At 41.5% G+C, this 71813-nt stretch overlaps 4 protein-coding genes and 1 long non-coding RNA gene across 5 annotated transcripts; all 5 read right to left on the reverse strand.

Moving 5' to 3' along the window:
* Nucleotides 1-1533: 1533 nt before the first annotated feature.
* LOC111838314 (perforin-1-like) lies at nt 1534-4862 on the reverse strand. The gene is made up of 3 exons (XM_023801159.2): nt 4765-4862; nt 3745-4291; nt 1534-3439 (listed from the first exon to the last, which is right to left on the reverse strand). The coding sequence occupies exons 2-3, from the start codon at nt 4263-4265 to the stop codon at nt 2275-2277; spliced, it is 1686 nt and encodes a 561-aa protein (XP_023656927.2). The 5' UTR covers nt 4266-4291; nt 4765-4862; the 3' UTR covers nt 1534-2274.
* A 7305-nt stretch (nt 4863-12167) lies between these two features.
* LOC140581851 (uncharacterized) lies at nt 12168-13704 on the reverse strand. Its single transcript, XR_011984877.1, has 3 exons — nt 13615-13704; nt 13278-13310; nt 12168-12256 (listed from the first exon to the last, which is right to left on the reverse strand). It is a non-coding gene; the product is annotated as an uncharacterized lncRNA (long non-coding RNA).
* Nucleotides 13705-18621: 4917 nt separating this feature from the next.
* Nucleotides 18622-28371, reverse strand: LOC140581893 (perforin-1-like). Its single transcript, XM_072705692.1, has 3 exons — nt 28318-28371; nt 20337-20899; nt 18622-20111 (listed from the first exon to the last, which is right to left on the reverse strand). Exons 1-3 carry the CDS (start codon nt 28366-28368, stop codon nt 18917-18919), a joined length of 1809 nt encoding a protein of 602 aa, XP_072561793.1. The 5' UTR covers nt 28369-28371; the 3' UTR covers nt 18622-18916.
* An 11543-nt stretch (nt 28372-39914) lies between these two features.
* On the reverse strand, nt 39915-46174 carry LOC111838310 (perforin-1-like). The gene is made up of 3 exons (XM_072705928.1): nt 46147-46174; nt 41374-41936; nt 39915-41114 (listed from the first exon to the last, which is right to left on the reverse strand). The coding sequence occupies exons 2-3, from the start codon at nt 41910-41912 to the stop codon at nt 39920-39922; spliced, it is 1734 nt and encodes a 577-aa protein (XP_072562029.1). The 5' UTR covers nt 41913-41936; nt 46147-46174; the 3' UTR covers nt 39915-39919.
* A 13680-nt stretch (nt 46175-59854) lies between these two features.
* LOC140581992 (perforin-1-like) lies at nt 59855-66274 on the reverse strand. The gene is made up of 3 exons (XM_072706023.1): nt 66062-66274; nt 61309-61871; nt 59855-61049 (listed from the first exon to the last, which is right to left on the reverse strand). The coding sequence occupies exons 2-3, from the start codon at nt 61845-61847 to the stop codon at nt 59855-59857; spliced, it is 1734 nt and encodes a 577-aa protein (XP_072562124.1). The 5' UTR covers nt 61848-61871; nt 66062-66274.
* Nucleotides 66275-71813: the final 5539 nt, after the last annotated feature.

Below are 71813 nucleotides of genomic sequence, written 5' to 3' on the forward strand. Positions count from 1 at the left end.
TTTTAATCACTACTGTAAAAATCTCACGTCTTGGCCGTGCTATCTGCCACGCCCCTCCTATTTCCTGTTTGCCTGCCTGCCTTATCTCTTGTTTCTGTCATTTTGTTAATCGTCCCCAGCTCTCTCCTGTCTGCCTGGCCTATTGTGCTTCCCTAGTTTGTGTCCCCAGTTATCCTGCTTTTCTCTGTTTGACTCTCCTCAGTTTAATAAAACCCTTTTTGTTCACCCACCACCTCTGTTCCCGCTTCCTTCATCCTGCTGGTCGTGACAAAATGACTGGTCTCTCAAAGAAGCTTCTCGGCTGTTCTGTCAGCCCAAACTTCAAGTTTCCCAACATCCTGCTGACCGAATCCCCCTTGTTCCCCGAATCTGGAGACCCGAGAGGTCCCCCGAACTGCCAGATCCAGCCTCATCTGCAAGCAGATGTTTATATTGGCCCCTCAGAAGCCACCAGGTATGGAGGGTCCACCCTGCCATGTGGAGTAATCTGGAGATCGACTTGCTATTTATGCAAGCAGATAGGTTACCAGGGGAGCCAACCCCAGACCAGGATACCCAGCCGGCAGAGGAGGTTCGGTGGAGCTTGAGGGAGATGGAGCGGCTCGTCAAACCAGAAGCCACACAGACTGTTATTATCTTCGGCGGCACTCACCCTGTGGCCTTGTGCCTACGAGCAAATCACAGCCATGATATATTTATTGGTGTATGTAGCATCTTGTTAAATGGACCAGTGGGAAGGTCACACTCACAAAGACACTAGATTCTAGAGTTGTTATACAACCAAACCTGAGGCTTTGAATTTTTTTTTTAAATTTTGTAACTAACTTTATTTTGTTCTTTATTAGTTCTTTTCTGTGTGGAAATATGAGCTTATCTGCTGTCCACATGCGAGGGCTTGGTGGTTCAGGCCGATGCTGCAGGCACCATACAGCAGCTGGCCAGGCCACCGTAGGCTTGCTGTCCTGCATGCGGGGTCTCCTGGGACTGGCTCGCCATCCTGTCTAACTGGAAATCTTCTATCCCATACAAAAAAAAACAATCAAAGCCCTCCTTTCATTAAACAACAAAAAAAAAATTTAAATACCCGTCCTTTTGCGGTACATCAGTCAGAACAAGGTATCAAACTTCTCAATAAGGAGCACTCAAATTCATCCGCGAACTTGTCTGGGCAAGGTTTTTTTTCTTTTGGAGGCAAAATGCGCGTGTGCGGCTCAAGACAAACTGCACCTGCGTCACCCCCATTCTAGCTGGGCTACACGCACAACCTCATTCCTTCTCATATGTTATTGCTTAAATAGGCTTCATTGAAGCTCAAATGTATAATGCAATGTTTCAAGTGGCTATAAAGTGTTATGCCTTTTTGTAAATATTTATAGCCGTGTTTATAATGTTTTATGAATACATTACAATGCATTTTGAGTGTTTATAAATTACTAAAAACTTAAGTAAAGTGTTACCAAATTATCTATAATTTGTAATTATATAATAGCACTATTTAATTTTAAGTCAATCACCAGACTTTTCATGCTTGGTAAAACTTTATTCAGATAATAACCATGGTCATAACAAGCATCATTCAAAGTGCAAAGCAAATTACATATTGCATAAGCTTAAATGCTGTGGATTAAATTCAATATATGTTAAAGCATTTTTCTTTTAACTTATTTGGCATATAAGAAATTAGAATTAATCTATTTCAACAGATAATTAAAACTTCATCACATACTGATCTTTAGATGTGTGTTCAATGTTTACTGAAAAGATAACTTTTACGTGACGTCATCTAGCCCACTGGTTCACAAAATTCCACATTGTCCTGTTGGACTGGCATCGCAAATTTTTAAATAATTTCTGCTGAAGCTTTTCAGGTCTGCATTTAAAAACAAGGGCTGTGACATTACACTGTATTCCTCGTATGCCGTTCGGCTACATTATTTTTGGCTCAGGAAGTACAATGAATGAATACATTTTTAGATATCGGCAAAACTTAAATTAACAAATAGCTGTTCAACATGGAAAACATTATGCTAATTGTGGCTGTGAGTTGGTTACAGCTAGTGCCAGAGAGCTCAAAGACCCCCCCACAGCACGAAAATCAGTAGCTTTGGTTTTGTTATTCAGACCCACCACCTAGTGGGTGTCACACATCTCTGGCAGTGTTATTTTGGAGATTGGGCTGAAAAGTTTGGGAATCTGTCCTATAGCGATTTATATTGCAATGCAAATGGCAACACCAGCAAAGCAAATGACACCTTTAATTATTAAAGGAGCAGTTCATAAATTTGTACGCAGCCGTTTCTCCTTTCCTAACAGAATGCCATTTCGAGATTCGAAGATCTTTGCTTGGGTAGTGTTCATAGTTGATGGTACGTAATCTCTACAGGTTGGACCACCCAAGCTGGGTGCACACGTTACTGTGTAGGTGAAGAAGAAGGTACCATACTCAAACATGCAGGAATCTGAAACCGTTCCTCTTCTAATGTCAAAAGAGCACTTCCCAAGAAGATTACGGTTCCAAAATGAATCATCGTCATATACTTCAAATGTTAGCTTTGTGACCATATTAATATTGACAGCACCAAACTCAAACTTTTCTTGCCAGACAGGATTGTCATTATTTGAAATAATCTCTGTCTGCTTAATCTGCGTACCATATGACACCTGAACAGCGCCATCGGTTTTGGAAAATAAGTCACCATGCAACTTCTTTGCTTTCAAATTATACACTTCCAGTGTTGCCATTCCACTGGTAATAGGACAGCAGTTTGAAGCTATATTCTGATTGCTAATGCAGACACAGGCACAGTGATCCCTCACGGACGATCTTGTTCCTATCTGACAGTATTCAGAGCAGTTGTTCAGCAGTGCATTCTGTATGATGTACTCTTCTACTGCTTTCTTAACTCCCCCAATTGCTGCATGTCCACTAGGCAGTAAGAAATGTAGGGGTCTGAGGGAGTAAAATACTATATCTGGAATGTTTTTCAAGGAATCCAGCCAACTCTTGTATGCACTTGGATCTGAACCACCTGAGAAAAGCAAATCTGCTGTAGAAACATGCCCACCCACCACCTCAGAGTGGCGATCACTGAACAAGCTGCTAAAGGTCTGGTTGTGGCCTATTTTCTTCTTAAGTTCATTGCAGTGGTGGAAATTTATGATTAACGTTGAATCCTGCTGAAATACTGCTGAAGCCTCCACATCCAGGCAGTCTTTAACAGCTGTGTCTGTTAGTCCACTCAGTGTAGCCAGGCAGGTCCTAATTGCAGTGATGCTCTCTAATTTTCCACCAGTCTGCACTTCTGTAATAAAATGGGTTCCATATGTGTCAATCAGATATTGGTACTGAGCTTTAGTGTTAGAGTTGTACTCTTTAGGTAAGTTCTCGATGGACTCCAGAAACTCTTTGTGAAGAGGGGGTTTGGAAGCCACTCTGTACCTGGGAAAGGCAGGGGTGACATAAAACAGTTATTGGGGTAGAGATCAAAAATTGATTTCAATATCTTGGTCAATGTTTAATTTCATTGCTGCCTAGAATAACCATAAATATACTTTGAGTGCAATGAACTTAGATTATTTATTTCACTCTCCTTGCTAGAACCTATGCTACAAACTGATAAATGTAACATGACTTTTTGAGCCTATTTTTAAGTATTTTAGCTTTAACTCATTATTTATGTCTTGCTATTTTTCCTTGTTAGTATTTCTAAACATTTTGCAAGATCTTCCAAAAGCGAGTCTCACCTGTAAAAGTTGCAGTGAACCTGATGTTTGGTGAAGCTGTATTTGTCTTCCTTTGATTTCTTCATGGAATAAATCGCCGACCGTGATTGGGTACCACCAAGTATTATACCAGATACAAGCTTTAGGCCAATTTTCCACTTGTTTGTCACACTGGATGTGCTGTCATTGACAACAGCTTCACTGGATTTGTACACAGTGCTGGAGACCTTCATGTCACATTTGAAGAGGGCTCTCCAGTCCACCACAGCTAATGGAATCTTCTGTTGAATCCCACCCAAGTAAGGGTTTCGTGTAAGTTGACAGGTTCCATCTCCATTTCTCCACTGCTCAGCATCGATCACATATGCACCTTTGCGCTCCATCTTCACAATGTCAAAGCCTTCTCCTCCCAGGTTGTAGCCAGGGACAAAGGGAGCCTTTTCACACTCTTCTGGGTTTCCAATGACCACGGCTCCTAAGATGCCAGGAGACTGGAGATGACATAACCAGCCCAGGAAAAGGAGTCTCCACAGTCCCTCCATCAGTGGTGATTCAGATCTGATTCACTCTTAAATAAACAAAACACATACTTCAGACACATGACTTTGATGTAATATTTGATGCTGCATAACCATGAACAAGAGAAACCAGACATCCAGACCCATTCATATATGAAGTTTCCATGTTTAAAAGCACAGTCTGAGGTGGGTACCGAGGAGAAAACAGTATTGGATTTATCAGACTGCTCCTTTCCAGTTCAACAGAACAATTAGCTTTACAAAAAGCACACATTTCACACTCATTTTCCAAATGTTAAAATATAACTTTTTAAAATCAGTAAAAAAAAATTGAGAATTTCCTATCGGCTCATACGCTAACTAAAAGTTATAAAAGGTTATATCCTTCCTTTAGTTTTACATTGCATTTGCAAATTACACAACAAATATGTTAGTTGATCGAATTGCACATTTCTACACATATTTCTCTGTTGAAAATAACTTGATATATTGGATACACAAGTTACCATTCATAGGATCCTACCTTATTCAGTGAGCGGTCAAAGATAATGTTGAATATTGATTAGTGAACAGTGGGCAAATTAGGGGACTTGGTTAGACTGCTCATCTTTTATATGCAGCTTAACGGCACTCTGTGGTTTTGCAAACTTCCGTTTGCAAATGAATGATCACTCAAATGATAAGAGACTATTTGGTAATGCTTTTCATTAACTGCAATTTGCACCTTCATAATGCATTTAAAACACATTCATAAGCAGCATCTAACTGTACCTTAGCTTTCACGGTGTGTACCATCCGGCCTTGCCCATTGTGTCTCCTTCCCATTTGGCCAACAGGTGTTGCCAGTTCTTTGTCTCCTGATGGAGGAGACAGTGACACATAAGTCAAGCCAGCCACCCAGAACTAGGTCCCATATGGCCCTCTTGCCCTTGTGTTTGGTTCTGCTCCCGTCCAGCAGTCCCCGTATCGCCCCCTGTTCCCCTCGTCGCCTTGCAGCTTCTCATCACCTTCCTGTTCCCGTCCTGCAATCCCCTTATTACCCTCCTGTTCCCCTCATCACTTCACCTCCTGTTCCCCTCATCTCCAGCTTCTCATTGCCCTCCTGTTCCCATCCTGCAGTCCCCTAGTCAGCTTCCAAGTTCTATTCACCCTTCTGCTCCTGTCCTGCAGTTCCTTTGTCATATTCCAGCTCCCGTCCTGCAGTTCCTTTCTCGACCTCCAGCTCCCATTCTGCAGTTCCTTTGTGGTTCTCCAGCTCCTGTCCTGCAGTTCCATTATCGTCCTCCAGCTCTCGTCCTGCAGTTCCTTTATCGTCCTCCAGCTCTCGTCCTGCAGTTCCTTTCTTGTCCTCCTGCTCCCATCATGCAGAACATCATCTAAAGTAGCAGAGAAAGCTTTAAGATGGCTCTGGATCCGGAGAGAAGATCCATGGGGACTAGAGCATGGCACCTGAACACCCATGATCAACCGTATTGGGGTCACCTGAGAGAGGGTGTCTGATGTTGAAAGACCTGAAACACCCAATGACCCCAGGTTACATCACTGATGATGTGTTCAAGTGCATCGGAAGATGTATGTAACAACTATTAATGTATACTAAAACTGTAAAGGTATGTTACAATGTTAAGGTATACTTACAGTACATGCTGCTTATGAATGTTCTATGAATGCATTATAAATGCACTATATAGGTGTACTGCATGTTCTATGAATGCATTATGAAGGTACAGTTAATGTAAAGCATCACCGACTCTTTTCAACTAAGAAATAATTTGTCAAACACAAAGATAACAGAAGCAAACCTCCACACAGCTATGAAACTCTATGTATATCTATCATAATTGGGACTCTACACACTACAACAACACCATATTGCTCTTCAGAAATACAAATGTTGTGAGGATCTTATGCCTTAAAATTGCCTGAGCGGGATCTCATTGTGATTAGGTCACATCATTTTTACAACTACCTAGCTAGCAGCTACCATAAGCAAGCTTAACATTACTGGCTTTAAAATGTGCCCCAATAACTTCCTCTAAACAAGTAAATAACAATGTGTAGCTACCTAACATTTAATGTGTTTATTTTACAAGGTGTGACTGAGTAGGTTAATACTCTTGTGTCTAAAAAATGCTGTTTTGACTCTGCTCCCAGCAGAACAATCACAGCATGGCTAAGCTCTTGAGGAGGAGACTGGGGACAATGATTGGTTGTTCACTTTTAACACTCTTAAAAAAAAGTCAGATCAAAGACATGAATTTTGCACATAAGCGGTAATTCCCTGTCACATTTAAAGGCACTGTTTATTTGGCATTTAAGTGTATATCACTTAGACTTGGAAGTAATATGGTATAATGGGTATTTTGGGTATTATTTTGAGAATTTATCTGCAGAATATGTCATGGGAGACATCCTGAGTGGCAAATTTTATTGTCAAGGTTTCCAAATACATGAATAGCATTGTTTTGAAAAATTACAATATACTGCAAAATAATGTTAGGACAGTATAACATTATTAAAAATCAGGTACCACACAAGCCTAAATTGATCCCGTTCATCAATTATTCCCGGTCTCCAGTAAACCCTGTATAAGAACTGCAAATAAGTAGAGGCATTGTAAATAGAATTTTCAAGGGACAATATTAAAACAACTGTGGATTATTTTTTGCCATTTAGCCTGTCACGGTTAAGATCTCTTACATAAGAGTATTTCAATAGAATGTATGGGTTATCACATATACAGAAAAAAAGTATTATTTCAAAATCAAGAAGCAAAATTGGAATCAAATCCAGATGATTAGAGTTACTACTAAGGGACACAAGACTTAGTTAAGCTGCAGGAGCAAATCACAGAACATCCTAGTTTGCACTACTTTCTCCAAGCATCTACCATCCACTCCTAAGATGGTGGCCACTTGCCAACCCAGCAGGGTTGTGGTTCATACAGCAGGATCAGAAAAACATATGGTTTGCATAGATATGAATCAACAGGAAACTTGCATAAATAATTTTTGAATTTCATTCTGATTTGTGCTATTGTGGTTTAACGTCTCTTGTAATGCAGAGAACTGATGTCACATATCATGGCCAGCACTTCCCTTTTCTTGTATTGTTTACTTGCAATGTTAAATGGGAAGCAGAACCTTTTTGCTTCTGGCTTTTATGTCAATAGAGGCCCAGCTTGGGGGTTTGGATCCCACTCTCACTCTGTGTGAAGTTGAGGGCAAGGCCCTTAACCCCTATTGCTTCAATTGCGCCTGCCTTCTCAACTGTATGTCACTTTGGATAAAAGTGTTTAATAAAATTGGAAAATATTAAGTAAAGTCAAATAAAACTGGAAAAAAAAACAGTGAAGGGCGGGAGTTTATTAGCAGTTACACTTTAATTGAGGAGGCACAAATCATGTGGTATTGTGCTATTACTTATGTATTAATTAACTACAAACTAAGTCTTCTTTACATGCTGATCTCCTGTTCCTTCATCATTACTGAATCGTTACATCTTTTATCTCAAGCAGTTACTATATCTGTTAATTCTGTAAACCTTTGTGAACTACTGAAGGAGCTACTGAAACCAAATAATGAATAACATGTGAAACACTGATCTCGTGTTTGTTCATCATTAATAAATCATGATGCTATATTTGTTACTGTATCTGTCAGGGTCAGTGCCCGTCTCTTCTTGCCCTTCATATCACTTCCCCGCTTGGCCATCCTGTTCCCTCCTCTGTCTTGTTGCCCCTTCGTCCCTGGTGTGTTTGCCTGTTCCCTGGGTCGCCTCATGGCTTAACGGGCTAAGTGGTTGGCCACTGTGTTATTTTACGGTCTCCTGCTTTAAAAGTGTATTTTCAGTTACAGTTCCTCATGTTTGTGCCCTGGTTTAATTCTGTTCTTGTATTTATGTTCATAGTGTTATGAGCCTCTGAGTTTAATGTTTTCTGTGCTTGTTAATTGTAATGCATTCCACTTGTTTCTTGTCCTGTGCCTTGCTGATTGGCTAATTAAGTTATGATCATGTTCCAGCATTATGCCCTGTTAGTGGTGTGTTAGTGCCAGTGAAATTAGGATATCCCATCATGCTCGCCGAGCCACGCACATAACCCTCTTTATTTTTGGTGACTCAAGTCCCAACAGAACAATCACAGCACCATTGACAGATAGATTGAAGCCAATTGTTGAACATGATCAGTTGTTCACTTTTAACACACTTTAAAAAAAACCTCAGATAAAAGACATGATTTTCACACATGTGCAGTAGCTCCTTGTCACATTTAAAGGCACTATGTTTTTGGCATTTAGATGTATATCACCTAGGCTTGGCCGGTATTAAGGTAATACAGTATTTTGGGTATAATTTCTGGGAATATATCTGCAGAATTTATCATGGAGGATCGGCCGGATGGCAAATTTTATCACCAAGATTTCAAAATACCAGAATAGTGTCGCTTTTGGAAAAATACAGTACAAGACAGAATATTGTCAGGGCAGTATAACATTATGAAAACCTAGGTACCACCCAAGCTCAAAACTGACCCCATTCATCAATTGTTCCCGGTCTCCAGTAAAACTTGTAAGAGAACTACAAATAAGCAGAGGCACTGAAAAGATTTTTAAGGGACAGCTGAAGATTCAAATTAGGTCTCATAGGCTACCACCTATACTAGGAGAATGAGGTTGGATATGGCCATACTCCAAGATCAGGCTGTTTCTAATGAGTTTGCATGTAGTTTATTTGAGGAACTTGCAGACTTGGGTGTGACTGCTTATTGCAATGTGATGTGGGAGACCTTCTGTGACAAAACCCTGAATGTTGCTGAGAGTTGTGTTGGTGTTGCTGGTGTTCCCAGAAGGAGGTGTTTCATCTTGCAGGGCACCCTGGATATTATCGAGAAGAGTCACAGCGCATGGCTTGATGGCAACTTCGGTCTGTATCAGGACCTAAGAAGGACAGTTGCGAGTGCTCTGAGGGCAGATAAAAAGGTGTTTGTTAGAGGAATCTTTAAGCAAGTGACACACCATCTATGGTCTAGCGATCCAAGTCCTGCTTACAGAGTAATCGAAGCATTACACACATCCAAATCTGTTCCTTGGAGAGTCACAGTCAGGGCAGATGATAGAACAGTCCTTACAGATGACAGTTCAGTTGTGACCCACTAGGCTGGCTAATTTGAGCAGCTGTTTGAAGCTAACCCTCCAGCTAGGATGTTGAACAATTCTTTATTATTCCTTGGGTACTGCTGATTTGACTTTGTATCACATGAATGGTTGCTTAGGGAGTTTCAAATGAGGTACATTACCTGCATTGTGATGAAGTGCCAGCTAGGATGATCCAGCTCGTGGGATTCCCAATGCTGAGGATCTGAGCAACTGACACATTGACAACTACAAATGCCAATTATGAATTTATTTTACAGTTTTTGCCAATTGCTAACACACTGGAAGTGATGGCTCTGACAAAAGCATCAAAACCTTAACCTTTGTACCTATGCATTAAAGGTACCAAAAGTAGTTTTTAATTCTGCAACACACCTTTAAAACACTATACACATTTTTCTTACATTAAACACTTTGTTCAATAATTAAACCTCATGTGATCATAGGGAAGACGCTTCTATTGCCAAATGCAAACCTGCAATTGGCAACACCTGCATGCATTAAACACCAATCAGTATGAGCTTTAGCACTATGAATATATCTCAGGTAAGCTTAACTCTCTTGTGAGAATTTCGCAAACATGGAGGCAGTGATAGCAAGAGGAAGAAAGGAGGAGGACAAAACCAAAGAAGGCACTCACACTCTTCGCAAAACACACTTCTCTACATTAGACTAGTGCTGTCAAACGATTAAAATTTTTAATCAGATTAATCACAGGGTTGCTGTGGATTAATTTAGATTAATCACGATTAAATATCATTCATTTTGAATCTATATGAATCGCATTTCATTTTGTATGAGCAAACAGACTCAGGAAAAAAGGGAATATACAGTATATGCACTTAACATGTTTATTGAACAAATTCAACTTCAGAAGTGCAATACTATGAACCGGACAACTTGAAGCCGGACAACTTGTAGGATTTAAGGTACCTCTGTTTAAATGGTCTTTATGTTCAATCGCTTACAATTAGCCCGAACTACCGTAAATCCGACAAATAATCCGACTAATCATGAAATCTAATTCTAGCTCGGTTAATTGCCATTGTTAGCAATATCAGTTCATAACACATTACACGTGGTGATTTACATATAAAACTATGTAGCAACACGTCCACAGATAAGTTGGACGGTATAGTGTGTGCAACCAATTTTATGAGCCACAAATGAGAAGTAGTGCTTAAACAGTATAAAACTACAACTTTCCCTTCTGTTGATAAACGGCGCAGCCACCTTGGATTCTGAACTCGGGATCCTCTGTGCTGCTCCGAGATATTTCTCGGATCTCCGAGAAACAGGAGCATGCATGTCGTCACTTCCAGCTTCAAAACTGGAATCCGACTCGGAATACTAGTTCCCAGGGCAAATGGAACGCACCAAAACTGCCCGAAATGGGTTGACAGAGACATTTCAGGAATTTTAATCAGATTAATCATGATGATGGATTAATCCACGTTAACCCATTAATTTTGACAGCCCTACATTAGACACAAAAATGTAACATGATGTCACATAGGTTACTGGATATCTGCACCAGCAGTGGGTGTAGCTGTGGCACAGCGGAAGTGATCTATCAAAAAATGAGTGAGATCTAGCAGAAAAATGCCATACCATGGGGAAATTGTGGAAGTCTGTTTATAACGCACCTGTCAAAGGAGGAGCAATAAATTCTATTGCATTTAGAATTTTGAACGAAAATGGCAACATTTACATTCATGGATTCCCCTGTCACATCATCCATAGCATATATTATAAATATATTGCAAATAATATATACAATATTGTATATAATATGTATATATATATGATATATTATCAAATAATAACAAAAAAATATGTTTAATGGATGAAATGGACACAATTGAATAAATTAGCAGAAAACATAGTGTAGTGTAATTTTAATGTTGCTGTGGGACAATGTGAGACAAGACACCTATCAAATTTAATGTATTATCATTGATATGTTTATAATAGTAGAACAATAAAATGATGATTTAGAATTTTTGATATTTATTGCACCTCAACAGGCCATCAAATAAGTCTAAAATTAAATTATGCTCGTTAAGCAATGTACCAAAAGTAAATAAAAATATATACATTCTTTGCAGTGCAAATTAAATAAATCAAACTGTCACACAACTTCAGACATCTGATAGACATATTGTACTTCAAGTATTTTTCCTCCTCACAAAAGTAAAGAGTTTAACAATATGAAGAGCTTTCAATACAATACTGAAAAAGTGCAATGTATAACAAGACTAAGGCATCCAAATGTCTTTGTCCTTCCTGTCCTGTGTCCGCAGCCAATGCAGTTTGAACTTGGGCAGAGTCACAGCAGCTAAGACAGCATCCTCGCTTTCCAACACCTCTGCAAATCTTGTTTTCATTGCCTGAAATGATACATAAGCATGCAAAGAACATATTATACTATATGTCTATCTACACACACACACACACACACACACACATTGCATTATACATCATCATGAGCATATTTAAAAATATATTTCATTTTACATTATTTTTTCATAATGTATGTTAATTTTTTAAATATTTTTTATGCCTAGCCTATAAATTTCTTTACAGCAAAAGGCTTTGCAGGTCCACCATCTCCAGTCATACATCATACAACTGTGAAGCGTAGAATAAAATGTATAAGCTAACTATATACATTTTCCATCCCTCCAAATTAATAAAATGCAGTTGTTGTTGGGTGATTGGTTAAAGATATAAAGTTCTTACCATGACAACTGCCTCTGGAAAGTCAACTAGGATTTGCAGGCAGCTCTTCAGTTCCAAGGTCTTGAACATCAATGTCTCCGGCATGGGTAGGAGTGTGCCATGGAAACGGTTGTCTTCTCCCTGAAAAATGTTTAAGGCTACTGTAAGTGGCCTCATGACAGTGCAGTACTCCCTGAAGAACTGATGTTCCCATTCTATAATGGCTATCAACCCGAACTTGGAGGAGATGGTGTTCAGCTTGACCATAGGAATCTCACAGATTTGAGCCAGGGCATCATAAAATGAATTCCATCTCGTAGTCGTAAGGGACTAGTGACTTCTTTGCCATAATGTCACCCACCGTTGAATGACTAGCCTTGTTCCATACAGTAAGCCTGTGCATTTTGTGCCAGCGAGAGTCTGGAAGGGGGGTAGTTTGTGATGGCCGAGGCCACACAGGGTAATATTTTTATATTGTACACTTTTTCATTTCATTAGGTTATTGTTTGCACTATTATTTTATTTGCAGTCAAATATTTAGGTAATCATGACACAAGTCTGGGTTTAAGAGTTTGTTTATGGTATCCTTATATTGTCAGTCATGGAGTGCACATGTGCTGACAGTGTGAAGGTATTTTTTTTGTTGTGATTAACTTTGCTTTCTGCCGAGTTACTGATCAGTGGTTGGGGAGGTTCTGTCCTGTGGCAAATGAAGGGGTAGTTGACAGCTGAGGGGCAAGGAGCACCAGTGATCTCAGCTGATTGGAAGAGCTTTTATTGTAGTTAGATTTCGTGGCTTAATGCTGTAGTTATGTTTGTGTTCCCCCCCTTGTGTCTGTAAATGGTCTAGGCATGTCATTATTTGTATTTCCTTATGTCTGTATTAAGGGAGGCAGTTTTGAGTTTTGCTTGTTGGAGTTCTTTTCTACATTATTTGCACATTAAAGTTTGTTAGGTTTTGTTGCCTTATTTTTGGCCAATTAGTTGTACTGTATATACGATTTGATATTGGTTGTTTATATTATTTTGGGTAATAAATCCCTGTTTTTTTACTAATCCCTCTATATCCTCATGGCTTTACTGGTTGGTCCCCTAACAAGACCAAATCCTAATATAAGCTCAAAACAAATACTTTTACATACATTGTTTTATTTATACTTACTGTTCTGATGATAGCTGGTAGCTACGGTGGCCCCTAGAGACAAAACACACGCAAAAGAAAAAGCAGAAACAAAATGAAAATGCGCAGCAAATTAAAAAAACGCACGCAAAAGAAAAAGCAGAAACAAAACGAAAATGCGCTGCAAATTAAAAAAAACGCACGCAAAAGAAAAAGCAGAAACAAAATGAAAACGCGCAGCAAATTAAAAAAACACACGCAAAAGAAAAAGCAGAAACAAAATGAAAATGCGCAGCAAGTAGACAATCCCAAACCGGAAGTGCTCCACCACGCTAGGGGGCGCGGTGAGCTCATGATGGGAAGAAATGCAATAATTTACTGTTGTGAACGCCGCAATGGCTATTGGGATCGGTTCGCAAACCATCCGTTTGAGTCACCGACGGAGTGTCCGAGAGTCCGTTCGATGAACAAATCGAACTTACGGTTTTCGGACACTCGGTCGGTGACTAAAACGAATGGTTTGCGAACCGATCCCAAGAGACCTCGCGGCATTTGCTGCGGAAATGCAGTTACGCTGTTGAAAGGAATAAAATTAACGCAGCTGTTCACAGGGCTGTCAATTTTGGTCAGCCGGTTGGCGTGAGATTTTCGATTTCAGACAAGTCCGCACACGCATTTACACCTTTGTGACAGTTTTATTCCCTTGTAAATGGTCTGTAGGGTTTGCAAACTACCCCAACGCTTTTGCTGCAGCTAATTTTAGGTTTATAATGTAATATAAATTTGTCGTAAGATTTGCACGAGTGTGAGAGTCCGAAAGCGTGAGTGTCACGCCAGATGCATGAGAGTTGGCAGCCCTGTGTTCATCATTTATCACAACAGTAAATTATTGCATTTCTGCATAATAAAACCATATGTCTTTCATCAAAAACCAAAGATATTTATTAACTTTGACGTTTACACAACAACGTATGCAAGTTTACTCATGCTCATTGTATGTGTGTGTGATTGTATTGGTAATATTGCAGTTGTTAACTGTGATGTAGTCCTTGATACTCATGCACATGAATTTGGCTAAAGTAAAGAAAATAAGAACTATCAGCATCGACACTCTTTCTGCTTTTTATATATTGTTTTTTTTATTGTGAACAGTCAAGCTGAACATTTTTGTTGAACACCAGCCCAGGGTTTCTGCAGGTTTTCTAAAAGTAAATTTAAGACTTTTTTAAGACCTTTTTAAGACCAAATAAAGAAAATTTAAGGAAAAAAAAAATATCGTAGGGAAATTCATACGAATATATTATAATTAGAGATGGGCGATCCACGTTTTTTCAGTTCCGATCCGATTCCGATACACAACTGCCGATACCGATACAGATTCCGATACAAGAGCTCTTTTTACTTTGTTATACTTTACATATTATTTTTTTTAAGCTAGTAAATACAGATGGAAAAAATGTATGACAAAAAATATTTAATTAGGCTACTACAAACATACATAACGTACTGTTCCACCTCATTTGTTTTAAGCGTTTTTGAGGCATTTGCAGTTCAATATGAATATCTTCAAAGCAAATATACACAAATGGCGAATGCTTAAAATTTTAACAGTTTTTCTCCCATTGGCATCAGCGCAGTTACACTTTTGTTGCGATGGCAGCCCCTCTTGTATCTCAAGCAACGAGTTCGCAAAACAGTCCAATTAAGTTAGCGACTCCCAAATCATCCATTGCTTTGTTTTGTCTCGCAGTTGCGTGCGCTTTGTTAAATGGGATTTTCCATTAAACGCTATTCCCACCTCAAAACCTTATTTTACATAGATTGCAAAACGCTGTCATTCCGATTTCTGTTAAAAGCCTAAAATACTCCCAGATCGTCACGTCTTATCTTACGCTCCTCGTACTGCGAAGGGTATGCGCATGACCTCACAGCAGGCGGAAGTCACTGTACTCACACCCATTGAGTAGCAAAAAAGACTTAGGGGCAGTGATAGCGTTCGATTTGAATTCCGCAAAAACACACATGTAAAATGGGAAAGAGCTGTCGTGCGATTGATTGCCAAAAACTAAATAAGTAAGTATAGGACGTGGATCGGTCACGCATGGCCGATTCCCGATCCGTCAAATAGGTCTGGATCGGCGCCGATACCGATCCGAATATCGGTATCGGTGCATCTCTAATTATAATCATAAGAATTATGATATTATATTATAATCATAAGAATCATAAGAATATACGTATTCTTCGGCCTTCCAATCGCACTACATGTCTAAATAGCGCGCTTTAGAAGAAAGGGTTCATTTGCGCATGCTTGTCAAGTTCTTCTTCGGGTTACTGACAGATGAAGCAGCACATAACGCCATCTACCGTTCAATGAATATTGAGCGATCTAAGCCATGTAGCACAGAAATTACGCTTTCGCTTCTCTTTAAAATCAAAACACACGAGGAAACAATCCCTCACAAAAATTAATGCCATGATCGTATGAATTTAAGACTTGCTGGTCTGATTTAAGACCTTTTCAATGCCTTAATTCACGGAAAAGTGATTTAAGACTTTTTAAGACCCGCGGAAACCCTGCCAGCCCCATCTTTCAGTCAAATAACGTAACCTTGAGAGACCGTTTGATTTATTATCCGATCCCATGATTCGTTGAGTCATACGGTCAGGCGCAAAAAAGACGGAAAAAAAGTGAATCACAGAATCGATTTTAGAATAGATTCATTACAACGGACAGCTCGAAAGAATCAAATCAGTTAATTCAGTCGAACTTCCCATCACTACTGTGTAGCGACTGGGCCACATGAGCTCACCGCGCCCCCTAGCGTGGTGGAGCACTTCCGGTTTGGGATTGTCTACTTGCTGCGCATTTTCATTTTGTTTCTGCTTTTTCTTTTGCGTGTGTTTTTTTAATTTGCTGCGCGTTTTCATTTTGTTTCTGCTTTTTCTTTTGCGTGTCTTTTTTTAATTTGCTGCGCGTTTTCATTTTGTTTCTGCTTTTTCTTTTGCGTGTCTTTTTTTAATTTGCTGCGCATTTTCATTTTGTTTCTGCTTTTTCTTTTGCGTGTCTTTTTTTAATTTGCAGCGCATTTTCATTTTGTTTCTGCTTTTTCTTTTGTGTGTGTTTTGTCTCTAGGGGCCACCGTAGGTAGCACGTGGATCATTACACAAGCGAATATGCGCTTTGTTTTCCGGGGCGCGTTTTGGTGGGATGTTTTAAATATTTTGCACAGGATTACTCTGAAATACTTTAGCACACAGTGTTGCAACTTGAATGACCAGAGTAAGTTCTCTTGATTCCAGAGATACGTGATTCACGTCTGTAATTTACGTCTGTGTTCACATCAATGGGTGCAAAAATCAACACATTTTGCATTCGTCGGGTTCTAAGAGTTAAAAAAACACAGCCCTGCACCAGTATCAAGCACCATGTCATTGACAATAATTAGTGATTTGTTTCCTAAAGAGCAAATGTTCAATAATGAGCATTTTATGGTGGTTTTACGTTGTGGCTCATTTAATTTTATCAGTGGGATTGATGAAGTTATTACAGTTCAGTATGGGCACGCGGTCTTATTTAGAAAACATACAAAAAAAGACGCATATAATGTTTAATCATTCGTTTTGTATTTGTCCGGTCCACGGGGTTAATTTAATTGGGGATCGTTAAAATGATAGATCACCTATCTTGATTAAGCCTGATTCGGTTCGTTATATATATATATATATAATGTGAAAAAAATTGGTATTAATTATATTGAATGTTCTTGAGTAATCGATAAAATCAGTTTCTGTGTATGTACAAGACATCAATCTGTAATAGTGCAAAATATGTCCAGTTGATATGTCTAGTATGATCATCTGGCAATAGCCTGTAGGTCTGTGTGGTCAGACACTGTGCAGTAAACAGATTTTTTAGGAACATGGCAAATGTTCACATTGCAGCATGGAAGCAGGCTCACTGTTACAACGCTGACCGGGGAAGCAGAGGCGAGGAGACCTAGGATCGGGGGAATGCGAGGTTTAATGAGCAAAAGGAACACAGACGAGCGGTAAAGCAGAATTACAATATAATGACCGGACTGGAGAAAGAAACGGAAACGCGGACTAAATACAATGGAGTAATGACAAATTTGACAACAATCAGGAACAGCTGGTAAACACGGGGAATCCACACAGGGTTAACGAGGGGGCGTGGCACACGGAAAGAGCGGACGATCAAGGCATGACACTCACTGGAGTGCTTTGTCACAGATAACTTAATTTTCTTTAACAAAGTGCCTAACCGCACATTAAATAAAGTCACACAACAAAGGCGCACAACAGTGTTCAGATGTTGTGCTATCGGTTGGCTGAAATTTAAACGTTTTCTTCAGAGACAGGGTGGTAACACCGAAAACACAAGCTAAACGCAGCAAAGGAAAGGCTACCGGAAATTACTTAGCTGGCTGAACTTTTACCGGAACTACGTCACACCGCTCTGTGCATATAGCCTATTCTTTCGCGCGAAAGGGAAACACACTGACGTCACATACGGGGCACGAGGCTACATTGCGCATGTCATGAACCGTCGAACCGTGCGACGCATGCATGCTCCGAACCGAGACAAGCCAACCGAACGGTTCGGTTTTTTTTCATGAACCGTGCCATCCCTATTGTCTACTAAATTTTAACTATACGAGTGAGGCACTCCGACTGAGACCGAGCATGGGAGATGATTACCCATAATCCCACAGCGAGAGAAAGAGAGAGAGAGAAGAACCATCGGCTCAGTTGTGATTATGTGACACTAGGCAGACAAAACGTATACATAATACTCGTATTGCAAGACCTTACTCGTAAATCAAGCTAAAATTTATTTTTAAGATTTTACTCGTCTTGCAAAACACTCCCAAACCAAGTTATTCGCAATCCGAGGTTTGATTGTACTATTAAATTAAAAGTATTCTTATTATTTGTATTATTACGTAATAAAAATACTTCCATTATGAATATTTATATTTCGGGTTCATCAGACCCTTGTCTATACCAGATATCCATGTGACATGATGTTTTCCAATAATAATAATAATGATGATACTTTATTGATTACCATGGGGATATTTTGTTTTCACCTATCCCATTTTGTTCTCCATTATAAAGGTGAGGTCAAGCTTGGCAGTGAAGAGCAGCCACCCATAGCGGTACCCATGGAGCTGGGGGTTAAGGGCCTCACTCAAGAGTCCACAGACATAAATGTTCTGCTGAGGCCAGACTTAAACCAGCAACCTTCTTCTCACAGGCACAGAGGCTTATCCCACTGAGCCACTCACTGTAAACCGTTGTATTTCTGTAAAATACAATCCGTTTTGATCATTAAAATTACACATTTTATTCTTGTGAAGGCTTTATTCAGCTAGTAGGGGAAAAATCATTCAGCACAAAGCAAAAATTTATTCAACTTTCATGCGGTGGATTAAATCTATTACATCTTTTTTATTTTAAGTTTTAGATAACTTGGCAGTGTGATTACAAAAGATCTACTTCAACAGAAAACCTTCTCAAACTCTTTGTATCTCAGGCAGAGCTCTGGATCAGTTATCACTGAAGGAATGTTTATGTTAACTGTAATTTGAAGTGATCTGACCAATAGGAAACTACATTGCAAAGCGAATGCTGCAGGTGGTGCTCACTGTTTGAAGCTATAATATGATGGAGTGGTTCCCTGGTTGGTTCCCAGCCTTTCCTACCTTCCAGAGATTCTTTGCGAGTATGCCATTACGGGAGTCGAAGATCTTTGCTTGGGAGGTGCTCATAGGTGTTGGTATGTACTCCGAACAAGTACTACCACCCAAGCTGGGAGCACATGTTAATGTGTAGGAGAAGAAGAAGGTGCCATATTTAAACATGCAGGTGTCTGAAACGGGTCCTCTTCGGAGGTCAAAAGAGCATTCTCCTAGAAGGTCACTGTTCCAGTATGTATCTTCATCATATACCTTGAATGTTAGCTTAGTGGACATGTCAACTTTGATGGCACCAAACTCAAAATTTTCCCGCCAAACTGGATTGTCATTATCTGGAATAATATCAGTACGCTTTTTCTGTGTACCATATGTCACTAGAACAGAACCATCAGTTTGGGTCCACCGGTCTCCATACAACTTCTTTGCTCTCATTTTATACACTTTCAGTGTAGCCAGTCCTTTAGAAACTGGGCAGCAGTTGGACTTTATATTCTGATTGCTGTTGCAGACACAGGCACAGCGGTCTCTCACAGAACATCTAGTTCCTATCTGACAAGATTCAGAGCAGCTCTTCAGTAATGCGTTCTCTATGACATACTCTTCAACTGCTTTCTTAACTGGCCTTATTGCAAAATGCCCAAGAGGCAGCAAAAGATGTAGGGGTTTCAGACTGTAGGAGACGACATCTGGGCTGTTCTTCAAGGAATCCAGCCAGCTCTTGTATGTACTTGGATCTGAACCACCTGAGAAAAGCAAATCTGCTGAATTAACATTCCCACCCACCACCTCAGAGTGGCGATCACTGAACATGCTGCTAAAGGTCTGGCTGCTGCCTAGTTTCTTCTTAAGTTCCTTGCAGTGGTGGGCTTCTGTCTTTATACTTGCAGTCATTGCAATTGTTGCTGAAGCTTCAACATCCAGGCAGTCTTTAACAGCTGTGTCTGTGAGGCCACTCATTGCAGTCTGGCAGGTCTTAATTGAAGTAATACTCTTTAATTTTCCACCCATTTTCACATTTTTAACAAAATGGGTACCATATGTATCAATGAGATTTTTATAATCTGCTTTAGTTTTTTGGTTGTACTCTTTAGGCAGCTGTTTAATGGACTCCAGAAACTCTTTGTGAAGTGGGGGCTTAGTTGCTACATTGTACCTGGGAAAGGCAGGGGTGACATAAAACAATAATAAGGGGGAAAAGAGAAAAAAACACAAAACTTTCAATATGTAGGTCAATGTCTATTTTCATCGTTGCCTAAGAAATTGAAAAAGTATCTTTTTGAGCCTGTTAAGTAATAATCTTTTACCTTTTGTATTATCTCTCTAAACGTAGTTAGAGTTTGTTAATGTTTTGTATGTCATCTTAAAAACTGAGTCTCACCTATACAAGCTGCAGTGGACCTGATGTTTGGTGAAGCTGTACTTGTCTTCCTTTGATTTCTTCATGGCAAACATTGCGTCGCGTGAGTGGGTACCGCCCAAGCCCACCCCAACCTTCACATTAGGGTTGACTGGAATATCTAGGCCTACTTTCCAGTTGTTTGTCACACTGGATGTGCTGTCATTGACAACAGACTCACTGGATTCATAGACAGTGCTGGAGACCTTCATTTTGCATTTGGAGAGGGCTCTCCAATTCACCACAGCCAATGGAATCTTCTGCCGAATCCCACCTAAATAAGGGTTTCGTCTAAGCTTACAGGTGCCGTTTGCATTTCTCCACTGCTCAGCATCGATCACATATGCACCTTTGTGCTCCATCTTCACAATGTCAAAGCCTTCTCCTCCCAGGTTGTAGCCAGGGACAAAGTGAGCCTTTTCACACTCTTGTGGGGTTCCAATGACCACGGCTCCTAAGATGCCAGGAGACTGGAGGTGACATAACCAGCCCAAGACAAGGAGTCTCCACAGTCCCTCCATCAGTGGTGATTCAGGTCTGATTCCCTAGAAAAGTTAACAAAACATGTACTTTAGACCAGTGCTCCTCAGCCTTTCTGCATTTTACAAATACAATAACCGGTGTATGTATGTATGTATGTATGTATGTATGTATGTCTGTATAAATGTATGTATGTATGTATGTGTTTGTGTGTGTGGGGGGGTGCAACTCTGAGGCAGTCAAAATCCAATACACATGCATGCATGACCTCAAGTTATTATTAGAAATTCCAATTCCAATTTGTTATGCAGGCTACTAATGCTCACCCATTGCCAGACATCCCACCTCAGGCATACTGATTGCAGGGAGGAGAATAAGGAACAGGGGGGTGGGGCTGGGGGGGTGCTAAATAGGTTTGGGCAGTATTACGGTAATAAAACTGGATAATGAGTGAAGCAATTAATGCAGCAGAGTGAACATTATTTTCACAATCGATTAGCAATGCCTGGAACTGGTTGGTGATCACTTTATTAGACAAATAGTCTTGTTGGGATATTTGATACTACATAGCCATGAATAAGAAGAACAAGACATCCACAACCATACAAACTGTATATGGAGTTTCAGTTGTGTTTAACTTTTGTGCCAGTAGGTGGCGATGTTAACCTATACTGTAAGTACAGCAGAAAAAGGAGGAGTTCAGCAAAGCTAAGGAGTATACCTACAGTTGTAAAGCACTGCTGACACACGTTCTCTCTCCTATTGATTTTGAACATAACAGCTTCCATGCTCAAAAGCAGAGCAGCAGCTCCGTAATAAAAAAAAAAAATCAAAGGTCGGTCTGTGCAGAAGCTGTGTGTTTCCTCCATGCACTGTTATCATATGAGAGGCAGGTACCAGGCACTAAACAGCTCACTGTTTACTGGAGAATTAGGAGAAGGAGCAGTTGGTGATCATGCAGAAGGGCTGATGCATCTGCTGAGCACCGCTAACCCTCCATACAGAGGAAGGTGTCAGTTTCAGGCAGGGGCGTCAGAAGCATTTTGAATGTGGGGGGTACACACTGGCGGGGGGTCTGGGGACCCTCCCCCAGAATTTTTTTAATGAATTAGATGCTATTTCCTGCATTCTGGTGTATTTTTAACAGGTTGTTAAACACCTAATTTTATCTACAAAAGTTACTTAATTCAATGATTATTTTAGAGACTCAACAATAAGTTGATAACTTGCGTGTGGTGAGTTGTAGGTAACCCGGAGTGGTCTTTCGGAGTGGTCTTTCAGTGGTATGTGTATTCTCATATCGATGAAGTGGAATGGATTCTTTTGCCACGCAATAGAAACAGCGCTGGGTGAACTAATATTTTATGTTAAATGTGGGGGGGTCCAAACGAATAATTATGAAATGTGAGGGGGACACGTCCCCCTCAGATTTAATGGCGGCGACGCCCATGGTTTCAGGAGAAGGAAACAGTGAAGGAGGGTGAGGAAGAAATTGAATAAAATTTTTGACAACATAGAGCAGAGGGCAGTGAGAAGCAAAAGGACTGTGACACTCCAATGCTCCTTCCAGTGGCTAAAGGAGCACAGACACAGTATCGACTGTGGGCAGTAGAGGATCTGGAGGGCCTGCTACTCAGACTCCCGGTTCTGGCAGATGGGGCCGGAAAGTGGACAAAAGCACTTAAGGAGGAAACTATGGGAAGGCTCCTGGCAAAAGGAGACATATAATAATAGATACTTTATTAACCCTAATGGGGAAATTGTCTTTACACCTCCCTCAACTTGCTCTTTGTAGAGTAAGCTGTCTGTGAAGGGCAGCCACCTGTTGGGGCACCCAAGGAACTGGGGGTTAAGGGCCTTGCTCAAGGACCTGCAGATGTGCTGAGGCTGGGCCAACCAGCAACCTTGTGATTACAGGCACACAGGCTTAGCCCACTGAGCCACACAGTGCCTGCCTTATAGGTGGTATTGGCTCAGTGGGGGGGGGGGGTTGCTGAGAAGCTGTGGCCTGGCACCAGCTGCAAATAATGTTTCCTTTGAGTGTGGCTGACATGAAGGTGGAGCCCATAAAGGAAGGAGAGAGCGCAGCTGCTTATCTGCAAGCTCAAGAAAAGCGGTGATGCACAGAGCAGGACCTGCAGAATCCGGCGTTCAGAGGTCGGTACCGGAGGGCACTGCAGGACACGCTCACAAAGCCAGTGAGTAGCAGGCTAAGGCAAGTGGTGGGGCTCGTTACTATGCCTGAGGAGCAGTACTGTGAGCAGCTGATCCACGCTATTGACTTGTACAGAGAGGAGGAGGACTCTGCTAAAGAGCATGAGAGGGAACTGATGAAGAAACTGAGTCAGATGCAGCTGGAGGAGCTGACCGGCAAAAAGAAAAAAGTCCAGGCACCAGTGGTCTCTCCGGACTGGGGGGCAGCCTGTGAGCAGCTGACAGTCTCCTGCCACTGGAGCCCCCCAGGGTATTCTACTTGTAATTTTATTTTTGTCTACTTATAAATTTATTGTGTATTTCATATTCTCCATTGCTGCTCTCTCATCTCTGAGAGCTACCAAACAAAGTCTCATTGTATAACTACAATAACAACAATGTCCTGTCCTGTCCTAATCAGCCCCTGGTCCCAGATTGGAATATATTGGGTAATCATGATGGATTGGGGTATCCTCAGAGGGCACTCAGTTACCCTCAAATTTAACAATCCCAGGCATTGGGGACACTGGGGAACAGGCTGTTTCAGCTGGTGTGCTGGAGATGTAATCAGCCGGACACACCTGTTAGACCTGCACATTCCAAAATCTGATCCAGTAGAGGTTCAGGTAGGGGATAAGAGTCTGAATAACCCAGGTATAAGGGAGACGATAGAAGGGTTACTGAAGGCAGGGGGGTTTAACATCAGTAATTGCAACACCCCTCTGTCCCAAGGGCAGGAAGCAAAAAGTGGAGGTAAAGCAAGAGTATCTAGGTCTACAGGTTGAGTTCAAAAATAACATTAGACTCGCTAAGAGGAATGTAGAAAGAAAGATTGCGTCGGAGACCAAGGATGACATTAATAGTTCCTTCCAATATTTTAACTCCAAAAGAGCTCTAAAAGCTGAAATCACTAATCTGCAGGACAGTAAGGGCCTTATGATTGAAAATGAAATTGATATAGTAAATGAGTTTAATGATTATTTTACACGGCTGTTCACAGTAGAGAACACGAGTAACTTACCACCATTTAGTACAAATACAGCGTTGTCTATGACCAATATATGTAGAACTGAGGCTGATGTGGTACTAAGCCTAGCTAAGCTCAAAAAAAATAAATTGCAGGGCCCTGACGGCATCTTACCTATAGTTTTAAAAGAGATGAGGGATATTATTAGCCAATATTTAACTTTACTGCTGATGTGGTACCTTCTGATTGGAAGCATCCTGATATAACACCCATATTCAAAAAAGAGTATAGATCTAATCCAGCAAACTATAGGCCAATCAGTTTAACTTACATAACTGGAAAAGTAATGGAAGCTATAATCCAAGTGAAAATGGTAGATTACCTGGATTCAAATAACACTCTGAGGGATAGCCTACATGGATTTAGGAGAGGTAGATCCTGTTTAACTAATCTACTTGAGTTCTTTGAGGAAGCTACAAGAGAAATTGATCACAAAAAGGCATATAATGTGATCTACTTAGATTTCCAGAAGGCCTTTGGTGTTGTCCTCCACAAAAGGCTCTTGCTTAAACTCAAAGCTGCAGGGATTTTAGGAACTGTAGCAGCTTGGTTTGAAAACTGATTAATAGACAGGAAACAGCAGGTAGTTATTAGAGGGACAATGTCACAGTGGGCCTGCGTTCATAGTGGGGTAACGCAGGGTTCAATTTTAGGACCACTATTGTTCCAAATTTACATTAATGATATTGACACCAATACATACAGTACACTGGTTAAATTTGCAGATGACACCAAGGTGTGTGGAGTTTAAGTCAAGGGAGGTGGTGCTATGATTATACAATTCCTTGGTAAGACCCCACCTAGAATACTCTGCAGGTTTGGTCACCATACCTTAAAAAGGATATTGTTGCCTTCGAAAGGGTTGAACATAGGGCTACAAGAATGATTCCTGGTCTTAGAGGAATGTTTTATGAGGAGAGGTTAGCTGAGCTGAATCTGTTCAGCCACAAGCAAAGGAGACTAAGAGGGGACATGATCCAGGTATATAAGATTCTAACAGGTCTGGATGCTGTTCAGCCAAATGGCTACTTCAATATTAGTTTAAATACTGGAACTCATGGCAATAGGTGGAAATTAGCGGGAGAACATTTTAAAATGGATTTGAGGAAGCACTTCTTTACACAGCGTGTAGTTAGAGTATGGAATAGTCTTCCTGCTAGTGTAGTGCAAGCTAAAACCCTGGGTTCATTTAAATCAGAGCTAGATAAGATTTTAATAACTCTGAGCTATTAAAGTTCTCCCCAAATCAGCTTGATGAGCCAAATGGCCTCATCTCGTTTGTACATTTCTTATGTTCTAATTTGTGATCTCCGTTCAGGGAATGAGGTAGTGGAGACTCAGACAGTGGAAAGTGGTTTATAGTTGAGGTTATTTTTCAGTGTTTTTCAGCAGAACAGTCACAGTTATTCTTTGTATGCTGCCTTTAGGGGTCGGTGGTACACCTATATGAGAATGTTGCAGGGATTTAATCACTGGCCACATGTGTTCAATCAGGTGCTTAGGGCAGTTTTGGATGGACTGATTTTAAGAAGCACAGTGATATAGTATGTCGCAGATCTACTGTGTGTTAACACCTTGGCTGATTGCCATCAAGAATCAATGCTGTTGCTGAAGGTTTAGTGAAGCGGGGGGCATAAGGGGCCCAAGCTGCAATACTAATAAGAGCAGGTCACATACTTGGGGCGTGAGATCATACACGGGAGAAACATACTGGGCCTTATGTCTGGAAACAAGGGGGGGCACTAAGGACACCGGTGGTCTGTTTTGCAACCATGAGGAACTTTTGGTTGCATTCTGCCAATGGTTGACACCTTGATAATGGATGTGCATGATCTTGCCCATTGTGCAAAGGGGGTAGGTGCTACAGAATCTTTTTTTAAAAAAGGCTTATAAGTTTAAGTTGTACATGACAAGTCAAAATACACAAAGCTATTTCCAAACAAGAAAAGGAGAAAGTACAGATGACAAGAGAAGACACAGAGCAGAATGAGCCAGTCATCTCCCCAGGAGACAGAGTATAGCTCTGAGTGCTAAATCCCTGGGGTTACAGGACGAGATGGCAAGAAATGCAGGTCAACATGCAGGAATGTTTGACTGGTGGTATAATATGCGGGGGGGTTGGCAGCAAGCCGTTATGAAAGGGCTTTTCTTGCTCTGTTACTAATCATTTGCTGTGTAGTTCCTTTAGTTTGCATCCTAGTGAGCAGAACGCTGTCTCGAGATGCGACAATAGCTGCTCTGTTGAAGGTGGTAGGAGGACCGTTTGGAGCAGAGAGTTCCTGGACCAACACGGAACCAGACAGCAACACAGAGGTCACTGACAAGGTCCTGCCCACGACGGGGGTCAAGCCATTCCTGCCATGAGACACCACAAAGGAACCCCTGGGGAGCAGCTGCCTACTGCGATGGCTGGAATGATCAGAATCATGAAGTCTATTTTATGGACATTGGACTGCAACATTATCAGTTAAGCTCTCAGCTATTGTTGTGTGAGAAATATATACACTGGCATATTGAGATTGTAGTAGATGATGTAGTCTTGGTAGATTATGTATATAAAGTGTATGGAATATATCTTGGGGAGGTTTTATACGGCAGTCCTCTCCACTATTTACTGAAGAAGCCACTATTCTGAGGGTGTCTGAATCTGAGCATAAGGTAGTTTGCCATGCCAGCCATGGACCCCGAAGGGTTGGGTTGGGGAGGAATTTCCCTAAAGCTCAGGGTTTTTGCCCTCCTTCCTAGGCTGGATGGACAGGATTGCGTGTGAGACTCATGTGAGTCCCAAAGGGGGGAAATTTATTAGAATTTGGTGATCAGTGGTCATTGTTAACACACCACAGCACAGCACACAGTGCGCAACAACGAAATGTGTCCTCTGCATTTGACCCATATGTGACTTTCGTGATGTAGCAGGGGGCAGCTAATTCAGCACCCGGGGAGCAGTGCTTGGGGACAGTACCTTGCTCAGGGTATCTCAGTGGTGATTGGCTGGTGGGGGATTCGTACCTGCAATCTTTCGATTATAAGCGCGCTTCCCCAACCATCAAGCCACCACTGCCACCATGGAATGTGAGTTGGCACTTCATAACTCATACAGAATGTAATAATTAAGACACTATTAAGAAGATGTAACCAGAAGATGATGTAAACTGTGTAGAGTGTGACTTGGTAACCTTTAGAGAATGCAGATCAATTACTGCTACACAATGTATGGACTTTGTGTTAGTTTAGAAGTTTCTGTATCTTTTAGCTATTTTATGTTAGCCTCCCTCATATAAATATGCACTTTAATTAGTTTCACAGCTTATCACTATTTTGAAGGCCCAGAGCAGTCAGTTCTCTGGGAAGGTTCTCGGGAACAGCTGAAACCACCAAGACTTTTTATCGATAAAACCTGGGAAGAGTTTTTCTTCCTCTCTCTAGTTCTGGGCTTTTGCCATAAAAATACAAAAACATTGTAAGGGCCATATTCTAAAGGGCCATATTTATATGTAGTTTAATGTGAAATTACTTAAATTATATGCTTGACCCATATTCATGTGCATTCTGCTGAAAGCCTACAAAAGTAAAAATGAAATGGGCAACACTCACATAAACAAATGTCACATATTTCCTTATGCCTTTTTTAGAAAAACAAGATCACTGTGATCAAAATGTCCATGTGTGAAGAGAATAAAATGACCAAAATGAAACTGGCCAAAGTAGTTATACAACATATATTTCCATTGATGATTTTGTTTGGCGTGTCCAGGAAAAGCGTACAAAATTAGTTGAATACTTTTTTGGAATTAACATCAGCAGTTAAATAACTTTTCAGTTCATATGTTTCAGCTTTATTCTATATTACTAGTACATATTTTAACCTGAAAATGAATCAGCAGCTAATAGCATTTATACGAATTCAAGAAATAGTTTTGCTTAGATACTAAAAATGGATTTTAAAAAAATTCTCAAGAATTGACGGGAGACCATGATCAACATCTAAAAAAGAAATGGATGTCACATTCGACACATTTCATTTTGTGACTGTTTCTAAAGAGCTCAAAGCTCTTCAAACACAGAACTGCACCGTTAACATGTCATGGCAAAATATTTATTGGTTATCTCTACATTTGACTTAGTTGTCAAAGCATATATGTTTTAAGTTTTACATTACTTAAGCAAAATATACCAGAAATGCAAAACATGTTTAAATCAGACATTCCGCACATATGTTTCTGTTGATAATTTGATATATTGGCAACTCATCAAGCATCTTACCTTATTCAGAGAGGAGTCAAACACACCATTGAATCTAAACGTGGACAGCATGCCTTTGGGTGGTCCTGGTTAGATTGTTCTGTTATATGCAGTTATTTTCAATGTCACACTGTGGTTTTGTAGACCATCCTTAAATAGATGTGTGTGATCACTCTAACATGATGGGGGATGATCTGGAACTATTCAAGTTTTGAGAGAAATCAGAGAGCTGAGTTTCACCAACTAGCTTCAACACCGATTAAATGTGCCAAAGCAGCCAGAACTGTGTCAAAGGGCACTAACCATGTTCAATTGTGCTACACACAGCAGCACGACAGGCAGACACTTGATCTTATCGAGATCCTGACAGTTTTTGAAAGCCGAAGATGGGCTTCGCATGTTCCAAGCTTTACACAGTGAAACACTTTTTGCTGATACAAATAAATACTGTTCAACTGCAAATAAACAGCACATGGCTTTTGTTGAATCTATAGCCTACAAAACACGGATATGTTATTTTGATGTTTATTTAAAAACCAGTAATCAAAGTTTCTGTCAGTTTCAAAGCTTCCAGACTACTAAACTGGACAGTTTGACACATGGTGGGCAGTTTATTGGGTGCTGCCTGCTAAAGCAAACAGCTAAACATGTGGTTGCAACTGCATATATACAGCACACAGACAATTCCTGTTCAGAAAAGCATTACAATTTACAATGGCTATGACACCAGATCTAATTGATTTTGTACATGGTGTGATTGTTGATGCCATGTAAAATTACAGGAACAGCCACTGTCTTGGATTTTCATGCAATGCGGTATCTAGTGAATGGCCAAACTTATTAAACCTAACAGGAAGACCATAAGTACAAAAATAACCACTCAGTGCCAGTGCAACAGTGGGACAAAATAACTTCTCTGAAATCATCTGCCCTGGAAGTGGCTTTGGAGACATAAGTGAGTCATATCCAGTATTATGTAGGTGTACGTGATGTAAGTGGCCACTGGGTATACACTCACCTAAAGGATTATTAGGAACACCATACTAATATGGTGTTTGACCCCCTTTCGCCTTCAGAACTGCCTTAATTCTACGTGGCATTGATTCAACAAGGTGCTGAAAGCATTCTTTAGAAATGTTGGCCCATATTGATAGGATAGCATCTTGCAGTTGATGGAGATTTGTGGGATGCACATCCATGGCACGAAGCTCCCGTTCCACCACATCCCAAAGATGCTCTATTGGGTTGAGATCTGGTGACTGTGGGGGCCATTTTAGTACAGTGAACTCATTGTCATGTTCAAGAAACCAATTTGAAATGATTCGAGCTTTGTGACATGGTGCATTATCCTGCTGGAAGTAGCCATCAGAGGATGGGTACATGGTGGTCATAAAGGGATGGACATGGTCAGAAACAATGCTCAGGTAGGCCGTGGCATTTAAACTATGCCCAATTGTCACTAAGAGGCCACACCATTACACCACCACCACCAGCCTGCACAGTGGTAACAAGGCATGATGGATCCATGTTCTCATTCTGTTTACGCCAAATTCTGACTCTACCATTTGAATGTCTCAACAGAAATCGAGACTCATCAGACCAGGCAACATTTTTCCAGTCTTCAACTGTCCAATTTTGGTGAGCTCGTGCAAATTGTAACCTCTTTTTCCTATTTGTAGTGGAGATGAGTGGTACCTGGTGGGGTCTTCTGCTGTTGTAGCCCATCCGCCTCAAGGTTGTGCGTGTTGTGGCTTCACAAATGCTTTGCTGCATACCTTGGTTATTTCAGTCAAAGTTGCTCTTCTATCAGCTTGAATCAGTCGGCCCATTCTCCTCTGACCTCTAGCATCAACAAGGCATTTTCGCCCACAGGACTGCCGCATACTGGATGTTTTTCCCTTTGCACACCATTCTTTGTAAACCCTAGAAATGGTTGTGCGTGAAAATCCCAGTAACTGAGCAGATTGTGAAATACTCAGACCGGCCCGTCTGGCACCAACAACCATGCCACGCTCAATATTGCTTAAATCACCTTTCTTTCCCATTCTGACATTCAGTTTGGAGTTCAGGAGATTGCCTTGACCAGGACCACACCCCTAAATGCATTGAAGCAACTGCCATGTGATTGGTTGATTGGATAATTGCATTAATGAGAAATTGAACAGGTGTTCCTAATAATCCTTTAGGTGAGTGTATATTTCAATGCAGACCTCCGAACAAAAATACAGAAAATAGTTGGGTACTCCTGGTATAGAACAACCTCATTTTCTCCAAAGCATCTACTTTCTACTTTCAGATACTGGCCACCTGCCAGCACTCTTCTCAGCAGCAGTCATTGCATCATGGTATTCATGCACTGCTCTGTAGCTCAAAGGTCAAAGGTCACATAAGCTAACATTGTTCAGTGGCTTACATACAGCAGGACTAGGAGATACTAACCTTTGTATAGATATGCACAAAACAGAACATCATTATTTGCTACATATATCACTCTGACAAATATTCTTGTGGTTTAACACCTTTTCTGACTTACTGACTGAAGTTCTGCAAAATGGAGGCTGATTAAAAAAAAGATTCTTTGCTTTACAGGCCAAGTTGCCTATGAATGCAGAGCTTCCCACAGCATGTTTCTTTAATAAAATTGCAAATGATGATTTTTGGCTCTTATGCAACATGTCAAAAAAAACAACCCTGCAAACTGAAACAGTGACCAGTAAATTACCTTGGATAGTCTTTTTCAATTCAATTTCATTGTCATTATAGTGCACGGAGGTACACAATTGATCCATCTTCTCCTGCTGTAGAGGGTCATCGGGAGGGGGTGGGGTTGCTGCTTTCTTTCGTGTCTCTTCAGCAGGTGGCTCTTAGGGATCTGTCCAAGAAAGCTCTGTACCAAGCCTGTGTTAAAGTGCTGCATTTTCGGGCGCTCAGTGGACTGGTGGCTTCCAGGTGGTCAGGTTTGTTGGGGCCTGGATCTTCCCCACAAGGACGTTGGAGGTCCCTGTACAAGCCCCCCATTGAGAAGCGCACGGCGGATTTTCAGTGGCGGATTGTGCATGGGGCAGTGGCTACGAACAGACATGTGTCGCACATTGATTCCACAGTTGGGAGGGATTGCCCTTTTTGTCCTGCAGAGGAAACGATGGAGCATCTGTTTCTGAGGTGCAATCGGCTTTATGATTTGTTTGAGGTGCTGGAGAAGTGGTGTGTCGGTTTTGGGGAGGTTTTTTCTGTTCAGCTCTTCATTTATGGACCAAAATACTGTAGTTCCCAGAAGGCTAAGGCGTGTCTGCTGAACTTCGTGCTGGGTCAGGCTAAGACGAGTATCTGGCTGACCCGGAGGAACAGGATGAAGGCGGCAGGATCAACGAATCCTACCCTCATGATGAAGGGCTTGGTGGCAGCCCGCATAAGAATTGAACATTGAACAAAAACAGGAGAAATGTCTGTCTCAGCTTCAGTTGTGGGGGGGGTATTATAATTTACAGACAGACAACATTGAACAGAAAGCATTCACATGAGTGTGAGAGCCCGAAAGTGTGAGATTCACACTAGGTACATGAGAGTTGGCCACCCTGCATATAACCGACATCATTTGCATGCTGCAGAGGTCTGCAGCTGAGCAAGGACAGAAAGTTCATGAGCTTCAGCAACTTTTTTCCTTTAAAGATTTAAAATATAGGACAAATAAATACAAATCATCACCCTCTCTATCTTTAAAATGTAAGCTAAGTGCCATATGGCGGTAGCCTAAGCAGCCTGGTAGGCCCAAACGCATAGTGAGGATGTGCTGGTAGCATCTGGCTGGGAGATCTTAACTTGCACCTCCAAGCAGAACTTCTCTTCCAATGCAAAGAATGAATGAATGAATTGAGTTAGTCAATATATCGATATAAATTAATTTTATTTGGGATTAAAAGTATAATTTATCTTACTAATTGAACCAGAGTGCTGATCATTAAGTGTTAGATGTAGAAAGCAACTCCCAACATATATGTTAATTTTTCCTTTGAAACTAGGATAAATTCAGCCCATAGTTATTCTTCAATGGAAGTCTAAGGAAAGTTCTTGTACACTTTGTCTAAACAGAGAATAGATTGGAGAATATGCTTCAATTATGTGTTTATTGAGTGTCTCACTGGGAGTCTATGAGAGTGTCTTAGTTTTTGCTTAGACAACGTCAATCGAACAAATAGAGTCAGATATTTTTTATTTATTTATTTATTTTTACTTTATTGATTTCATAAAATATTGCTGAAGAGGAGGGTCAGATTAGGAGGGGGAAGAAAAAGAAATAAAAGAAAAGAACAAAAAAAAACTGATATGAGTAAAGTAGAAAACACAATACACAATCTCCAACTGCTGCACCTGTAAAGGAGAGGGAAGGAAAAAAAGGCAAAAGATCAACAGCATCTGAAAGAAGTGCAGAAATGGAAAAATTTATGAACACAAACAAAAATAAGGAATAAAGAAAGTAACACGGCTATACAAACATACAAAATTGTTGTGTGTGCTTGGAGGGGTGCATGCAAGTGTATGTACATGCGTGCTCAATTGTGTAGGCGAAATGTGCGGGCTTGTGTGTGTGTGTGTGTGTGTGTGTGCGCGCGCGTGTGTGTGTGCGCGCGCGTGTGTGTGTGTGTGTGTGTGTGTGTGTGTGCGCGCGTGTGTGTGCGCGCGCGTGTGTGTGCGCGCGCGTGTGTGTGTGTGTGCGTGTGTTTTCAACATTGAACATACTAAATAGTGAGGGTGGGAAGCCACAACCACACCCCACAAGAGCCAGAGGTCAGCAGAGACAGGACCAGGACGGTCGCAGCCCCAGAAGAGCACGGAAGAGCTGGGGCCCCACGCCCCAATGACAGCTGGGGGAGGAGGGAGGTCCCAGATGCAGCCCCCACAGCCAAAAGGGCATGAGCCCCAGAGAACCAGAGGCAACAGGCAGCCGACCCCGCACGAGCCAAGGACAGGGCCCCTAGGACCCCAGGTGGCCGGGGGCCAACCAGCTCCCGGTAGAGAGCCCTGCCCACGCCGTAGAGGCCCGAGCCACCACCCCAAGGAAAGGGGCCAGCAACCAGGCCCAGGAGCCCAACTGCACCCAGGACGGAGCAGCAGGCCCCGGACCCTGGCCCCCACCAGCCACACAGACACCTCGCAGACACACCTCTCAGCCATGCACATCCCCAAACATACACAGACACTCACACATAGAGACAAAAAGACATAAGCCCACCCACTTTGTAAGAAAATGCTGAAATTAGCCTGGGCCAGACTGCCATGTTTTCAGCTAGGTAGCTATCTGGCCAAGGCTAATTTCAGTGTCATTAGAGTGGCATGCCTGCTGTGTACTATGCATTTCATATTTACCTTACCCAAGATTTGGAAATATGGCTTCTTATTCAAATGAGTGTGAACAACTGATCAAAGCGTCATGTGACCAGTTTACTGTTACAAATGAAAAATCACATTATGCCCAGGTAATTTCACCATTTTCAATACAGGAAGACTTTCTTATATATAATAAATATACGTTCTATAGCTCAAACGTTTTATTCATATGTTATTTTGTATTTCCAAAATGTGCGCAAACATTCCCTTTTAGCGGTGCTGCGAATAAAAAGTTAACTTAAGCCCCGAAATAAGACGCTACGAATCAGAAGCTAAATTAATCGGAAGCTGCAAATAAGTAGCTAACTTAAGCTGAGCGTGACTTTGCCATTAGTTTTGGTGACACGGGCACCCATGGGCAAGAAATACAAGGGAAAGGAATCGGCAAACGCACTGAGCAGCACAGCAGTGATCAGTAGCTCCGCCCACCGCCCAGCTCCGATTAACATATATTTGCATGTAGTAAACTTGACAGGGAAAACTAACATCAATGACGGATCTGGGGGAAACGGACTAAATACACAGAACATTTCAGACTGATGGAAAACAGCTGGGCACAATCAGGCGAGCACATGTGGTTGATTAGGGGGCATGGCACACATGAGGGGGCGTGGCACACATGAGGGGGCGTGGCACACATGGGGATTGTACACGCAGGTCATGACATTACCTTTGATGTCTAAGTATACACTCAGAATAAATTCCTCAGATACCAATACTCTGGCCAATACTTCCCTCAATTTACACTCCTAAACCTAGCTGTGATATTAAGCATTTACTCAACAAGTTACACATAATGTATCATAATTATGAACACAGATTTTACACTTATTAATTTTTTTTGAGAGAAGAATCACTTTTTGAGTACTTTTGCTAGTATGCATTTGAAATTTTAATTTTGTCCAACTAGTAAATTGAGTTTCACTATTGGTTGCTGGCCAACCTGTCAGTCTTTAGTGCGTCTCCCCTGCTCCCAAGTCAGCCAATTTGTTCATTGAGCTAAGCATGTGGCTACCTGTAATCCCCTCAGTTGTGTGTTCAAATCCTGCCTTCTGTTTTTGAATTTTGTCCCCTTGTGTTTCATTTATCAGTTTCTAGTTCATGTGAGCTTGTGGTTTGTTTTCTGTTTTGGTATTTTGCTTTGTGCCTTGCTTGTGCTTTACCTGTCTTCATTATTCCCCAGTGTTAGATTTTGTTTCCTTGTTTCTCTGTTAGTTTCTTAGGGTCCCTGTTCGATCTCCCAGTTCCTTGAGTTAATTATTAGTTTCACCTGTTGCCTGTTTCACCTGTTTCAGGGAGACGGTACCAGACCCTCTTAAACAGCTTTATCCACCAGGCTGTCAGGAGGCTGAACTCTGTCCATCACCTCCCCACTCTGCCTCCTGGACAGTCATTTATTTATTCACTGACTACCTCAAGAACTGTTTACACTCATACCTTTCTGCTGTATTTGACTTGCATGATTGCTACCATTTGCACTATATTGTTCACCATTTGCATCACTACCTTATCTATGTTTACCATTTGCATAACCATTTGCATAACTACAATTTGCCTCTTCTACTCTTACTATTTGCACACCTGCCTCTTAAACTGCTATCATTTGCACAACTGACTATATATTTATTGTTACCATTTGCACTTTGTACCATCTACATTTGTCGATTTGTCTCTGGCCTTGTCAGTTTGTCCCGTGTCTTGTTATCAGTCGTTTTGTATAGTATGTCTATAATTTTTGTAATTGTACGGTCTGCACACCAGTGAGTGAGAAACGGCATTTCGGTTCTCCTGTAAGTCTTGCACATATAATGTGAATTGACAATAAAATATCTTTGACTTTTGACTTTGACTTCTTGTGCCAGTCCTTGTGTGTTCAACCTGTTTGTTGTTTCGTGTCTCACTCCTCCTGTGTCGTTACCCAGTTTGGTTGTGTATTTAGGTTCCTGCCTTGGGATCAGTTCCTGAGTGGGTATTGTATTTCATGCGCATTTCAGAAGGTGTGTTTCAGAATTTTAGAAGTTCCCCTGTGTTTAATTTTCATACCTGCCTGCCTGCCCTGGGCCCCTTGTTGCCCTGACTTTTTGTAGTTAGTCTTTGTTTTTACTATTTTGTTTTTTGACCCCTCGTGATCTGTTTTAGTGTTTCTTAGTGTTTTCTGTTTCTGTTAATAAACCCCTGTTTTCCTGCAAACCGCAAGTGGACTGTTCACCTTCTTTCCTGCCTGTGCCATGCCGCGTCCCGTGATAGAAACCTCCGAGTTTTTGACAGTAATCTTCCCTGTTCCAAACTTTCTACTATTTCTCCTTTTGGGTGAGGGAGTAAATAGTTCACCTCTGCCTCTCTTGTTGTTTTGATATTCTTTGCTGGTGTCTTCTCATGTTCTCCCTTTTTTTTTCTAGTTCACATCAAGCTTGGGACACCCAAGCCCTAGAGATGGCAATTTCGAATCATCAAAACAACGTCGGAACATTCGAAACAATATTTCGAAAAGCTTCAAAAAGTTTCGAAACACTACTTGTGCACAGCCTGCTGGCAAAAACTGGAACTGCAGCTATAGCAAATACAGCAGAATAAAAACCTATTGCTACAAGTTTCGAATGTCACGAAGCTCAAACTGTCAAAAATGTGCATAATACAATATAACTTCTTTTTGATTATTTTTATATTCTGTCATAGGTATCCTATATCTGCAATTAGCGTGTGATAACTTTTTGCCATCCGTAATTCAATTAGTATGAATCATAAAAGCGTTAGATTATTAATGTCTCTTGTGTGTGGTTGTGAAACCTCTCTTGCACTAATATCAGAAGCAGAGAAGAGGATATTATGAACAAGTCTGCACGTCCACTTCAGTGGCCTCTATAATGGAGCATATTTAGCCACAGGCTCATTCCACCATGCTGTGCTAAAATGCTACTGGGGATTATCGCTGCCCGAAGCCGTCTGACAACTGGTGACTGACATCACACTTTCTCCAGACATTACACTGCCCATCCATAGCCATAATACGTAAGGAAGCATCCTCTCTTGTTATAATACAATCTGGTGCCTTGTGTTCTAACTGCGTATAATTTATTTGCAGATAACACTGGTCAACAGTCATTTTGCTACTGGAGTTCTGTCAGCTGTACCTTATCAAAGTCCACATGCCGACTCTAAATCTGAAAACCGTTTTTGTCTATCACGTCCCATTTTTAAGTTATGGGTCTGTCTGTGTTTATAACATGCCGTGAAGCGTCGGTAGATTACTGGTTCCGTAACACAACATTGAATTTTGGACTATAATCGATTAAATATGCCACTAATTTGAAATTTTATACAAAAAGTGATTGTACTGACTTTTTACCTGTGAATTTAGACATTTTTATTGCTTTTGTTTTAGAAGATATGAACAGACGAGGTTGTGTGAACCATCCTGATAACTTCTCTTGTGCAGTAAATTGTCCGCAGACATAAGATCAGTGAAAGAATCTGTCCAGCAGACTTATATATAGATAAAGCATAGGCCCCTCATGTGTGCTGCACTGTCTGCTACTTCAGTTTAACACAGTGGCTGAATGGCAAACGGAAAAAGATGCCATTTGCTGTACCAATTTGTGCTGGTTGTTCAGAATTTTCTTGGTAACCATAGATCAGAGAATTATGTTGAGCTTGTGGAGAACATGTTGACAGCGTTTCAGGTAATGGGTGCCAGAATGTCACTTAAGATGCACTTTTTACATTCCCACCTTGACTTCTTCCCACCCAATCTTGGTGAGGATGGGGAGAGATTTCATCAAGATATCAAGATAATGGAAAGCAGATATTAGGGAAAGCTCAATCCCAGTATGATGGGAGACTACTGTTGGTTCTTGCAAAGAGAGACGAATGTACAGTACAAGCGTGAAAGTGTCATGATCGCTGGCGAAGGAAGACGCAGGGCTGCGAGACTCTTCACGGAAACGAGGTTGGGGAAATATATGGAATGGGGAAATCCGGGGATACATAGACAGACATCATGACACTACACAATGACTGATCTGGGAGATAGTGGGAGACGCGGACTAATATACACAGGACAAGTCAAAAGGAACAGGAAACAGGTGATGACAATCAGGGATTAACACGAGGTAACGAGGTGGGCGTGGCACACACGAGGATCGTACGGAGCTGGGCGTGACAGAAAGCAAGTGTCTCAAACATTTTTGAACATGCTGACATCACTTGTGTGAGTTAAGATAGGTGTATATATGGTGTAACATGTCTCTTTATGTGTGTTGATGTTTGTTTTCAGTGTAAAATCCTTAACACAAGTTTGGTGGGACATAGTTCATAATAAAAAAAATTGTGCCGAACGGCAAATTATCTTAAACGTCAGTAACGTGTAGCTCAGAAACCAGACGTGATAGCTGAATTTTAATTACAGATCTGAAATCAGCATCAAAAATTGAAAAATTGAATTGAAATACTTCTCAAGTTCTCAGTAGCAAACAAAAAGTTTTTTTTTGTTGACCAGTGTAATTATTATTCTCATCTTTAAAAGAGACATGTTACAAGGGTTTGCAATGATACCCATAGAAACCAATGAATCCTAGCCCAAAATTAGTGGCTTAGTACAGTTTCTAAGAACTTGAAGAGTATGTGTCATAGGAATGTGGGCAATATTCAGATTGACAGTCACTGAACCCACAGAATCAAGAGTCACCTGTGACACCAGTAAGAGGAATAAACTGCTTTAGAATTGGGTTCCTGCGAAGGGTTAGCGTAAACATCCTGAACCCTTCACTAATAACCGAAACTTCTGCACCAGTGTCAACAAAAGCATGTACAACATTGTCCTCAATTACGATTGACACGTATCTACTTAACACATCAACCTCAGATAAACTGCCTTGTGGGCCTGCTGAAAGTCCACAGCTGGCAATTGGTCCTCGTTGCCAACTATTTGTAGTTTACATTATTAGAGCTGGTGTATGATGAGGAATGGAACCGTACACATTCAGGACTTGGACAGCGTCGAGACTGTCATCTGCCCTTTTAGTGTTCAGGAGAACGTCCACGCCGTGTGTAGTCTCTGGATGACTGGGGCCACGTGCATGATGTTCAGGCGAGCCAGAATGAGTGTGGCCATCCCATCTGTCATACCGGTCTCTGTCATGCCTGGATGCTCTGTAGGAACCATCACAAGCTGGGTGACGGTCATGAGAATAATCTCCAGAAGTTGTCCTATCTGAGTTGTTATAATGGTGGCGGACTCATCCATTGTCAGGAGTGAGGCTCCGCTGGCGAGATCTGTAGTCGGATGAACTGCGTTGAGCATATCTTCGCTGGATTTGCACATCTAAGTGTAACTTTTCAACCTTTTCAGATCTCTAGTGTTATTATTTGTATTATAATCGAATAAAAATACTTCCATTATGAAAAGAATCTTGGGTTCATCAGATATCCACGTGACATGATGTTTTCCAATATTAATAAAAATAATAATTATACTTTATTGATTACCATGGGGAAATTTTCATCTACACCATCTTGCTCTCCATTATATAGGTGAGGGCAAACTTGGCAGTGAAGGACAGCCAGGCTTAAACCAGTAACCACCTACTCACAGGCACAGAGGCTTAGCCCATTGAGGCACACTGTGACGACTGTGCGCATGGCGAGCGAGCAGGGAGCGGGGAATCCAAAAAACGTGGTTTTATTGCAGGCAGAACACAACTATACGGCGAACACGTCAATGACAAACCTGGAGAAACATACTCAAACGCGGACTGAAATACACAAGACTAATTGAAAATAACAAGCAACAGCTGATGACATCGGGATTTCACACAAGGTTAACGAGCGGGGCGTGGCACACAGGAGGATCGGACGAGCAGGTCATGACACACACGCTGTAAACAATTGTATTTCTGTAAAAACAATCAGATTACACATTTTATGCTTGTCAAGGCTTTATTCAGCTAGATGGATAAAAATATTCAAAGCAGAAAGCAAATATTTATTCAACTTTCATGTGGTGGATTAAATACATTACATCTTTTTATTTTAAGTAAAAGGCATTTTTGTTTTAGTTAATTTGGCAGTGTGATTATAAAAGATCTACTTCAACAGAAAACCTTCTCAAAAACTCTGTGTCTCACGCAGAGCTCTGGATCAGTTATCACTGAAGGAATGTTAATTGTAATTTGAAGTGATCTGACCAATAGGAAGCTACATTGCAAAGCGAATGGCTGCAAGTGGTGCTCACTGTTTGAAGCTATAATATGATGGAGTGGTTCCCTGGTTGGTTCCCAGCCTTTCCTACCTTCCAGAGATTCTTTGCGAGTATGCCATTACGGGAGTCGAAGATCTTTGCTTGGGAGGTGCTCATAGGTGTTGGTATGTACTCCGAACAAGTACTACCACCCAAGCTGGGAGCACATGTTAATGTGTAGGAGAAGAAGAAGGTGCCATAGTTAAACATGCAGGTGTCTGAAACGGTTCCTCTTCGGAGGTCAAAAGAGCATTCTCCTAGAAGGTCACTGTTCCAGTATGTATCTTCATCATATACCTTGAATGTTAGCTTAGTGGACATGTCAACTTTGATGGCACCAAACTCAAATTTTTCCCACCAAACTGGATTGTCATTATCTGGAATTATCTCAGTACGCTTACTCTGTGTACCATATGACACTAGAACAGAACCGTCAGTTTCGGTCCACCAGTCTCCATACAGCTTCTCTGCTTTCATATTATACACTTTCAGTGTAGCCAGTCCTTTGGAAACTGGGCAGCAGTTGGAGTTTATATTCTGATCGCTGTTGCAGACACAGGCACAGCGGTCTCTCACAGAACATCTAGTTCCTATCTGACAAGATTCAGAGCAGCTCTCCAGTAATGCGTTCTCTATGACATACTCTTCAACTGCTTTCTTAACTGGCCTTATTGCAAAATGCCCAAGAGGCAGCAAAAGATGTAGGGGTTTCAGACTGTAGGAGATGACATCTGGGCTGTTCTTCAAGGAATCCAGCCAGCTCTTGTATGTACTTGGATCTGAACCACCTGAGAAAAGCAAATCTGCTGAATTAACATTCCCACCCACCACCTCAGAGTGGCGATCACTGAACAAGCTGCTAAAGGTCTGGCTGCTGCCTAGTTTCTTCTTAAGTTCCTTGCAGTGGTGGGCTTCTGTCTTTATACTTGCAGTCATTGCAATTGTTGCTGAAGCTTCAACATCCAGGCAGTCTTTAACAGCTGTGTCTGTGAGGCCACTCATTGCAGTCTGGCAGGTCTTAATTGAAGTAATACTCTTTAATTTTCCACCCGTTTTCACATTTTTAACAAAATGGGTACCATATGTATCAATGAGATTTTTATAATCTGCTTTAGTTTTTTGGTTGTACTCTTTAGGCAGGTGGTTAATGGACACCAGAAAATCTTTGTGAAGTGGGGGCTTAGTTGCTACATTGTACCTGGGAAAGGCAGGGGTGACATAAAACAATAATGAGGGGGAAAAAAGAGAAAAAGACACAAAGGTTTCAATATGTAGGTCAATGTCTATTTTCATTTTTGCCTAAGAAATTGATGGACAATGTTGTACATGCTTTTGTTGAAAAATCTTTTTGAGCCTGTTAAGTAATAATCTTTTACCTTTTGTATTATCTTCTGCTCTGTTAAATGTAGTTAGAGTTTGTTAATGTTTTGTATGTCATCTTAAAAACTGCGTCTCACCTGTACAAGTTGCAGTGGACCTGATGTTTGGTGAAGCTGTACTTGTCTTCCTTTGATTTCTTCATGGCAAACATTGCGTCGCGTGAGTGGGTACCTCCCAAGCCCACCCCAACCTTCACATTAGGGTTGACTGGAATATCTAGGCCTACTTTCCAGTTGTTTGTCACACTGGATGTGCTGTCATTGGCAACAGCTTCACTGGATTCATAGACAGTGCTGGAGACCTTCATATCACATTTGGAGAGGGCTCTCCAATCCACCACAGCTAATGGAATCTTCTGCTGAATTTCACCCAAGTAAGGGTTTCGTGCAAGTTGACAGGTGCCGTTTGCATTTCTCCACTGCTCAGCATCGATCACATATGCACCTTTGCGCTCCATCTTCACAATGTCAAAGCCTTCTCCTCCCAGGTTGTAGCCAGGGACAAAGGGAGCCTTTTCACACTCTTGTGGGGTTCCAATGACCACGGCTCCTAAGATGCCAGGAGACTGGAGGTGACATAACCAGCCCAGGACAAGGAGTCTCCACAGTCCCTCCATCAGTGGTGATTCAGGTCTGATTCCCTAGAAAAGTTAACAAAACATGTACTTTAGACCAGTGCTCCTCAGCCTTTCTGCATTTTACAAATACAATAACCGGTGTATGTATGTATGTATGTATGTATGTATGTATGTATGTATGTATTCATGTATGTATGTGTTTGTGTGTGTGTGGGGGGGTGCAACTCTGAGGCAGTCAAAATCCAATACACATGCATGCATGACCTTAAGTTATTATTAGAAATTCCAATTCCAATTTGTTATGCAGGCTACTAATGCTCACCCATTGCCAGACATCCCACCTCAGGCATACTGATTGCAGGGAGGAGAATAAGGAACAGGGGGGTGGGGGGGGGGGGGGGTGCTAAATAGGTTTGGGCAGTATTACGGTAATACCAGGGTATTTTCCTTTGAAAGCAATTCATGCAGCAGAGTGAACATTATTTTCACAATCGACTAGCAATGCCTGGAACTGGTTGGTGATCACTTTATTAGACAAATAGTCTTGTTGGGATATTTGATACTACATATCCATGAATAAGAAGAACAAGACATCCACAACCATACAAACTGTATATGGAGTTTCAGTTGTGTTTAACTTTTGTGCCAGTAGGTGGCGATGTTAACCTATACTGTAAGTACAGCAGAAAAAGGAGGAGTTCAGCAAAGCTAAGGAGTATACCTACAGTTGTAAAGCACTGCTGACACACGTTCTCTCTCCTATTGATTTTGAACATAACAGCTTCCATGCTCAAAAGCAGAGCAGCAGCTCCGTAATAAAAAAAAGAAATCAAAGGTCGGTCTGTGCAGAAGCTGTGTGTTTCCTCCATGCACTGTTATCATATGAGAGGCAGGTACCAGGCACTAAACAGCTCACTGTTTACTGGAGAATTAGGAGAAGGAGCAGTTGGTGATCATGAAGAAGGGCTGATGCATCTGCTGAGCACCGCTAACCCTCCATACAGAGGAAGGTGTCAGTTTCAGGCAGGGGCGTCAGAAGCATTTTGAATGTGGGGGGGACACACTGGCGGGAGGTCTGGGGACCCTCCCCCAGAAATTTTTTAATGAATTAGATGCTATTTCCTGCATTCTGGTGTATTTTTAACAGGTTGTTAAACACCTAATTTTATCTACAAAAGTTACTTAATTCAATGATTATTTTAGAGACTCAACAATAAGTTGATAACTTGCGTGTAGTGAGTTGTAGGTAACCCGGATACCCAGAGTGGTCTTTCAGTGGTATGTGTATTCTCATATCCATCAAGTGGAATGGATTCTTTTGCGACGCAATAGAAACAGCGCTGGGTGAACTAATATTTTATGTTAAATGTGGGGGGGTCCAAACGAATAATTATGAAATGTGAGGGGGACACGTCCCCCTCAAATTTAATGGCGGCGACCGCTCATGGTTTCAGGAGAAGGAAACAGTGAAGGAGGGTGAGGAAGAAATTGAATAAAATTATTGACAGCCTGGTACCAGCTGCAACTAATGTTTCCTTTGAGTGTGGCTGACATGAAGGTGGAGCCCATAAAGGAAGGAGAGAGCGCAGCTGCTTATCTGCAAGCTCAAGAAAAGCGGTGATGCACAGAGCAGGACCTGCAGAATCCGGCGTTCAGAGGTCGGTACCGGAGGGCACTGCAGGACACGCTCACAAAGCCAGTGAGTAGCAGGCTAAGGCAGGTTGTGGGGCTCGTTACTATGCCTGAGGAGCAGTACTGTGAGCAGCTGATCCACGCTATTGACTTGTACAGAGAGGAGGAGGACTCTGCTAAAGAGCATGACAGGGAACTGATGAAGAAACTGAGTCAGATGCAGCTGGAGGAGCTGACCGGCAAAAAGAAAAAAGTCCAGGCACCAGTGGTCTCTCCGGACTGGGGGGCAGCCTGTGAGCAGCTGACAGTCTCCTGCCACTGGAGCCCCCCAGGGTATTCTACTTGTAATTTTATTTTTGTCTACTTATAAATTTATTGTGTATTTCATATTCTCCATTGCTGCTCTCTCATCTCTGAGAGCTACCAAAAAAAGTCTCATTGTATAACTACAATAACAACAATGTCCTGTCCTGTCCTAATCAGCCCCTGGTCCCAGATTGGAATATATTGGGTAATCATGATGGATTGGGGTATCCTCAGAGGGCACCCAGTTACCCACAAATTTAACGATCCCAGGCATTGGGGACACTGGGGAACAGGCTGTTTCAGCTGGTGTGCTGGAGATGTAATCAGCCGGACACACCTGTTAGACCTGCACATTCCAAATTCTGATCCAGTAGAGGTTCAGGTAGGGGATAAGAGTCTGAATAACCCAGGTATAAGGGAGACGATAGAAGGGTTACTGAAGGCAGGGGGGTTTAACACCAGTAATTGCAACACCCCTCTGTCCCAAGGACAGGAAGCAAAAAGTGGAGGTAAAGCAAGAGTATCTAGGTCTACAGGTTGAGTTCAAAAATAACATTAGACTCGCTAAGAGGAATGTAGAAAGAAAGATTGCGTCGGAGACCAAGGATGACATTAATAGTTCCTTCCAATATTTTAACTCCAAAATAGCTCTAAAAGCTGAAATCACTAATCTGCAGGACAGTAAGGGCCTTATGATTGAAAATGAAATTGATATAGTAAATGAGTTCATAAGGTAATTTGCCATGCCAGCCATGGACCCCGAAGGGTTGGGTTGGGGAGGAATTTCCCTAAAGCTTAGGGTTTTTGCCCTCCTTCCTAGGCTGGATGGACAGGATTGTGTGTGAGACTCATGTAAGTCCCAAAGGGGGGAAATTTATTAGAATTTGGTGATCAGTGGTCATTGTTAACACACCACAGCACAGCACACAGTGCGCAACAACGAAATGTGTCCTCTGCATTTGACCCATATGTGACTTTCGTGACGTAGCAGGGGGCAGCTAATTCAGCGCCCGGGGAGCAGTGCTTGGGGATAGTACCTTGCTCAGGGTACCTCAGTGGTGACTGGCTGGTGGGGGATTCGTACTTGCAATCTTTCGATTATAATTGCGCTTCCCCAACCATCAAGCCACCACTGCCACCATGGAATGTCATTTGGCACTTCATAACTCATACAGAATGTAATAATTAAGACACTATTAAGAAAATGTAACCAGAAGATGATGTAAACTGTGTAGAGTGTGACTTGGTAACCTTTAGAGAATGCAGATCAATTACTGCTACACAATGTATGGACTTTGTGTTAGTTTAGAAGTTTCTGTATCTTTTAGCTATTTTATGTTAGCCTCCCTCATATGAATATGCACTTTAATTAGTTTCACAGCCTATCACTATTTTGATGGCCCAGAGCAGTCAGTTCTCTGGGAAGGTTCTTGGGAACAGCTGAAACCACCAAGACTTGTTACTTTTTATCGATACAACCTGGGAAGAGTTTTTCTTCCCCTCTCTAGTTCTGGGCTTTTGCCATAAAAATACAAAAACATTGTAAGGGCCATATTCTAAAGGGCCATATTTATATGTAGTTTAATGTGAAATTACTTAAATTATATGCTTGACCCATATTCATGTGCATTCTGCTGAAAGCCTACAAAAGTAAAAATGAAATGGGCAACACTCACATAAACAAATGTCACATATTTCCTTATGCCTTTTTTAGAAAAACAAGATCACTGTGATCAAAATGTCCATGTGTGAAGAGAATAAAATGACCAAAATGAAACTGGCCAAAGTAGTTATACAACATATATTTCCATTGATGGTTTTGTTTGGAGTGTCCAGGAAAAGCGTACAAAATTAGTTGAATACTTTTTTGGAATTAACATCAGCAGTTAAATAACTTTTCAGTTCATATGTTTCAGCTTTATTCTATATTACTAGTACATATTTTAACCTGAAAATGAATCAGCAGCTAATAGCATTCAAGAAATAGTTTTGCTTAGATACTAAAAATGGATTTTAAAAAAATTCTCAAGAATTGACGGGAGACCATGATCAACATCCAAAAAAGAAATGGATGTCACATTCGACACATTTCATTTTGCGCCTGTTTCTAAAGAGCTCAAAGCTCTTCAAACACAGAACTGCACCGTTAACATATCATGGCAAAATATTTATTGGTTATCTCTACATTTGACTTAGTTGTCAAAGCATATATGTTTTAAGTTTTACATTACTTAAGCAAAATATACCAGAAATGCGAAACATGTTTAAATCAGACATTCCGCACATATGTTTCTGTTGATAATTTGATATATTGGCAACTCATCAAGCATCTTACCTTATTCAGAGAGTAGTCAAAGACACCATTGAATCTAAACATGGACAGCATGCCTTTGGGTGGTCCTGGTTAGATTGTTCTGTTATATGCAGTTATTTTCAGTGTCACACTGTGGTTTTGTAGACTATCCTTAAATAAATGTGTGTGATCACTCTAACATGATGGGGGATGATCTGGAACTATTCAAGTTTTGAGAGAAATCAGAGAGCTGAGTTTCACCAACTAGCTTCAACACCGATTAAATGTGCCAAAGCAGCCAGAACTGTGTCAAAGGGCACTAACCATGTTCGACTGTGCTACACACAGCAGCACGACAGGCAGACACTTGATCTTATCGATATCCTGACAGTTTTTGAAAGCCGAAGATGGGCTTCGCATGTTCCAAGCTTTACACAGTGAAACACTTTTTTTTTTTTTTTTTTTTTTTTTATTGCCCACCACCACCCCCCCTCTTCGGAGGACAACTTTATTTTACATTACATTCAAGAGTAAAGATTGTGGCCGCTCCGAACTCACCAGTACCGTGGAAAAGGAGAAAAACAGGGGGGGTACAAAAACAACAAGCGTAACAATAACAGACATCAATCACCATGGGGAGAGGGGGAGAGAGAAAAGAAAAAAAAAAAGGTATACAGAAATAATAACACTAATAATGTAGGCGGGATGGAAAAAAGATGAAGTATAGGGGAATACAGAATACAAACAACCATAAGAAACATAACACTCATCAAACAACAAGAATTATAACAACATCAGTGATACTAATAATAATTAATACAAATCGGTATTATATATATGTAGCATACACACACGTAATCGTACCGTTATATATGTATATTTCAATTCCTAAATCTATAACATACCCTAAAAAGTAATAATAATAATGATATTGATCGCTCAACCAGTCTTGTATGCATGTGCAAGTGTAGGTGTGACCTGATTTGTCATTGGATGTGCTGGCATTTAATGCCGTCAGGGGAGGCGGCAGCACCCCCCCCCCCCCCCAGGCCCAAGGTGAAGGCAGGAGAACCAGGCAACCGAGGCCACCCTACTGCCCCCCCGGCACAAGGGCCCACAGCCACGCATCCCAGAGACAACCACCCGCCCAACCCGAGAGGGAGCCCGCGAGGGACTAAGGGGGCGCCAACCCCCGCACAGGGAGCCCCCCAGCCCCACCCGCAACCCCCCCACTGGGGCAGGCGGGTCCAGGGCCGAAGGGCCCCACCCACCGGGACCACCCCCCCCACCCCCCGGCGGACGGCCCCCCACACACCGGGGGAGCCCCAGCCCCCCCAGCCCGTCCCCCGGGAGGACGGGCCGCCGCCCACCGCAGCGACCCGGCACGCCTCCCCCCCAACACTGCAGGATGATCCAAGGGGGGCCCATACAAAGAGCCCCCCCCCACCCGGGAGCGGACCCGCGGCGACCGGGGAGCGGCAGACAAACACTTTTTGATGATATAAATAAACACTGTTCAACTGTAAATAAACAGCACATGGCTTTTGTTGAATCTATAGCCTACAAAACACGGATATGTTATTTTGATGTTTATTTAAAAACCAGTAATCAAAGTTTCTGTCAGTTTCAAAGCTTCCAGACTACTAAACTGGACAGTTTGACACATGGTGGGCAGTTTATTGGGTGATGCCTGCTAAAGCAAACAGCTAAACATGTGGTTGCAACTGCATATATACAGCATACAGACAATTCCTGTTCAGAAAAGCATTACAATTTACAATGGCTATGACACCAGATCTAATTGATTTTGTACATGGTGTGATTGTTGATGCCATGTAAAATTACAGAAACAGCCACTGTCTTGGATTTTCATGCAATGCGGTATCTAGTGAATGGCCAAACTTATTAAACCTAACAGGAAGACCATAAGTACAAAAATAACCACTCAGTGCCAGTGCAACAGTGGGACAAAATAACTTCTCTGAAATCATCTGCCCTGGAAGTGGCTTTGGAGACATAAGCGAGTCATATCCAGTATTATGTAGGTGTACGTGATGTAAGTGGCCACTGGGTATATACAGCAGTATATAGTTAGCCATGGCAGTGGTCAGCTACTGCTGGACTCCAAGATATATTTCAATGCAGACCTCCGAACAAAAATACAGAAAATAGTTGGGTACTCCTGGTATAGAACAACCTCATTTTCTCCAAAGCATCTACTTTCTACTTTCAGATACTGGCCACCTGCCAGCACTCTTCCCAGCAGCAGTCATTGCATCATGGTATTCATGCACTGCTCTGTAGCTCAAAGGTCAAAGGTCACATAAGCTAACATTGTTCAGTGGCTTACATACAGCAGGACTAGGGGATACTAACCTTTGTATAGATATGCACAAAACAGAACATCATTATTTGCTAGATGCCATTCTTGATCTTGTTTTCTCTAATAACCAGGACAGGATTGGTAAATTAGACGTTTTAGAACCACTTGACAGTAGCGATCATAACATGGTTACATTTGAGGTTAAGTTTAGTGCCCGAAGAGCAAAGTCCAAATCAAAAATATATAATGTTAGGAAGGCTAACTTCAATTGTATGAGATTAAAACTAGAAACTGTGAACTAGATGGAGTTAAAAAACAAAACTGTTGAAGAGGCATGGGAATTTTTTAAAAGCACATTATTGCAAGTGCAAGAGGACTTCATACCTGTTTCCAGCAAGAATAAATCTAGGAAATTGCAACCTAGGTGGTTTACCAGGGAAATAAAGTATAAAGTAAGGAGGAAAAGGGCTTTGTTCCAGAGATGGAAAATAACTGATGATGACGGAATAAAGCAAGAGTATCTAAATCTACAGGCTGAATTAAAAAATGACATTAGACGAGCTAAAAGGAATGTCGAAAGGAAGATCGCATTGGAGGCTAAGGATGACGTTAAAAGTTTCTTCCAGTACTTTAACTCTAAAAGAGCTCTAAAAGCTGAAATTATTAATCTGCAGGATAGTAAGAGTCTTATAATTGAAAACGACATTGACATAGTAAATGAGTTCAATGATAGTTTTGCACAGGTATTCACTGTTGAGGACACTAGTAACTTACCAGTTCTTATTACTAATCCAACATCGTCTATAACTAATATATATATAACTGAAGCTGATGTTTTGCAAAGCCTAGCTAAGCTCAAAATAAATAAATCACAGGGCCCTGATGGCATCTTACCTATAGTGTTAAAAGAGATGAGGGATATTATTTGCCGACCCTTAACTTTACTGTTTCAAAAATCCTTATCTGAAGGTGTGGTACCTTCTGATTGGAAGCATGCCAACATAACACCCATTTTCCAAAAAGGGGATAGAAGTAATTTGTCAAACTATAGGCCAATCAGTCTAATTTGTATAAGTTATGGAGGCTATAATCAAAGAGAGAATGGTAGATTACCTGGACTCAAATAACATTTTGAGGGATAGCCAGCATGGATTTAGGAGAGGTAGATCCTGTTTAACAAATCTGTTGGAGTTTTTTGAGGAAGCTACTCAGGAAGTTGATGATAAGAAGGCCTATGATGTCATCTACTTAGATTTCCAAAAGGCTTTTGATGTTGTCCTTCACAAGAGGCTCTCACTTAAACTCAAAGCGACAGGTATTTTAGGAACTGTAGCGACCTGGATTGATAACTGGTTAACGGATAGGAAGCAGCGAGTAGTTATAAGAGGCTCAATGTCACAGTGGGCCTGCGTTCATAGTGGGGTACCGCAGGGTTCAATTTTAGGACCACTTTTGTTCCTAATTTACATAAATGATATAGACACCAATATATACAGTAAACTGGTGAAATTTGCAGATGACACCAAGGTGGGTGGTGTAGCAGATACTGAACTAGCGGCTCAGCAGCTACAGCGGGATCTTAATTTAATTAGTGACTGGGCTGACACCTGGCAGATAAAATTTAACATAGACAAATGTAAGGTACTCCATGTAGGGAGCAGAAATATAAAGTACAGGTATTTTATGGGACCTACTGAAATAAAGGTAGCTGATTATGAGAAAGACCTTGGTGTGTATGTTGATGCTTCCATGTCTCATTCTCACCAGTGCGGGGAAGCAATAAAAAAGGCCAATAGGATGTTGGGGTATATCTCCAGGTGTGTGGAGTTTAAGTCAAGGGAGGTAATGCTAAGATTATACAATTCCTTGGTGAGACCTCACCTAGAATACTGTGTGCAGGTTTGGTCACCATATCTTAAAAAGGACATAGCGGCCTTAGAAAAGGTGCAGCGTAGGGCCACAAGAATGATTCCTGGTCTTAGAGGAATGTCATACGAGGAAAGGTTAGTTGAGCTAAATCTGTTCAGCCTCAAGCAAAGGAGACTGAGGGGGGACATGATCCAGGTCTATAAGATTCTAACAGGTTTGGATGCTGTTCAACCGAATAGTTACTTTAGCATTAGTTCAAATACAAGAACTCGTGGCCATAGAACATTTCAAACTGGATTTAAGGAAGCACTTCTTTACACAGCGTGTAGTCAGAGTATGGAATAGTCTTCCTGATAACGTAGTGCAAGCTGAATCCTTGGGTTCCTTTAAATCAGAGCTAGACAAGATTTTAACAACTCTGAGCTATTAGTCAAGTTCTCCCCAAGCGAGCTCGATGGGCCGAATGGCCTCCTCTCGTTTGTATAGTTCTTATGTTCTTACAGTATGTTCTTACATATATCACTCTGACAAATATTCTTGTGGTTTAACACCTTTTCTGACTTACTGACTGAAGTTCTGCAAAATGGAGGCTGATTAAAAAAAAAAAGATTCTTTGCTTTACAGGCCAAGTTGCCTATGAATGCAGAGCTTCCCACAGCATGTTTCTTTAATAAAATTGCAAATGATGATTTTTGACTCTTATGCAACATGTCAAAAAAAACAACCCTGCGAACTGAAACAGTGACCAGTAAATTACCTTGGATAGTCTTTTTCAATTCAATTTCATTGTCATTATAGTGCACGGAGGTACACAATTGATCCATCTTCTCCTGCTGTAGAGGGTCATCGGGAGGGGGTGGGGTTGCTGCTTTCTTTCGTGTCTCTTCAGCAGGTGGCTCTTAGGGATCTGTCCAAGAAAGCTCTGTACCAAGCCTGTGTTAAAGTGCTGCATTTTCGGGCGCTGAGTGGACTGGCGGCTTCCAGGTGGTCAGGTTTGTTGGGGCCTGGATCTTCCCCACAAGGACGTTGGAGGTCCCTGTACAAGCCCCCCATTGAGAAGCGCACGGCGGATTTTCAGTGGCGGATTGTGCATGGGGCAGTGGCTACGAACAGACACGTGTCGCACATTGATTCCACAGTTGGGAGGGATTGCCCTTTTTGTTCTGTGGAGGAAACGATGGAGCGTCTGTTTCTGAGGTGCAATCGGCTTTATGATTTGTTTGAGGTGCTGGAGGAGTGGTGTGTCGGTTTTGGGGAGGTTTTTTCTGTTCAGCTCTTCATTTATGGACCAAAATACTGTAGTTCCCAGAAGGCTAAGGCGTGTCTGCTGAACTTCGTGCTGGGTCAGGCTAAGACGAGTATCTGGCTGACCCGGAGGAACAGGATGAAGGCGGCAGGATCAACGAATCCTACCCTCATGATGAAGGGCTTGGTGGCAGCCCGCATAAGAATTGAACATTGAACAAAAACAGGAGAAATGTCTGTCTCAGCTTCAGTTGTGGGGGGGTATTATAATTTACAGACAGACAACATTGAACAGAAAGCATTCACATGAGCGTGAGAGCCCGAAAGTGTGAGATTCACACTAGGTACATGAGAGTTGGCCACCCTGCATATAACCGACATCATTTGCATGCTGCAGAGGTCTGCAGCTGAGCAAGGACAGAAAGTTCATGAGCTTCAGCAACTTTTTTCCTTTAAAGATTTAAAATATAGGACAAATAAATACAAATCATCACCCTCTCTATCTTTAAAATGTAAGCTAAGTGCCATATGGCGGTAGCCTAAGCAGCCTGGTAGGCCCAAACGCATAGTGAGGATGTGCTGGTAGCATCTGGCTGGGAGATCTTAACTTGCACCTCCAAGCAGAACTTCTCTTCCAATGCAAAGAATGAATGAATGAATTGAGTTAGTCAATATATCGATATAAATTAATTTTATTTGGGATTAAAAGTATAATTTATCTTACTAATTGAACCAGAGTGCTGATCATTAAGTGTTAGATGTAGAAAGCAACTCCCAACATATATGTCAATTTTTCCTTTGAAACTAGGATAAATTCAGCCCATAGTTATTCTTCAATGGAAGTCTAAGGAAAGTTCTTGTACACTTTGTCTAAACAGAGAATAGATTGGGGAATATGCTTCAATTATGTGTTTATTGAGTGTCTCACTGGGAGTCTATGAGAGTGTCTTAGTTTTTGCTTAGACAACGTCAATCGAACAAATAGAGTCAGATATTTTTTATTTATTTATTTATTTTTACTTTATTGATTTCATAAAATATTGCTGAAGAGGAGGGTCAGATTAGGAGGGGGAAGAAAAAGAAATAAAAGAAAAGAACAAAAAAAAACTGATATGAGTAAAGTAGAAAACACAATACACAATCTCCAACTGCTGCACCTGTAAAGGAGAGGGAAGGAAAAGAAGGCAAAAGATCAACAGCATCTGAAAGAAGTGCAAAAATGGATAAATTTATGAACACAAACAAAAATAAAGAATGAAGAAAGTAACACGGCTATACAAACATACAAAATTGTTGTGTGTGCTTGGAGGGGTGCGTGCAAGTGTATGTACATGCGTGCTCAATTGTGTAGGCGAAATGTGCGGGCTTGTGTGTGTGAGTGTGTGTGTGTGCGCGCGTGTGTGTGTGTGTGTGTGTGTGTGTGTGTGTTTTCAACATTGAACATACTAAATAGTGAGGGTGGGAAGCCACAACCACACCCCACAAGAGCCAGAGGTCAGCAGAGACAGGACCAGGACGGTCGCAGCCCCCGAAGAGCACGGAAGAGCTGGGGCCCCATGCCCCAATGACAGCTGGGGGAGGAGGGAGGTCCCAGATGCAGCCCCCACAGCCAAAAGGGCATGAGCCCCAGAGAACCAGAGGCAACAGGCAGCCGACCCCGCACGAGCCAAGGACAGGGCCCCTAGGACCCCAGGTGGCCGGGGGCCAACCAGCTCCCGGTAGAGAGCCCTGCCCACGCTGTAGAGGCCCGAGCCACCACCCCAAGGAAAGGGGCCAGCAACCAGGCCCAGGAGCCCAACTGCACCCAGGACGGAGCAGCAGGCCCCAGACCCTGGCCCCCACCAGCCACACAGACACCTCGCAGACACACCTCTCAGCCATGCACATCCCCAAACATACACAGACACTCACACACAGAGACAAAAAGACATAAGCCCACCCACTTTGTAAGAAAATGCTGAAATTAGCCTGGGCCAGACTGCCATGTTTTCAGCTAGGTAGCTATCTGGCCAAGGCTAATTTCAGTGTCATTAGAGTGGCATGCCTGCTGTGTACTATGCATTTCATATTTACCTTACCCAAGATTTGGAAATATGGCTTCTTATTCAAATGAGTGTGAACAACTGATCAAAGCGTCATGTGACCAGTTTACTGTTACAAATGAAAAATCACATTATGCCCAGGTAATTTCACCATTTTCAATACAGGAAGACTTTCTTATATATAATAAATATACGTTCTATAGCTCAAACGTTTTATTCATATGTTATTTTGTATTTCCAAAATGTGCGCAAACATTCCCTTTTAGCGGTGCTGCGAATAAAAAGTTAACTTAAGCCCCGAAATAAGACGCTACGAATCAGAAGCTAAATTAATCGGAAGCTGCAAATAAGTAGCTAACTTAAGCTGAGCGTGACTTTGCCAGTAGTTTTGGTGACACGGGCACCCATGGGCAAGAAATACAAGGGAAAGGAATCGGCAAACGCACTGAGCAGCACAGCAGTGATCAGTAGCTCCGCCCACCGCCCAGCTCCGATTAACATATATTTGCATGTAGTAAACTTGACAGGGAAAACTAACATCAATGACGGATCTGGGGGAAACGGACTAAATACACAGAACATTTCAGACTGATGGAAAACAGCTGGGCACAATCAGGCGAGCACATGTGGTTGATTAGGGGGCATGGCACACATGAGGGGGCGTGGCACACATGAGGGGGCGTGGCACACATGGGGATTGTACACGCAGGTCATGACATTACCTTTGATGTCTAAGTATACACTCAGAATAAATTCCTCAGATACCAATACTCTGGCCAATACTTCCCTCAATTTACACTCCTAAACCTAGCTGTGATATTAAGCATTTACTCAACAAGTTACACATAATGTATCATAATTATGAATACAGATTTTACACTTATTAATTTTTTTTGAGAGAAGAATCACTTTTTGAGTACTTTTGCTAGTATGCATTTGAAATTTTAATTTTGTCCAACTAGTAAATTGAGTTTCACTATTGGTTGCTGGCCAACCTGTCAGTCTTTAGTGCGTCTCCCCTGCTCCCAAGTCAGCCAATTTGTTCATTGAGCTAAGCATGTGGCTACCTGTAATCCCCTCAGTTGTGTGTTCAAATCCTGCCTTCTGTTTTTGAATTTTGTCCCCTTGTGTTTCATTTATCAGTTTCTAGTTCATGTGAGCTTGTGGTTTGTTTTCTGTTTTGGTATTTTGCTTTGTGCCTTGCTTGTGCTTTACCTGTCTTCATTATTCCCCAGTGTTAGATTTTGTTTCCTTGTTTCTCTGTTAGTTTCTTAGGGTCCCTGTTCGATCTCCCAGTTCCTTGAGTTAATTATTAGTTTCACCTGTTGCCTGTTTCACCTGTTTCAGGGAGACGGTACCAGACCCTCTTAAACAGCTTTATCCACCAGGCTGTCAGGAGGCTGAACTCTGTCCATCACCTCCCCACTCTGCCTCCTGGACAGTCATTTATTTATTCACTGACTACCTCAAGAACTGTTTACACTCATACCTTTCTGCTGTATTTGGCTTGCATGATTGCTACCATTTGCACTATATTGTTCACCATTTGCATCACTACCTTATCTATGTTTACCATTTGCATAACTACAATTTGCCTCTTCTACTCTTACTATTTGCACACCTGCCTCTTAAACTGCTATCATTTGCACAACTGACTATATATTTATTGTTACCATTTGCACTTTGTACCATCTACATTTGTCGATTTGTCTCTGGCCTTGTCAGTTTGTCCCGTGTCTTGTTATCAGTCGTTTTGTATAGTATGTCTATAATTTTTGTAATTGTACGGTCTGCACACCAGTGAGTGAGAAACGGCATTTCGGTTCTCCTGTAAGTCTTGCACATATAATGTGAATTGACAATAAAATATCTTTGACTTTTGACTTTGACTTCTTGTGCCAGTCCTTGTGTGTTCAACCTGTTTGTTGTTTCATGTCTCACTCCTCCTGTGTCGTTACCCAGTTTGGTTGTGTATTTAGGTTCCTGCCTTGGGAGCAGTTCCTGAGTGGGTATTGTATTTCATGCGCATTTCAGAAGGTGTGTTTCAGAATTTTAGAAGTTCCCCTGTGTTTAATTTTCATACCTGCCTGCCTGCCCGTTCGCCCCTTGTTGCCCTGACTTTTTGTAGTTAGTCTTTGTTTTTACTATTTTGTTTTTTGACCCCTCGTGATCTGTTTTAGTGTTTCTTAGTGTTTTCTGTTTCTGTTAATAAACCCCTGTTTTCCTGCAAACCGCAAGTGGACTGTCCACCTTCTTTCCTGCCTGTACCATGCCGCGCCCCGTGATAGAAACCTCAGAGTTTGTGACAGTAATCTTCCCTGTTCCAAACTTTCTACTATTTCTCCTTTTGGGTGAGGGAGTAAATAGTTCACCTCTGCCTCTCTTGTTGTTTTGATATTCTTTGCTGGTGTCTTCTCATGTTCTCCCCCTTTTTTTTTAGTTCACATCAAGCTTGGGACACCCAAGCCCTAGAGATGGCAATTTCGAATCATCAAAACAATGTCGGAACATTCGAAACAATGTTTCGAAAAGCTTCAAAAAGTTTCGAAACACTACTTGTGCACAGCCTGCTGGCAAAAACTGGAACTGCAGCTATAGCAAATACAGCAGAATAAAAACCTATTGCTACAAGTTTCGAATGTCACGAAGCTCAAACTGTCAAAAATGTGCATAATACAATATAACTTCTTTTTGATTATTTTTATATTCTGTCATAGGTATCCTATATCTGCAATTAGCGTGTGATAACTTTTTGCCATCCGTAATTCAATTAGTATGAATCATAAAAGCGTTAGATTATTAATGTCTCTTGTGTGTGGTTGTGAAACCTCTCTTGCACTAATATCAGAAGCAGAGAAGAGGATATTATGAACAAGTCTGCACGTCCACTTCAGTGGCCTCTATAATGGAGCATATTTAGCCACAGGCTCATTCCACCATGCTGTGCTAAAATGCTACTGGGGATTATCGCTGCCCGAAGCCGTCTGACAACTGGTGACTGACATCACACTTTCTCCAGACATTACACTGCCCATCCATAGCCATAATACGTAAGGAAGCATCCTCTCTTGTTATAATACAATCTGGTGCCTTGTGTTCTAACTGCGTATAATTTATTTGCAGATAACACTGGTCAACAGTCATTTTGCTACTGGAGTTCTGTCAGCTGTACCTTATCAAAGTCCACATGCTGACTCTAAATCTGAAAACCGTTTTTGTCTATCACGTCCCATTTTTAAGTTATGGGTCTGTCTGTGTTTATAACATGCCGTGAAGCGTCGGTAGATTACTGGTTCCGTAACACAACATTGAATTTTGGACTATAATCGATTAAATATGCCACTAATTTGAAATTTTATACTAAAAGTGATTGTACTGACTTTTTACCTGTGAATTTAGACATTTTTATTGCTTTTGTTTTAGAAGATATGAACAGGCGAGGTTGTGTGAGGTTGTCCTGATAACTTCTCGTGTGCAGTAAATTGTCCGCAGACATAAGATCAGTGAAAGAATCTGTCCAGCAGACTTATATATAGATAAAGCATAGGCCCCTCATGTGTGCTGCACTGTCTGCTACTTCAGTTTAACACAGTGGCTGAATGGCAAACGGAAAAAGATGCCATTTGCTGTACCAATTTGTGCTGGTTGTTCAGAATTTTCTTGGTAGCCATAGATCAGAGAATTATGTTGAGCTTGTGGAGAACATGTTGACAGCGTTTCAGGTAATGGGTGCCAGAATGTCACTTAAGATGCACTTTTTACATTCCCACCTTGACTTCTTCCCACCCAATCTTGGTGAGGATGGGGAGAGATTTCATCAAGATATCAAGATGATGGAAAGCAGATATTAGGGAAAGTTCAATCCCAGTATGATGGGAGACTACTGTTGGTTCTTGCAAAGAGAGACGAATGTACAGTACAAGCGTGAAAGTGTCACGATCGCTGGCGAAGGAAGACGCAGGGCTGCGAGACTCTTCACGGAAACGAGGTTGGGGAAATGGAATGGGGAAATCCGGGGATACATAGACAGACATCATGACACTACACAATGACTGATCTGGGAGATAGTGGGAGACACGGACTAATATACACAGGACAAGTCAAAAGGAACAGGAAACAGGTGATGACAATCAGGGATTAACACGAGGTAACAAGGTGGGCGTGGCACACACGAGGATCGTACGGAGCTGGGCGTGACAGAAAGCAAGTGTCTCAAACATTTTTGAACATGCTGACATCACTTGTGTGAGTTAAGATAGGTGTATATATGGTGTAACATGTCTCTTTATGTGTGTTGATGTTTGTTTTCAGTGTAAAATCCTTAACACAAGTTTGGTGGGACATAGTTCATAATAAAAAAAATTGTGCCGAACGGCAAATTATCTTAAACGTCAGTAACGTGTAGCTCAGAAACCAGACGTGACAGCTGAATTTTAATTACAGATCTGAAATCAGCATCAAAAATTGAACTTCTCAAGTTCTCAGTAGCAAACAAAAAGTTTTTTTTTGTTGACCAGTGTAATTATTATTCTCATCTTTAAAAGAGACATGTTACAAGGGTTTGCAATGACACCCATAGAAACCAATGAATCCTAGCCCAAAATTAGTGGCTTAGTACAGTTTCTAAGAACTTGAAGAGTATGTGTCATAGGAATGTGGGCAATATTCAGATTGACAGTCACTGAACCCACAGAATCAAGAGTCACCTGTGACACCAGTAAGAGGAATAAACTGCTTTAGAATTGGGTTCCTGCGAAAGGTAGGCGTAAACATCCTGAACCCTTCACTAATAACCGAAACTTCTGCACCAGTGTCAACAAAAGCATGTACAACATTGTCCTCAATTACGATTGACACGTATCTACTTAACACATCAACCTCAGATAAACTGCCTTGTGGGCCTGCTGAAAGTCCACAGCTGGCAATTGGTCCTCGTTGCCAACTATTTGTAGTTTACCTTATTAGAGCTGGTGTATGATGAGGAATGGAATCGTACACATTCAGGACTTGGACAGCGTCGAGACTGTCATCTGCCCTTTTAGTGTTCAGGAGAACGTCCACGCCGTGTGTAGTCTCTGGATGACTGGGGCCGCGTGCATGATGTTCAGGCGAGCCAGAATGAGTGTGGCCATCCCATCTGTCATACCGGTCTCTGTCATGCCTGGATGCTCTGTAGGAACCATCACAAGCTGGGTGACGGTCATGAGAATAATCTCCAGAAGTTGTCCTATCTGAGTTGTAATAATGGTGGCGGACTCATCCATTGTCAGGAGTGAGGCTCCGCTGGCGAGATCTGTAGTCGGATGAACTGCGTTGAGCATATCTTCGCTGGTTTTGCACATCTAAGTGTAACTTTTCAACCTTTTCAGATCTCTAGTGTTATTATTTGTATTATAATCGAATAAAAATACTTCCATTATGAAAAGAATCTTGGGTTCATCAGATATCCACGTGACATGATGTTTTCCAATATTAATAAAAATAATAATTATACTTCATTGATTACCATGGGGAAATTTTCATCTACACCATCTTGCTCTCCATTATATAGGTGAGGGCAAACTTGGCAGTGAAGGGCAGCCACTCATAGTGATGGGCAGCCAGGCTTAAACCAGTAACCTTCTACTCACAGGCACAAAGGCTTAGCCCATTGAGGCACACTGTGACGACCGTCCGCATGGTGAGCGAGCAGGGAGCGGGGAATCCAAAAAACGTGGTTTTATTGTAGGCAGAACACAACTATACGGTGAACACGTCAATGACAAACCTGGAGAAACATACTCAAACGCGGACTGAAATACACAAGACTAATTGAAAATAACAAGCAACAGCTGATGACATCGGGATTTCACACAAGGTAAACGAGGGGGGCGTGGCACACAGGAGGATCGGACGAGCAGGTCATGACACACGCTGTAAACAATTGTATTTCTGTAAAAACAATCAGATTACACATTTTATGCTTGTCAAGGCTTTATTCAGCTAGATGGATAAATATTCAAAGCAGAAAGCAAATATTTATTCAACTTTCATGTGGTGGATTAAATACATTACATCTTTTTATTTTAAGTAAAAGGCATTTTTGTTTTAGTTAATTTGGCAGTGTGATTATAAAAGATCTACTTCAACAGAAAACCTTCTCAAAAACTCTGTGTCTCACGCAGAGCTCTGGATCAGTTATCAATTATGTTAATTGTAATTTGAAGTGATCTGACCAATAGGAAGCTACATTGCAAAGCGAATGGCTGCAAGTGGTGCTCACTGTTTGAAGCTATAATATGATGGAGTGGTTCCCTGGTTGGTTCCCAGCCTTTCCTACCTTCCAGAGATTCTTTGCGAGTATGCCATTGCGGGAGTCGAAGATCTTTGCTTGGGAGGTGCTCATAGGTGTTGGTATGTACTCCGAACAAGTACTACCACCCAAGCTGGGAGCACATGTTAATGTGTAGGAGAAGAAGAAGGTGCCATAGTTAAACATGCAGGTGTCTGAAACGGTTCCTCTTCGGAGGTCAAAAGAGCATTCTCCTAGAAGGTCACTGTTCCAGTATGTATCTTCATCATATACCTTGAATGTTAGCTTAGTGGACATGTCAACTTTGATGGCACCAAACTCAAATTTTTCCCACCAAACTGGATTGTCATTATCTGGAATTATCTCAGTACGCTTACTCTGTGTACCATATGACACTAGAACAGAACCGTCAGTTTCGGTCCACCAGTCTCCATACAGCTTCTCTGCTTTCATATTATACACTTTCAGTGTAGCCAGTCCTTTGGAAACTGGGCAGCAGTTGGAGTTTATATTCTGATCGCTGTTGCAGACACAGGCACAGCGGTCTCTCACAGAACATCTAGTTCCTATCTGACAAGATTCAGAGCAGCTCTCCAGTAATGCGTTCTCTATGACATACTCTTCAACTGCTTTCTTAACTGGCCTTATTGCAAAATGCCCAAGAGGCAGCAAAAGATGTAGGGGTTTCAGACTGTAGGAGACGACATCTGGGCTGTTCTTCAAGGAATCCAGCCAGCTCTTGTATGTACTTGGATCTGAACCACCTGAGAAAAGCAAATCTGCTGAATTAACAGTCCCACCCACCACCTCAGAGTGGCGATCACTGAACAAGCTGCTAAAGGTCTGGCTGCTGCCTAGTTTCTTCTTAAGTTCCTTGCAGTGGTGGGCTTCTGTCTTTATACTTGCAGTCATTGCAATTGTTGCTGAAGCTTCAACATCCAGGCAGTCTTTAACAGCTGTGTCTGTGAGGCCACTCATTGCAGTCTGGCAGGTCTTAATTGAAGTAATACTCTTTAATTTTCCACCCGTTTTCACATTTTTAACAAAATGGGTACCATATGTATCAATGAGATTTTTATAATCTGCTTTAGTTTTTTGGTTGTACTCTTTAGGCAGGTGGTTAATGGACACCAGAAAATCTTTGTGAAGTGGGGGCTTAGTTGCTACATTGTACCTGGGAAAGGCAGGGGTGACATAAAACAATAATGAGGGGGAAAAAAGAGAAAAAGACACAAAGGTTTCAATATGTAGGTCAATGTCTATTTTCATTTTTGCCTAAGAAATTGATGGACAATGTTGTACATGCTTTTGTTGAAAAATCTTTTTGAGCCTGTTAAGTAATAATCTTTTACCTTTTGTATTATCTTCTGCTCTGTTAAATGTAGTTAGAGTTTGTTAATGTTTTGTATGTCATCTTAAAAACTGCGTCTCACCTGTACAAGTTGCAGTGGACCTGATGTTTGGTGAAGCTGTACTTGTCTTCCTTTGATTTCTTCATGGCAAACATTGCGTCGCGTGAGTGGGTACCTCCCAAGCCCACCCCAACCTTCACATTAGGGTTGACTGGAATATCTAGGCCTACTTTCCAGTTGTTTGTCACACTGGATGTGCTGTCATTGGCAACAGCTTCACTGGATTCATAGACAGTGCTGGAGACCTTCATATCACATTTGGAGAGGGCTCTCCAATCCACCACAGCTAATGGAATCTTCTGCTGAATTTCACCCAAGTAAGGGTTTCGTGCAAGTTGACAGGTGCCGTTTGCATTTCTCCACTGCTCAGCATCGATCACATATGCACCTTTGCGCTCCATCTTCACAATGTCAAAGCCTTCTCCTCCCAGGTTGTAGCCAGGGACAAAGGGAGCCTTTTCACACTCTTGTGGGGTTCCAATGACCACGGCTCCTAAGATGCCAGGAGACTGGAGGTGACATAACCAGCCCAGGACAAGGAGTCTCCACAGTCCCTCCATCAGTGGTGATTCAGGTCTGATTCCCTAGAAAAGTTAACAAAACATGTACTTTAGACCAGTGCTCCTCAGCCTTTCTGCATTTTACAAATACAATAACCGGTGTATGTATGTATGTATGTATGTATGTATTCATGTATGTATGTGTTTGTGTGTGTGTGGGGGGGTGCAACTCTGAGGCAGTCAAAATCCAATACACATGCATGCATGACCTTAAGTTATTATTAGAAATTCCAATTCCAATTTGTTATGCAGGCTACTAATGCTCACCCATTGCCAGACATCCCACCTCAGGCATACTGATTGCAGGGAGGAGAATAAGGAACAGGGGGGTGGGGGGGGGGGGGGGGTGCTAAATAGGTTTGGGCAGTATTACGGTAATACCAGGGTATTTTCCTTTGAAAGCAATTCATGCAGCAGAGTGAACATTATTTTCACAATCGACTAGCAATGCCTGGAACTGGTTGGTGATCACTTTATTAGACAAATAGTCTTGTTGGGATATTTGATACTACATAGCCATGAATAAGAAGAACAAGACATCCACAACCATACAAACTGTATATGGAGTTTCAGTTGTGTTTAACTTTTGTGCCAGTAGGTGGCGATGTTAACCTATACTGTAAGTACAGCAGAAAAAGGAGGAGTTCAGCAAAGCTAAGGAGTATACCTACAGTTGTAAAGCACTGCTGACACACGTTCTCTCTCCTATTGATTTTGAACATAACAGCTTCCATGCTCAAAAGCAGAGCAGCAGCTCCGTAATAAAAAAAAGAAATCAAAGGTCGGTCTGTGCAGAAGCTGTGTGTTTCCTCCATGCACTGTTATCATATGAGAGGCAGGTACCAGGCACTAAACAGCTCACTGTTTACTGGAGAATTAGGAGAAGGAGCAGTTGGTGATCATGAAGAAGGGCTGATGCATCTGCTGAGCACCGCTAACCCTCCATACAGAGGAAGGTGTCAGTTTCAGGCAGGGGCATTAGAAGCATTTTGAATGTGGGGGGGACACAGTGGCGGGAGGTCTGGGTACCCTCCCCCAGAAATTTTTTAATGAATTAGATGCTATTTCCTGCATTCTGGTGTATTTTTAACAGGTTGTTAAACACCTAATTTTATCTACAAAAGTTACTTAATTCAATGATTATTTTAGAGACTCAACAATAAGTTGATAACTTGCGTGTAGTGAGTTGTAGGTAACCCGGATACCCAGAGTGGTCTTTCAGTGGTATGTGTATTCTCATATCCATCAAGTGGAATGGATTCTTTTGCGACGCAATAGAAACAGCGCTGGGTGAACTAATATTTTATGTTAAATGTGGGGGAGTCCAAACGAATAATTATGAAATGTGAGGGGGACACGTCCCCCTCAGATTTAATGGCGGCGACCGCTCATGGTTTCAGGAGAAGGAAACAGTGAAGGAGGGTGAGGAAGAAATTGAATAAAATTATTGACAACCTGGTACCAGCTGCAACTAATGTTTCCTTTGAGTGTGGCTGACATGAAGGTGGAGCCCATAAAAGAAGGAGAGAGCGCAGCTGCTTATCTGCAAGCTCAAGAAAAGCGGTGATGCACAGAGCAGGACCTGCAGAATCCGGCGTTCAGAGGTCGGTACCGGAGGGCACTGCAGGACACGCTCACAAAGCCAGTGAGTAGCAGGCTAAGGCAGGTTGTGGGGCTCGTTACTATGCCTGAGGAGCAGTACTGTGAGCAGCTGATCCACGCTATTGACTTGTACAGAGAGGAGGAGGACTCTGCTAAAGAGCATGAGAGGGAACTGATGAAGAAACTGAGTCAGATGCAGCTGGAGGAGCTGACCGGCAAAAAGAAAAAAGTCCAGGCACCAGTGGTCTCTCCGGACTGGGGGGCAGCCTGTGAGCAGCTGACAGTCTCCTGCCACTGGAGCCCCCCAGGGTATTCTACTTGTAATTTTATTTTTGTCTACTTATAAATTTATTGTGTATTTCATATTCTCCATTGCTGCTCTCTCATCTCTGAGAGCTACCAAAAAAAGTCTCATTGTATAACTACAATAACAACAATGTCCTGTCCTGTCCTAATCAGCCCCTGGTCCCAGATTGGAATATATTGGGTAATCATGATGGATTGGGGTATCCTCAGAGGGCACCCAGTTACCCACAAATTTAACGATCCCAGGCATTGGGGACACTGGGGAACAGGCTGTTTCAGCTGGTGTGCTGGAGATGTAATCAGCTGGACACACCTGTTGGACCTGCACATTCCAAATTCTGATCCAGTAGAGGTTCAGGTAGGGGATAAGAGTCTGAATAACCCAGGTATAAGGGAGACGATAGAAGGGTTACTGAAGGCAGGGGGGTTTAACACCAGTAATTGCAACACCCCTCTGTCCCAAGGACAGGAAGCAAAAAGTGGAGGTAAAGCAAGAGTATCTAGGTCTACAGGTTGAGTTCAAAAATAACATTAGACTCGCTAAGAGGAATGTAGAAAGAAAGATTGCGTCGGAGACCAAGGATGACATTAATAGTTCCTTCCAATATTTTAACTCCAAAATAGCTCTAAAAGCTGAAATCACTAATCTGCAGGACAGTAAGGGCCTTATGATTGAAAATGAAATTGATATAGTAAATGAGTTCATAAGGTAATTTGCCATGCCAGCCATGGACCCCGAAGGGTTGGGTTGGGGAGGAATTTCCCTAAAGCTTAGGGTTTTTGCCCTCCTTCCTAGGCTGGATGGACAGGATTGTGTGTGAGACTCATGTGAGTCCCAAAGGGGGGAAATTTATTAGAATTTGGTGATCAGTGGTCATTGTTAACACACCACAGCACAGCACACAGTGCGCAACAACGAAATGTGTCCTCTGCATCTGACCCATATGTGACTTTCGTGACGTAGCAGGGGGCAGCTAATTCAGCGCCCGGGGAGCAGTGCTTGGGGACAGTACCTTGCTCAGGGTACCTCAGTGGTGACTGGCTGGTGGGGGATTCGTACCTGCAATCTTTCGATTATAATTGCGCTTCCCCAACCATCAAGACACCACTGCCACCATGGAATGTCATTTGGCACTTCATAACTCATACAGAATGTAATAATTAAGACACTATTAAGAAGATGTAACCAGAAGATGATGTAAACTGTGTAGAGTGTGACTTGGTAACCTTTAGAGAATGCAGATCAATTACTGCTACACAATGTATGGACTTTGTGTTAGTTTAGAAGTTTCTGTATCTTTTAGCTATTTTATGTTAGCCTCCCTCATATGAATATGCACTTTAATTAGTTTCACAGCTTATCACTATTTTGAAGGCCCAGAGCAGTCAGTTCTCTGGGAAGGTTCTTGGGAACAGCTGAAACCACCAAGACTTGTTACTTTTTATCGATAAAACCTGGGAAGAGTTTTTCTTCCCCTCTCTAGTTCTGGGCTTTTGCCATAAAAATACAAAAAACATTGTAAGGGCCATATTCTAAAGGGCCATATTTATATGTAGTTTAATGTGAAATTACTTAAATTATATGCTTGACCCATATTCATGTGCATTCTGCTGAAAGCCTACAAAAGTAAAAATGAAATGGGCAACACTCACATAAACAAATGTCACATATTTCCTTATGCCTTTTTTAGAAAAACAAGATCACTGTGATCAAAATGTCCATGTGTGAAGAGAATAAAATGACCAAAATGAAACTGGCCAAAGTAGTTATACAACATATATTTCCATTGATGATTTTGTTTGGCGTGTCCAGGAAAAGCATACAAAATTAGTTGAATACTTTTTTGGAATTAACATCAGCAGTTAAATAACTTTTCAGTTCATATGTTTCAGCTTTATTCTATATTACTAGTACATATTTTAACCTGAAAATGAATCAGCAGCTAATAGCATTCAAGAAATAGTTTTGCTTAGATACTAAAAATGGATTTTAAAAAAATTCTCAAGAATTGACGGGAGACCATGATCAACATCCAAAAAAGAAATGGATGTCACATTCGACACATTTCATTTTGTGCTCAAAGCTCTTCAAACACAGAACTGCACCGTTAACATGTCATGCCAAAATATTTATTGTTTTACATTCCTATCTCTACATTTGACTTAGTTGTCAAAGCATATATGTTTTAAGTTTTACATTACTTAAGCAAAATATACCAGAAATGCAAAACATGTTTAAATCAGACATTCCGCACATATGTTTCTGTTGATAATTTGATATATTGGCAACTCATCAAGGATCTTACCTTATTCAGAGAGGAGTCAAACACACCATTGAATCTAAACGTGGACAGCGTGTCTTTGGGTGGTCCTGGTTAGATTGTTCTGTTATATGCAGTTATTTTCAGTGTCACACTGTGGTTTTGTAGACTATCCTTAAATAAATGTGTGTGATCACTCTAACATGATGGGGGATGATCTGGAACTATTCAAGTTTTGAGAGAAATCAGAGAGCTGAGTTTCACCAACTAGCTTCAACACCGATTAAATGTGCCAAAGCAGCCAGAACTGTGTCAAAGGGCACTAACCATGTTCAATTGTGCTACACACAGCAGCACGACAGGCAGACACTTGATCTTATCGAGATCCTGACAGTTTTTGAAAGCCGAAGATGGGCTTCGCATGTTCCAAGCTTTACACAGTGAAACACTTTTTGATGATACAAATAAACACTGTTCAACTGTAAATAAACAGCACATGGCTTTTGTTGAATCTATAGCCTACAAAACACGGATATGTTATTTTGATGTTTATTTAAAAACCAATAATCAAAGTTTCTGTCAGTTTCAAAGCTTCCAGACTACTAAACTGGACAGTTTGACACATGGTGGGCAGTTTATTGGGTGCTGCCTGCTAAAGCAAACAGCTAAACATGTGGTTGCAACTGCATATATACAGCACACAGACAATTACTGTTCAGAAAAGCATTACAATTTACAATGGCTATGACACCAGATCTAATTGATTTTGTACATGGTGTGATTGTTGATGCCATGTAAAATTACAGAAACAGCCACTGTCTTGGATTTTCATGCAATGCGGTATCTAGTGAATGGCCAAACTTATTAAACCTAACAGGAAGACCATAAGTACAAAAATAACCACTCAGTGCCAGTGCAACAGTGGGACAAAATAACTTCTCTGAAATCATCTGCCCTGGAAGTGGCTTTGGAGACATAAGCGAGTCATATCCAGTATTATGTAGGTGTACGTGATGTAAGTGGCCACTGGGTATATACAGCAGTATATAGTTAGCCATGGCAGTGGTCAGCTACTGCTGGACTCCAAGATATATTTCAATGCAGACCTCCGAACAAAAATACAGAAAATAGTTGGGTACTCCTGGTATAGAACAACCTCATTTTCTCCAAAGCATCTACTTTCTACTTTCAGATACTGGCCACCTGCCAGCACTCTTCCCAGCAGCAGTCATTGCATCATGGTATTCATGCACTGCTCTGTAGCTCAAAGGTCAAAGGTCACATAAGCTAACATTGTTCAGTGGCTTACATACAGCAGGACTAGGGGATACTAACCTTTGTATAGATATGCACAAAACAGAACATCATTATTTGCTAGATGCCATTCTTGATCTTGTTTTCTCTAATAACCAGGACAGGATTGGTAAATTAGACGTTTTAGAACCACTTGACAGTAGCGATCATAACATGGTTACATTTGAGGTTAAGTTTAGTGCCCGAAGAGCAAAGTCCAAATCAAAAATATATAATGTTAGGAAGGCTAACTTCAATTGTATGAGATTAAAACTAGAAACTGTGAACTACAGTAGATGGAGTTAAAAAACAAAACTGTTGAAGAGGCATGGGAATTTTTTAAAAGCACATTATTGCAAGTGCAAGAGGACTTCATACCTGTTTCCAGCAAGAATAAATCTAGGAAATTGCAACCTAGGTGGTTTACCAGGGAAATAAAGTATAAAGTAAGGAGGAAAAGGGCTTTGTTCCAGAGATGGAAAATAACTGATGATGACGGAATAAAGCAAGAGTATCTAAATCTACAGGCTGAATTAAAAAATGACATTAGATGAGCTAAAAGGAATGTCGAAAGGAAGATCGCATTGGAGGCTAAGGATGACGTTAAAAGTTTCTTCCAGTACTTTAACTCTAAAAGAGCTCTAAAAGCTGAAATTACTAATCTGCAGGATAGTAAGAGTCTTATAATTGAAAACGACATTGACATAGTAAATGAGTTCAATGATAGTTTTGCACAGGTATTCACTGTTGAGGACACTAGTAACTTACCAGTTCTTATTACTAATCCAACATCGTCTATAACTAATATATATATAACTGAAGCTGATGTTTTGCAAAGCCTAGCTAAGCTCAAAATAAATAAATCACAGGGCCCTGATGGCATCTTACCTATAGTGTTAAAAGAGATGAGGGATATTATTTGCCGACCCTTAACTTTACTGTTTCAAAAATCCTTATCTGAAGGTGTGGTACCTTCTGATTGGAAGCATGCCAACATAACGCCCATTTTCCAAAAAGGGGATAGAAGTAATTTGTCAAACTATAGGCCAATCAGTCTAATTTGTATAAGTTATGGAGGCTATAATCAAAGAGAGAATGGTAGATTACCTGGACTCAAATAACATTTTGAGGGATAGCCAGCATGGATTTAGGAGAGGTAGATCCTGTTTAACAAATCTGTTGGAGTTTTTTGAGGAAGCTACTCAGGAAGTTGATGATAAGAAGGCTTATGATGTCATCTACTTAGATTTCCAAAAGGCTTTTGATGTTGTCCTTCACAAGAGGCTCTCACTTAAACTCAAAGCGACAGGTATTTTAGGAACTGTAGCGACCTGGATTGATAACTGGTTAACGGATAGGAAGCAGCGAGTAGTTATAAGAGGCTCAATGTCACAGTGGGCCTGCGTTCATAGTGGGGTACCGCAGGGTTAAATTTTAGGACCACTTTTGTTCCTAATTTACATAAATGATATAGACACCAATATATACAGTAAACTGGTGAAATTTGCAGATGACACCAAGGTGGGTGGTGTAGCAGATACTGAACTAGCGGCTCAGCAGCTACAGCGGGATCTTAATTTAATTAGTGACTGGGCTGACACCTGGCAGATAAAATTTAACATAGACAAATGTAAGGTACTCCATGTAGGGAGCAGAAATATAAAGTACAGGTATTTTATGGGACCTACTGAAATAAAGGTAGCTGATTATGAGAAAGACCTTGGTGTGTATGTTGATGCTTCCATGTCTCATTCTCGCCAGTGCGGGGAAGCAATAAAAAAGGCCAATAGGATGTTGGGGTATATCTCCAGGTGTGTGGAGTTTAAGTCAAGGGAGGTAATGCTAAGATTATACAATTCCTTGGTGAGACCTCACCTAGAATACTGTGTGCAGGTTTGGTCACCATATCTTAAAAAGGACATAGCGGCCTTAGAAAAGGTGCAGCGTAGGGCCACAAGAATGATTCCTGGTCTTAGAGGAATGTCATACGAGGACAGGTTATTTGAGCTAAATCTGTTCAGCCTCAAGCAAAGGAGACTGAGGGGGGACATGATCCAGGTCTATAAGATTCTAACAGGTTTGGATGCTGTTCAACCGAATAGTTACTTTAGCATTAGTTCAAATACAAGAACTCGTGGCCATAGAACATTTCAAACTGGATTTAAGGAAGCACTTCTTTACGCAGCGTGTAGTCAGAGTATGGAATAGTCTTCCTGATAACGTAGTGCAAGCTGAATCCTTGGGTTCCTTTAAATCAGAGCTAGACAAGATTTTAACAACTCTGATCTATTAGTCAAGTTCTCCCCAAGCGAGCTCGATGGGCCGAATGGCCTCCTCTCGTTTGTATAGTTCTTATGTTCTTACAGTATGTTCTTACATATATCACTCTGACAAATATTCTTGTGGTTTAACACCTTTTCTGACTTACTGACTGAAGTTCTGCAAAATGGAGGCTGATTAAAAAAAAAAAGATTCTTTGCTTTACAGGCCAAGTTGCCTATGAATGCAGAGCTTCCCACAGCATGTTTCTTTAATAAAATTGTAAATGATGATTTTTGACTCTTATGCAACATGTCAAAAAAAACAACCCTGCGAACTGAAACAGTGACCAGTAAATTACCTTGGATAGTCTTTTTCAATTCAATTTCATTGTCATTATAGTGCACGGAGGTACACAATTGATCCATCTTCTCCTGCTGTAGAGGGTCATCGGGAGGGGGTGGGGTTGCTGCTTTCTTTCGTGTCTCTTCAGCAGGTGGCTCTTAGGGATCTGTCCAAGAAAGCTCTGTACCAAGCCTGTGTTAAAGTGCTGCATTTTCGGGCGCTGAGTGGACTGGCGGCTTCCAGGTGGTCAGGTTTGTTGGGGCCTGGATCTTCCCCACAAGGACGTTGGAGGTCCCTGTACAAGCCCCCCATTGAGAAGCGCACAGCGGATTTTCAGTGGCGGATTGTGCATGGGGCAGTGGCTACGAACAGACACGTGTCGCACATTGATTCCACAGTTGGGAGGGATTGCCCTTTTTGTTCTGTGGAGGAAACGATGGAGCGTCTGTTTCTGAGGTGCAATCGGCTTTATGATTTGTTTGAGGTGCTGGAGGAGTGGTGTGTCGGTTTTGGGGAGGTTTTTTCTGTTCAGCTCTTCATTTATGGACCAAAATACTGTAGTTCCCAGAAGGCTAAGGCGTGTCTGCTGAACTTCGTGCTGGGTCAGGCTAAGACGAGTATCTGGCTGACCCGGAGGAACAGGATGAAGGGGGCAGGATCAACGAATCCTACCCTCATGATGAAGGGCTTGGTGGCAGCCCGCATAAGAATTGAACATTGAACAAAAACAGGAGAAATGTCTGTCTCAGCTTCAGTTGTGGGGGGGTATTATAATTTACAGACAGACAACATTGAACAGAAAGCATTCACATGAGTGTGAGAGCCCGAAAGTGTGAGATTCACACTAGGTACATGAGAGTTGGCCACCCTGCATATAACCGACATCATTTGCATGCTGCAGAGGTCTGCAGCTGAGCAAGGACAGAAAGTTCATGAGCTTCAGCAACTTTTTTCCTTTAAAGATTTAAAATATAGGACAAATAAATACAAATCATCACCCTCTCTATCTTTAAAATGTAAGCTAAGTGCCATATGGCGGTAGCCTAAGCAGCCTGGTAGGCCCAAACGCATAGTGAGGATGTGCTGGTAGCATCTGGCTGGGAGATCTTAACTTGCACCTCCAAGCAGAACTTCTCTTCCAATGCAAAGAATGAATGAATGAATTCAGTTAGTCAATATATCGATATAAATTAATTTTATTTGGGATTAAAAGTATAATTTATCTTACTAATTGAACCAGAGTGCTGATCATTAAGTGTTAGATGTAGAAAGCAACTCCCAACATATATGTTAATTTTTCCTTTGAAACTAGGATAAATTCAGCCCATAGTTATTCTTCAATGGAAGTCTAAGGAAAGTTCTTGTACACTTTGTCTAAACAGAGAATAGATTGGGGAATATGCTTCAATTATGTGTTTATTGAGTGTCTCACTGGGAGTCTATGAGAGTGTCTTAGTTTTTGCTTAGACAACGTCAATCGAACAAATAGAGTCAGATATTTTTAATTAATTAATTTATTTTTACTTTATTGATTTCATAAAATATTGCTGAAGAGGAGGGTCAGATTAGGAGGGGGAAGAAAAAGAAATAAAAGAAAAGAACAAAAAAAAACTGATATGTGTAAAGTAGAAAACACAATACACAATCTCCAACTGCTGCACCTGTAAAGGAGAGGGAAGGAAAAGAAGGCAAAAGATCAACAGCATCTGAAAGAAGTGCAAAAATGGATAAATTTATGAACACAAACAAAAATAAAGAATGAAGAAAGTAACACGGCTATACAAACATACAAAATTGTTGTGTGTGCTTGGAGGGGTGCGTGCAAGTGTATGTACATGCGTGCTCAATTGTGTAGGCGAGATCTGTGGGCTTGTGTGCGCGTGTTGTGTGTGTGTGTGTG

The sequence above is a fragment of the Paramormyrops kingsleyae genome, chromosome 23 (genome assembly GCF_048594095.1).
Source record: "Paramormyrops kingsleyae isolate MSU_618 chromosome 23, PKINGS_0.4, whole genome shotgun sequence".
NCBI lineage: Eukaryota > Metazoa > Chordata > Actinopteri > Osteoglossiformes > Mormyridae > Paramormyrops > Paramormyrops kingsleyae.

What these genes read in the sequence shown, in the direction of transcription:
- LOC111838314 (XM_023801159.2), bottom strand. Translation starts at nt 4,265, where the DNA reads ATGGAGGGACTGTGGAGACTCCTTTTCCTGGGCTGGTTATGTCATCTC. An exon ending in GTTCACTGCAACTTTTACAG is followed by an intron (nt 3,440 to 3,744) that starts GTGAGACTCGCT and finishes TGCCTTTCCCAG; the next exon opens with GTACAGAGTGGCTTCCAAAC.
- LOC140581893 (XM_072705692.1), bottom strand. Translation starts at nt 28,368, where the DNA reads ATGCTGTCCACGTTTAGATTCAATGGTGTGTTTGACTCCTCTCTGAAT. An exon ending in TTGACTCCTCTCTGAATAAG is followed by an intron (nt 20,900 to 28,317) that starts GTAAGATGCTTG and finishes TAACTTTTCTAG; the next exon opens with GGAATCAGACCTGAATCACC. An exon ending in GTCCACTGCAGCTTGTATAG is followed by an intron (nt 20,112 to 20,336) that starts GTGAGACTCAGT and finishes TGCCTTTCCCAG; the next exon opens with GTACAATGTAGCAACTAAGC.
- LOC111838310 (XM_072705928.1), bottom strand. Translation starts at nt 41,912, where the DNA reads ATGGAGGGACTGTGGAGACTCCTTGTCCTGGGCTGGTTATGTCACCTC. An exon ending in GTCCACTGCAACTTGTACAG is followed by an intron (nt 41,115 to 41,373) that starts GTGAGACGCAGT and finishes TGCCTTTCCCAG; the next exon opens with GTACAATGTAGCAACTAAGC.
- LOC140581992 (XM_072706023.1), bottom strand. Translation starts at nt 61,847, where the DNA reads ATGGAGGGACTGTGGAGACTCCTTGTCCTGGGCTGGTTATGTCACCTC. An exon ending in GTCCACTGCAACTTGTACAG is followed by an intron (nt 61,050 to 61,308) that starts GTGAGACGCAGT and finishes TGCCTTTCCCAG; the next exon opens with GTACAATGTAGCAACTAAGC.